This window comes from Pituophis catenifer, unplaced genomic scaffold, assembly GCF_029215685.1.
Source record: "Pituophis catenifer annectens isolate HBS135680 unplaced genomic scaffold, rPitCat1.0.hap2 SCAF_4, whole genome shotgun sequence".
Classification (NCBI taxonomy): domain Eukaryota; kingdom Metazoa; phylum Chordata; class Lepidosauria; order Squamata; family Colubridae; genus Pituophis; species Pituophis catenifer.
The window spans coordinates 122,562,434-122,634,522 of NW_027256884.1; the positions used below are offsets into that span (position 1 = coordinate 122,562,434).

The 72,089-nt window shown below is 43.2% G+C and overlaps 1 protein-coding gene across 1 annotated transcript; it reads left to right on the forward strand.

Moving 5' to 3' along the window:
• Positions 1-7,898: 7,898 nt before the first annotated feature.
• Positions 7,899-59,428, forward strand: CTSC (cathepsin C). The gene is made up of 7 exons (XM_070942923.1): positions 7,899-8,154; positions 23,632-23,777; positions 45,250-45,416; positions 48,759-48,914; positions 51,439-51,554; positions 55,011-55,142; positions 56,119-59,428. The coding sequence occupies exons 1-7, from the start codon at positions 7,977-7,979 to the stop codon at positions 56,619-56,621; spliced, it is 1,398 nt and encodes a 465-aa protein (XP_070799024.1). The 5' UTR covers positions 7,899-7,976; the 3' UTR covers positions 56,622-59,428.
• Positions 59,429-72,089: the final 12,661 nt, after the last annotated feature.

Here is a 72,089-nt window from a genome sequence, read left to right on the forward strand (position 1 = left end):
AATTCCTTTTTAAAGTGTCTTTGTAACTTGGAATGGTCACTAAACAAATAGTTGTAAGCAGAGGTGGTATTCAGCCGGTTCGGACCCGTTCCGGCAAACCGGTAGTGGTGACCTGCCTGGGTGCAATCCCATCCTATATCGCTGTGGTTTTAATGCCGCATTTGTGGATAGCACGCGCAAGCGAATTGCTGTGTTGTTTGATGTCGCACGCATGCACGGATGGTACGCACGAGCGAATTGTTGTGTTTTGTGACACCACAAGCATTCGCGGACGGCGCAAGAGAGAGCTCACATTTCCGGTGCTGGGTGAACCAGTTGCTACAGTATGTGAATCCTACCTCTGGTTGTAAATCAAAACCTATCTGTATGCTCCTCAGATTTCAAAGGAAGACTAATCTAGAATCAACAACATGGCCAATTGCATTATGATTTCATGTCTTCCATGCTAACCCAGGGAACTGGGTTAATTTAGAAAACTATGATTTAAATAAGGATGAGTTAATTTAGAATGCCATTTAAGTCATTAATAAAATTCCCTATACCACCAGGCTTGAAATTTGAGGTCTGGATGAGCCTCGAACTATGCCGTCTACATTCCGACCTATGCTTAGTTCATAAGATTATTTATCAAATGTCCTACCTGTAAATGAGTACTTTAATTTCAACCGTTATAACACAAGAGCTATCAATAGATTCAAATTCAATGTAATTCACTCTACTCTTGATTGTAGGAAATATGACTTCTGCAATAGAGTAGTAAATGTCTGGAACACTCTACCTAATCCTGTTGTTAGTCTCTCTAATCCCCCATACTTTTTACCTTAAACTGTCTACCGTGGACCTTTCATGTTTCTTAAGAGGTCCCTAAGGGGGCGTGCATAAGCGCATCAGCGTGCCTACCGTCCCTGTCCTACTGCCCCCATTTGTATATAATCATTCTATGTGTTTATGGCTATGTTTTGCCTATTTATATCCTTTTATTTGTGCCAATTTTTTCCATGTGTCCATGTCTATGTCTATACTGTTACTTGTCTCCTTGTTCTTGTTGACAAACAAACAAACAAACAAACAAATAAGCCATTCTACCCTAATCTTGTGTTCTTAAAATGAGCTGAAGTCCCAACATCTGGAAAACATCAGGGTTGCAATAAGGAAAAAGGATCTATCTCTGTTCATCCATTTTGGATTCAGAAGTGAATATTAGGCTGCTGCTAATCATAATTCTAAAACTGTGCTTGTATTTTTCAGATAGGATGGGAGCGTCACAGAATACCCCTATCTGGTCATGACATATTAAACGTATTCAAACAGTGAACTTTAATAGCTCCTATAAAACTTCTTCTAAATTTCCTGAGAGGCATCATGGAGATTCATCTGTGCATTAGAAGTGGAAATCTACATGATTAATTTTCAGGTTTTCCAAGATGGATGATGCAAGTTTTGATCTATTATTATTATTTGAGGGGTATGTGAGGAAACTGAATTTACTCAGAGAATGGTTGACGTTAAGAGTGCAAACTTTAAGGAACAAAAGGCCCTGCTCTCTGACCTTGTCAATATTTTCTTCCAACAAGAAAATATTCTGTGCAAGACAAAAATAAATCATGTAAAGTGTGGATTTTATTTCTCCAGAGAAAATATGCATAGGACCAGCTACTTATTGGTTGATGACGTATTTTTGCTACGCACAGATCTTGCACTGTGTGACAATGTCATTTCTTTGATTCCGTCTTCAGCCAGGCAATAATGGATTATTAATAAACCACAACTAAACACACCCTGCTTGAATTTTAAGTCAGTGGTCATGTCCTTCCATTCATGCCTTCTCCACAACCTCATGTGCTCCTTGTTCTCATCAGGGGCATCTGTAACACAGTGGTCAAAACAAAGTATAATGGCCTTTTTTTAAATGTAGTTTTTTAAACTTTCCCTGTTGTTCCTCTCACCCATTTTTCCTCTTTTGCTGTAACTTTGTATTTCAACTATTTTATTTTTGGAAATTTAATAAAAGATTTTTTTTTAAGTTATAATGCCAGCCATACCCATGTTGCTGATGCCTTACTCCATTTTAATGTGTGTGTTCTGTCCCCATACCACGCACACACACCCCCGGGGGCCGGGAGTTAATAAGCCACACGACAAAACTCTTTGATGATAAAGCTGGCAGCAACCCAGTGGCTAGCTGCCAATTCAGACTTTACTCACAGAAAACAAAGATTGCAGTCCGATAAAGCAGGCAAAGTCCAGTAAAGCAGAGATCATGGAATATTTCCAGTTTTTGCTCGTCACAAACTGAACCGGCCACCACACCCACATTTAGACCCTGTGGGGTGTGGTCCAGTGACTCAGATAATCTCTGGCACGCCTTCCCCTCTGCTGTGCACGCTTCTCCCTGCGCCTCTGTCGAGGGTCCAGCCAGCACTTATCTTCCTCGTCGCTGTCCACCTGTGGCTGCGGGGACGTGCTTGGCTCTGAGCCTATCGTTTGGCCTTCGGTGTCCTCTGGAGGCATTGCCAGAGAGGAGGGTCCTGGAAAGGGAGGCCTTGCCAACTCCTCTCCCTCACTCTCAGAGTCTGCATCTGTCGATAGCCCAGGCTCAGGCAACGGAGCCACAACAGTGTGATGCACACAATCCCTGACCTAAAGTTTGTTAAAGCTCTATCTGATGAGTTGAATGCTAAAAAAAATTAAGTAGCAAGGATGTTTGTAGGAATTGTACTTATGTAAGTCCAGCTTCCTGGGCATTCATTTATTCCTTTGTATTTATTTATTTTATTTATCTCCCACCTTTACTATTTTTATGCACAACTCAAGGCAGAAATAATATCTAATGCACTTTCTATTTTCCCCAAAACAACAATCCTGTGAGGTGGGTTGGGCTGAGAGAGAGGGACTGGCTCAAAGTCACCAAGCTGGCTTTTCATACCTAGGGCAGTATTAGAACTCATAGGTCTCCCACTTTATTAGCGTTTCAATCAATCAGAATAGAGATAGAAGGGACCTCAGAGGTCTTCTAGTCCAACCCCCTACTCAAGCAGGAGACCCTATACCATTTCAGACAAGTGGCTGCCTAGTCTCTTCTTGAAAACCTCTAGTGATGGAGCACCCACAACTTCTGTAGGCAAGCTATTCCACTGGTTAATTGTTCTCACTGTTAGGAAATTTCTCCTTAGTTCTAGATTGCTTCTCTCCTCGATTAGTTTCCACCCATTGCTTCTTGTCCTGCCTTCAGGTGCTTTGGAGAATAAGTCGATCCCTCTCTTCTTTGTAGTAGCCCCTCAAAAATGGAAATACTGCTGTTATGTCACCCCTAATCTTCTTCAGATTAGCCAGACCCAAAACCTGCAGCCATTCTTCATATGGTTTAGTCTCCAGGCCTTTGATCATCTTAGTTGCTCTTCTCTGAATTTTTTCCAAGGTCTCAACATCTTTTAAGTCGTATGGTGACCAAATTTGGTTGAAGTATTCCAGGTGTGGTCTTACTAGGGTTTTGTAAAGTGGCACTAATACTTCACGTGATCTTGATTCTATGCCTCTGAGCCAGGCTAAGATTCGATATTGGGATAAAACTCAAATATTAGAAATCCAAATCTTTGGTCAAGACAGAAGTGCCTCTTCCGTGCCAAGGTGCTGAGATTACAAACAGTATTTGACGTAAGTACAGAATTGTAAAAGGGCAAACTGACCCTAAACAGATACATTCTGTTGTTTAATGTTTATTGCATCCCAAATGTCATGCATATCCCTGGATAAGGGGTGCTGCTTCCTTATTGCCCTTGAGACGTCTCCTAGCCTCTTATCTCCTTTTGTTATGTCTTGAGCGCCGGAGCAGAGAACCTGAGTATGTGAGAAGAAGTTTGTTATTTCCTTTCCCAGAGATAGATGAAAGGGCAGCTTCTACGTGTGAAATGCATCACTCTCTGTAATACTTTTGCCTTTAAACTGTATAAATACATGGCCAGAAGAAGCCATCGGCATTCAGACTTTTTGTTTGCCTTTGGGCTGTTTGAACCGTGCACAATAAACTTTTTCCTGCATTGGAGAGCTTGGCCTAGTCTCGTTTCATTTCCTGCAACACCTCTGTTTATACAACCCAGGATTTTATTAGCTATTTTGGGTGCTACTGCACATTGCTGGCTCCTATTCAACTGATCATCCACTAAGACTCCAAGGTCCTTCTTATTTTGATTTTATGCCATTTACATTTTACATTTGCACTTTTGATCCTGTCACGGCAGTATTTGCATAAGAAGGCACCTTATTAGATTCCTACACGTAGTTTGAGCTTTTGGGCGGCTAAGGCATTGTGCGAACACAGCCCCCCAAAAACAGGAAAGACCAAAGGCCCTTCAACTAATTTCCTTTTGAATAAGCTTGCCGTAGCAGCCCTGGGCATGTCCAAAGGCACTCGGAATAAAAGCGTTCTACTTTTCATCACAGATTATCTTGATCCCATTATCTGTAAGAAATGAAGTGACTAACGAAGAGACACAAGGCCTTATCTGTAATGATAAATCCAACTTCCCCCATCTTTATCATCCTCTCCTCTAAAGCAGTGTTTATCTGCCTTGGCAACTTTAAGACGTGTGGACTTTTAACTTCCAGAAGATTTGCTGGTTGGGGGATTCTGGGAGTTGAAGTCCACCTATCTTCAAGGTGTCAAGGTTGAAAAGCACTGCCCTAAATAGAGTGACCTTCACCTAATTTGAGTTCAAATATAGATTGGCAACATTTTCCCCCAGTGGGTCCCACTTACAGTAGTGGCCAAAATTGTGGAAACCTTTTGGGAAAAGTGTATTTGCTAAAACTAGCTAATAACACACTTTTTTTTAGAGTAATACCAGTGGTGAAATCCACATTTTTTTTTACTACCAATTCTGTGGGCGTGGCTTGGTGGACGTGGTGTGGTGTGGTGTGGTGTGGCTTGGTGGGCATGGCTTGGTGGGCATGGCAGGGGAAGGATATTGCAAAATCTCCATTCCCACCCCACTCTGGGGCCAGCCAGAGGTGGTATTTGCCAGTTCTCCAAACTACTCAAAATTTCCTCTACCGGTTCTCCAAACGGCTCAAAGTTTCCACTACCGGTTCTCCAGAACCTGTCAAAACTTGCTGGATTTCACCCAAGTAATACCATAAAATTATATATCAATGGAAAGATAATTTAATCAAGAATGTAATGCAATAACATATGTGAAGGATTTGCTATTAGAATAGCAGTTACAATATAAAGAAGAAAAGTGAAACACGTAGAAAAAATGAGATATATAAAAATTATCACCATGTCAGTTAATACTTAGTTGGGTAACCTTTAGCGTGAATTACGGCCTTACAACATCTTCCCATGGAGTGACCCAAGTCTTTTAGTTCTGCAGCTGTTACAATGTGAAACCAAGATTGAAGGATTGCTTCTATTAACTGGGTTTTATTGCTGGGTCGCTTCTGACTAACATGTTTCTTTAGTCGCTCCATAGATTTTCCATTGGGTTAAGGCCTGGGCTACTCCCAGGCCATTCCAGCAGTGGAATAGGATTATCTGGAAACTCCAAAAAAAGTGGTGTTATTAGCCATCAAACCTCAAAAATACACTTTTCCCAAAAAAGGTTTCCACAGTTTTGGCCACTACTGTATCTTCAACTGATCCTTAACTGTACAACCCTTCACAAAGTATTTTTTCCCCTTAATTCAAGAATGCCATTGAAGGGCACCACGATTTCCTGCCCCCAAGGAAACCCAGGGTTTGACAGTGATTAGCAGTAAAAGCATAGCAACTCTGAGCAATTCAGACAGCTAATTTCATATACAGCTTTCTTGCCAGAGCAATTTAACCCAGCCCTAGCCAAAGGTGCTTAAAAGCTTTTTGCTCTTTTTTATTTCTCCCAAAATTTCAGATGCATTTTTATCACCCTTTCCTGATTTACAGCTGTTGCCCCTTTTTCTTTCCTAGTGACAGTACACGTAGCCCTCAACTTACAACCACAACTGAGCCACAAAATGTCTGTTGTTGAGTGAGATATTGGTTTAAATGAGCTTTGCCACCCATTTTACGATTTTTCTTGCCTCCATTCTTAAGTGAACCACTGCAGTTGTTTTAGTTAGTAACACAGCTGTTAAGGGACTCTGGCTCTTCTCCATTGACTTTGCTTGTCAGAAGGTGGATCATATGACCCCAGGACATTGTACCCATCGTAAAGATGAGTCAGTTGCCAAGTGTCTGAATTCTGATCACATGACCGGAGGGGAGGGAAATGCCACAACGGTCCTAAGTGTAAAAACCGGTCGTAAGTCTGAAAAACGGTCCTAGGTCATTTTTTCAGCACCATTGTAACTTTGAACGGTCACTAAACAAACCGTTGTAAGTCGAGGACTCCCTGTACCCTCTCCTGACGACACTCTGATTCCTGCCGCTGTTGCAAACCAACATGGGAAACCGATTTGAAGGCGGGTTGTTGTCTCACCTCACATCCCCAAAGGCATCATTGGCTGAATGCATCATGAAGGCATGCCTACAGATGAAAGTATAATTAGAAAAATTATACTGTTGTAAGCCGCCCTGAGTCCAGCTGGAGATAGGGCGGCATATAACTCATAAATAAATAAATAAATAAATAAATAAAATATTAGACTGTGCAGAGATGGATAGATTAATATTAATTATAAAGGATAAGGAAGAAACAGAATACTTTTTAACATGGGATATGTTTTATCAATGGTTGGATAAAAGAGGTGGAAAGTAGAAGATGAAAGATTAATACTATATATAAGAAAAGAATGCAAGAAATTATATTACATATAATATAATACGATATTAATATTACAGTTATTAGTATTATTAGTATTATCATTATGGAATATTAGCAAGTAAATGATGTTAAGAATCAATTACAAATTTATTCCCACTTATGGCTATATCCATGTTGCTTTTATCTTTACAACTTATATTCTTTTTATTGTTTCCTAGTATGATTTGATTGCTTATTAGTATCCTAGGACTATCACTAAGTGTTGTATCTTATGATTCGTGACGAATATATTTTATTTTTTCTTTATGTGCACAGAGAGCATATGCACCAGAGACAAATTCCTTGCATGTGCAATCACACTTGGCCAATAAAGAGTTCTATTCTATTCTATTCTATTCTATTCTATTCTATTCTATTCTATTCTATTCTATTCTATTCTATTCTATTCTATTCTATTCCTATTATTTTGTTGGAAGAAATATCCTTCTGGGTTCTGCTCCAAGTGGGGAAACAGATACTGGAAACCTACAATTTCTTTCATTCTATTCTGTTCTGTTCTGTTCTGTTCTGTTCTGTTCTGTTCTGTGCTATTCTATTCTGTTCTATTCTATTCTATTCTATTCTGAGAAGCAATTATTCGTATTTTAAATATGGTTGTTATTATTAATATAGAATAGAATAAAACAGAATTCTTTATTGGCCAAGTGTGATTGGACACACAAGGAATTTGTCTTGGTGCATATGCTCTCAGTGTACATAAAAGATACATATTATTAATATTACTCTATCAGTTTACTAATACTTTGTATGAACAAATGGCTCCAGACAATACACTTGCTCATTAAGCGTGCATGTCAATTTAAAAAAGAAAGAAAAAATGTACAAATAAACAATGGAAAAAAATAATAATAATGCAAGAGAGCCAAACTCTCCAGCAGAAAGCAAAATAAATATCACCGGATCGATTCCGGGCAAAGACATGCAAAGTAAGATCTCTGTTCCGGGAATCCGCCCCACAGGAGGCGAAAAAGACTCTCGTTGCAGCTGAGGCGCCGGGCCAAAAAAGTCTCGGAGCCCGGGAAAAAACAACAACTCCAGCCCTTTCACACGTGACACGCAAAGGGCGGGCCTAGCCGAGCCCCGCTGTTCCGGGGAAAGGGTTACCAGACAGGCCGGCAGGCTCTTGGGAACCCTCCGTGCCCGTCTCTTTTCTCTCTCTCCCCCGTGCTCGGAGCCATGGCGCGCTTGGCAGCCTGGCTCTCCTCCTTCCTCCTGGCCGCCCTGCTGCAATTCGGGCCGTGCACGGCCGACACCCCGGCCAACTGCACCTTTGAAGACCTGGTGGGCACCTGGGTGCTCCAGGTGAGAAGCGGGCAGGGACCCCCGACCCGGGAGATCGATTGTTCCGACCTGGGTAAGTCGCGCCTTTGACTTTTTTCCCCCCTTCTTCTTCTAATTCTTTTTCCTCTTCCTTCTGTTCTTGGGGAAACCAAAAAAAAAATCAAAACTTTCCAACGGGAAAACATGACACGCGAGTTCAAGCGTTCCCAAGGGATTTTAACCCGTGGGTGCTGCTCTCCCCCCCTCCCCCCAAATGGCAACTGGGTTTTGTTGGGGTTTTGTTTTTGTTTGTTTTTTTGGGAGGGGGGAGCAAAACTTTGTTTCCAAAGTTTTTCTTTGTTCTTTCTTTGTTTTTCTTCTCTGGTCCAAGAAGCTTCACACTTCTTTTCACTTCACTTCTTTTCACTTCACTTCACTTCATCTCTTGAAAAGCAGAGGGGTTTTCCAAGAAAAAAACAACAACAGAAAGTCCAGTTGCCTTTTGGAAAAAGCATATTTAGGACCATCATCACCTGGATGATTGAGAATCTCCATAGACTGACTGACTGACTGACTGACTGACAGGACAATCATCACCTGGATGATTGAGAATCTCCATAGACTGACTGACTGACTGACTGACTGACTGACTGACTATCTAGTCAGTCAGTCAGTCAGTCAGTCATGTAAAATAGCATAGAATAGAATTCTTTATTGGCCAGGTGTGATTGGACACACAAGGAATTTTTCTTTGGTGCATATGCTGTCTGTACACAAGAAAACAAGATACGCTCGTCAAGAATCACAACACCCAGTGACAGTCATACGGTACAATAAGCAGTCAATCATATTAGGAAACAATATAAATTGCAATATTATATGATATAATATTAATATTATTAATGATATATATCATATATTATATATATATAATATTATATGTGTGTGTCATATATATATATATATATATATATATATATATATATATATATATATATACACATACATACATACATACATACATACATACATATTTGTTTTCGTAGATTTTCACGGGTAGAAGTATTCAAGTTTTGGTGTATTCGGGTCTTTTCCCGTGTAAGATTGAGAGTATCTTGGCGACATTTCAACAAGGTCCCACTCGTCATCTTCAGGCTGGTGTCTTCGGCTTCGTGCTTCTTCGAGAAAAGGGAGGATGGGATGTCCCATCCTCCCTTTTCTAGTGGATTGTGATTTCACTGAACTAGGGCTGCATAAAAATCTTGGTTTACGTAAGAAGAACCTGGCTAAAGAGAAATATATACATACATACATACATACATACATACATACATACATACATACAATATTATATTATAATAATATAATATAATAATATAATATAATAATATAATATAATATAATAATATAATATAATAATATAATATAATATAATATAATATAATATAATATAATATAATATAATATAATATAATATAATATAATATAATAATATAATATAATATAATATAATATAATATAATATAATATAATATAATATAATATAATATAATATAATATAATAATAATATAATAATATAATATAATAATATAATAATATAATAATATAATATAATATACTTATAATCTCTATAGACAGCATACACACACACATTGTGATAATCAGCTCCATTGAACACAACTCGAGAGGGATAGCCACCTAGGCCGCCTCTCCCCACCGAATTACAAATCCCATCCTCCCCAGTTTGTGTGAACATTGCTGGTTGGAAGTTGGTAACTAAACACAGTTCAGTGATGGAGCTTTTTTATCCATCCTGCTAAACCAAGTTAAAATGAGTTTGGGTAATTTGCAACTCTGCATTGTAGAAACTCACTGACCATCTTTAAGATGACATCAGTCATCCCCCCATGACTCATACGGTTGATTGGTTTGGGTTTTGCAGATTGTGCAAACAGGAGAATTGTTTTGACAATCTGGATTGTGCAAACACTTTTCCTCCATTCTGACTCAGTGCCCCGTAATTCTCATTTTTCCACTTCAGCTGAAGTGATACACAAACTTGGCAAATGCATTTAGGCATCAAACACCAAGCCTGTTGCTTTCGAGAAATATTTCTGGAGCGGCCTTCCTTTAGCAGGGATGTTGCTTGGAAAAGATTTGTAGTTCTGTGTTTGGGATGAAGGAAAGCTTAAAGTTGCTTGATAGAGAAATTGGGTGGCATGTAAATTTAATAAACAAAAAACAAAAATAAACAAATAAAAAAAAAAGATTTCCCAGTGATTTTGCAAGGCAAATATGACAGAGTTAATAGGTATGTGGCAGCTCAAATCTCACCGGCTCAAGGTTGACTCAGCCTTCCATCCTTCCGAGGTGGGTAAAATGAGGACTCAGATTGTTGGGGACAATAGGCTGACTTTGTAAACTGCTTAGAGAAGGCTGTAAAGCACTGTGAAGTGGTACAGAAATCTAAGTGCTATTGCTATGTCCCCTCCATCACTCACACTGTTGCTAGTTTCCAGGGGCCCATGTTCCACCACCCACCCCTCCTCCTCTTGCTATCACTTTTCTTAATCTGCCTCTCCTTACCCCCTCCCCCACCTCCATTTTTTTTTAAAATTGATTTATATGCCGCCAGGGTGAATTTGATTTAAATCGAGTTGATTTAAATCACAATTTAAATCATGATTTAAATCACTAGTAAAAAGGCTTGATTTAAATCGATTTAAATCATAATTTTTAAAGAGCAACTGTCATCTCTGCTACTCCTTTGACCCACTGTTGACTCACCGATAGTCCCAGTGTTGCAGAATATACAGCCTCCTGCTACATAACTAAGCTCCATTTCATGCTGAATAAACTAAATTGTTTATGTATCTTAAATAGAAAACTATCTTATGATAGATTTTTACTCCAAAAGTTTTTTATTAAAATAAATTCGATAAAAATAAAAAAAAATCCGATTTAAATCAAAAAAATCTGATTTTTTTGATTTTTTAAAAAAAATCATTGATTTTTATCCACCCTGTATGCCGCCCTACTCCGGAGACTCAGGGCGGCTTACAATGCGCTAAGCAATAGCCTTCATACTTTTGTATATTTATACAAAGTCAGCTTATTGCCCTCACAAACTGGGTCCTCATTTAACCTACCTTAGAAAGGATGGAAGGCTGAGTCAACCTTGAGCCTGGGGAGATTCGAACTTACAGTAATTGCAGACAGCTGGTGTTAATCACAATGCTATCAGTCTGCTGAGCCACCAGGCCCTTTAATGGCCTGGTTAATATTTAGCTTGGCAATCTTTAACTAGAGCAAAATCTTCCCTTTTCAATCCCTATCCGAACTAAACCCATGTTCAGGGATGTCCAACCTTGGCCACTCTAAGACCTGTGGACTTCAACTCCCAGAATTCCTCAGCCAGCCGTGTTAGCTGCGGGAATTTTGGGAGTTGGAGTCCACAGGTTTTAAAGGGGCCACGGTTGGACACCATGCTGCTCATTTTTCAATGCTACCTCTCCCAAATCAGCTGTCCATACAGTTTGTGTGCATAAGGCCGAATGGTTAATAATGGGCCACAGTACCTAACTCTCCATTGAAGCCTCATTTAACTCAGCATACAACTAACTCATCCTTTTATGTTATCTAATTTTAGGTTCTATTTAATTGGGTCAAACTATGTTATAATAATAATTTTAATTAGCAATTTTATGATGTTTGTGTATCTATATTTTTCTTGACTGTACACCGCCTTGAGTCCTACGGGAGAAAGGCGGTATAGAAATATAATAAATAAATAAATAAAATAAAATCCTTTTCTATGGCTCAAAACTTTTGCAACTGGTGCAGATACAAATTAACAGAGTTGGAAGGGACCTTGTAGGTCATCCAGTCCAACCCTCCACCCAAGCAGACCCTACTCCATTTCTGACAGATGGCAGTCCAGTCTCTTCTTGAAAGCCTCCAATGATGAAGCTCCCATAACTTCCGAAGTCAACTTCTGTTCCGTGGGTTGATTGTTCCCACTGTCCGAAAATTTCTCCTTATTTCCAGGTTGAATCTCCCCTTGTTCAGTTTTCATCCATTATTCCTTGTCTGGCCTTCGAGTGCTTTGGAGAATAGCTTGACGGCCTCCTCTCTGTGGCAGCCCCTCAAATATTGAAAGACTGCTCTCATGTCTCCCCTGATCCTTCTCTTCACTAGACTAGCCATGCCCAGTTCCTGCAACCATTCATCATATATTTTAGCCTCCAGTCCTGTAATCATTTCATTTCATTTCATTTATTAAATTTTTATACCGCCCCTCTCCTGAAGGACTTGGGGCGGTGAACAGCCAGGATTAAAAAACATACAGTATAAACATTAAAATACTTTAAAACATAATTAAATCTATATTGGCTTCCCCCAATTTAAAACACCTTACCCATAAAATTAACCAATTAAAAAATGTTAAGCCAGCCCGGCTTGCTGAAATAAAAAAGTCTTCAGAGCCCGGCGAAAGGTCCGGAGGTCCGAGATCAGTCGTATCCCTGGGGGTAGCTCATTCCAGAGGGCGGGTGCCCCCACAGAGAAGGCTCTTCCCCTTCTTGGTTGCTCTTCTCTGCACTCTTTCTAGAGTCTCAACATCTTTTTTATAGTGTGGTGACCAAAACTGGATGCAGTACTCTAGGTGTGGTCTTACTAAGGCTTTCTAGAGTGGTATTAGTACCTCCCTTGATGTTGACTGTATCCCTCTGTTAATGCAATTTAGGATTGCATTGATTTTTTTGACTGCCGCTGCACACTTGACTTATATTTAGCTGGTTGTCCATTAAGAGTCCAAGATCCCTCTCACAGTTACTGCTATTAAGCCTGGTTTCCCCCAGTCTATATGTGTACTTTTGGTTTTTCTTGCCTAAGTGTAAAACTTTACTTTTCCCTACATTGAATTTCATTTTGTTACATAGGGCCAGTATTCAAGCCTGTCCTTCCACCCAACTAAAACCATAGGAACATTTTTTTAAATTAGCATAGTCAGCCTAAAGTCCAAATTTGAGGAATGTTTAAAAGAGGGGATAATTGCTTTGCAGTTTTTATTATCAGAGGTACGTTGCTAGTTCCAGTGTCAAGGTTAAGAGCTGTGGTTTCACTCCACGTGATGGTAGTACCGGTTGAGGATGTCTTAAGCAGAAATTTCAGTGGTTTCCAAATCGGAGTCAGGCCTCTTAAACTTCCTCTTCTTCCTCCTTGCTAATATCGCTAATTTTATTTTTAGTTTTGGGGTTTTAACCTTCTTTCTGGACATCTGTGCTCTTATTCGATGCTTATTTGCAAAATAAATAAATAGATAGATAGATAGATAGATAGATAGATGATAGATAGATAGATAGATAGATAGATAGATAGATAGATAGATAGATAAATAAATCAGGCTTTCGAGTCCCTAAAAATGACAGTTACCACGTACAGCTGTGAGAAGTGCATCACCGTTAATGCAAAACAAGCTAGCTTTGTATTTTTTTGCAGGTTATTTTGTTCCAGAAGACGAGGGGAGAGGGCAGTTCTTAGAGGAATATAAAAATAAATAGTATTTTGTTTTATTGCCACTACACTGACCTAAAAAAGAAAAAAATTAGATCAGTGGGGAAACATTCCAACTGTACAGAGCTACAAATCCTTTGGCTTGTATTTCTCAACTCTTTCTGATTTTTACCAAATGCTCCTTATGGGTGTGTGCAGGTAGTCCTCCATTTGCAACCACAGTTAGGATCCCAGTTTCCGCTGCTAAGCAAGGAGGTTTTTAAGTGAGTCATGCCCAATTTTATGACCATTTGGTCCGGGGTTGTTAAGTGAGTCACTGCAGTTGTTAAATGAATCACACGGTTGTTAAGCAAATCTGGCTTTCTCCATTGACTGTTTGTCACAAGGATGGAAAGGATGGTGCAACTATTGTAAAAGTCCTCCACTTACAACAATTCATTTAGTGACTGTTCAGAGTTACAACACTGAAAAAAAAAGACTTATGACCATTTTCACACTTACGACCGTTGCTACGTCCTTGTGGCCCATTGATCAACATTCAGAGGCTTGGCAAATGACTCATATTTATGTGTCCCTGGGTTATGTGATCGGCTTTTGCATCCATCTGACAAGCAAAGTCAATGGGGAAGCCGGATTCACTTAACAACCATGTTACTCCCTTAACAAACTGCAGCACTTCACTTAACAACAGTGGCCAGAAAGTGTTGTGGCCCGTCAGTGGCCTGTGCGGATTGTAGCTGATTCTGACAGCGAGGAGGCTGGTGTGGTGCTGCGCCAGCACCTGTACAGCTGGCACTCGAGTCAAACAATGAGGAGGCTGGAGAAGGCGGGGATTCAGCCAGGGACTTCAGAACCTCCAGAAGCTCCCATAAGTGAAGAGGAAGAAGAGGAAGAGCCTCTTCTCGATTCACGGGCGCGCAGAACTGCCAAAAGGCAGGAGTGGCTCCTCAGGAGGAGGTCTCCTCGATAGTAAGGCTTGGAGCTAATTGGCCACTCCCTTAGCCTAATTAAGGAAGGACGACGACTGAGGCAATTCACAGGGAACAACTTCGTTCACTCGCCTTCGCGTCTTGATCTTAGTTCTCTGCAAATTGCTTCTGGGCTTTCTGCCAGCCATAGTAAGATTACGATTATTTATTCTTTGGATTCTTGTAGGCTGTTAAGAAAGTTAATTAACAGCCTTTGTTTGAAAAAGACTGATTTAATTTAGTAAACTACGGTTTGTACAGACTTTGTGTGTGCTGCGTTCTTTGGGGTCCGTAGCTGAAGCAGAAAGAAAGATTGTAAAACAGGGCGAAATTCACTTAACAAAAATGTTTGGCTTAGCAACAGAAATGTTGAGCTCAATTGTAGTTTGTAAATTGAGGACTACCTGTACGTTCCAGTTGCCAGGCATCCAAATTTTGATTATGTGACTATGGGAATCAGTGGTGGGTTTCTACCGGTTCGCCCGAACTGGGGTGAACCGGTACAATTGGCGGTGCGAGGCTCCACCCACCCGCCCAGACGTCATCATGGATGCTCTATGCATGTGCAGAAGCGTCGCGCACGAGCGAAGCAAGCACACACGCATCCTCACTGTCCCGAAACAGTAGCGAAGGTAAGTGAAAACCACTACTGATGGGAATGCTTTTTTCAGTGGCATAGTAACTTTAAATGGTCCCTAAACAAATGATTGTAAGTCGAGGACTACCCATATGAGCTATTACAGCAATATTTTATGAAAATATTTCTTCCCAAAAGGTGAAAGATCGCCATTTACAGGCATGAAAAATTTTGCTGTGCTTGAAAAGTGGATGCAAAGCTGCCTTCACTTTCTCTGCTCATTTTTGTTTCTAATAAAGGAGAAAATACAGAACTGTGCAGAACTCCAGGTTTAAAGTAAAATTTTAAAAAAAGTATATTTCAGTTCAGATGCCAAACAGTTGTCTGTAACTCCTAAACCAAATGTGACTTTTCTTGGGATTATGCTAAATTTGCAGGAGGCAACTACCGTATACCACGCACCTTTTTCTCCCCTAAAAGGGGGTGAAAATTTAGGTGCATCTTATACATCGAATGTAGCCCCGCCCACCCACTGGCCCCCACCCTTTGGCCTCTGCCTCCCAGCAGTTACCTCCTTGCAGCAAGCAGCAAGAAGAAACAGCCCGTTTCAGCTTCAGCACAGCCTAATTAGCACAAGTTGATTGGATCTGCCTCCCAACTTTCAGCTGTTTTGCTTCTCAGCTGTTTTGTGCAGGGCTCTGCTGCTTGCTGCAAAGAGGTAAATTGCTGGAGCAGATTTTTTTTTTCCTTGTTGCTAATCAAGCTGTGCTGAAAATGAAAATGAAAGTAAAGCAGGCTGTTTGCTGCACCGAGGCAAAATTGCTCAGAGGCAGAGAGAGATTTCTTTTTCTTCTTTTCCTCACCAAAAATGTAGGTGTGTCTTATATTCTGAAAAATACGGTATATAATCTCGGGGTGGGGGGAAGAAACACTGCTGCTTTAAGGAACGGAAATGTTGAACATATTGTCCTCCTGATCTAGGTTGCTCAACCAGACTTTCAAAGGAGAACAAAAAGGGAAAGGGTGGGTTTGTTTAGGAACTGAACTGATTTTATATTTTTCCTTTGTAAAGCTTTTTGTTCAATTTGTGATCACATGCCCTTTAACCAAGAGATTTGGGTGGTGGAATTTCCCCACCCTTAGAGGCCTTTAAGAGGTGCAGCCAGCCAGCTGTTTGCGTAAAAGAAAAAAAAAAAGTTGTACTTTGGCATTCTGCAGCTTTAAGTAACAGAAATGGAAATAATTTTTGAACTTGCCTTGTGCCTGAAACTTATTGGGTCAGCAGGAATTTTAATCATGTGAATATTCTTTTAAGGAAATGTAAGCAGATTTCTGTGCTTGCCTTTTCGTTACTATATTTTTATATTTTATATATACAGTATATGTGTGTGTGTATGTATATATGTGTGTATATATATATATATATATATGTATATATTGTTCTGAAAAATATTTAGCAAATGCTGGGGATTTATGGTCAATTCAGACTTTATTCCAAAGCTTTAGTATTGTTCAATTATTGCAATTCTCTCCCTCTCTCTCTCTCTCTCTCCCTCCCTCTCTTTCTTTCTCTTTCTTTCTCTTTCTCTCTCTGACTCTCTTTCTTTCTCTCCTTCTCTGTCTCTCTTCCTCTCTCTCTCTTTCTCCCTCTCTCTCTGTCTCTCTGTGTCTTTCTTTCACTCTCTCTTTCTCTCTCTTTCTCTCTCTTTCTTACTCCCTCTCTGTCTCTGTCTCTCTTTCTCTTTGTCTTTCTCTCCCTCTCTCTCTCTCTTTCTCCCTCCCTCTCTCTCTTTCTCTCTGTCTCTTTTTCTCTTTCTCTCTCTCTCTGTGTCTTTCTCTCACTCTCTCTTTCTCTCTCTTTCTTTCTCCCTCTCTGTCTGTCTCTCTTTCTCTTTGTCTTTCTCTCACTCTCTCTCTTTCTTTCTCCCTCTCTTGTATAGGTACATGTACATGTAGTCCTCAACTTACCACCATTCATTTAGTGACCGTTCAAAGTTACAACAGCACTGAAAAAAGTGATTTATAACTTTTTTTTCACACTTAACAACCGTTGCAGCATCCCCATGGTCACATGATCAAAATTCAGACGCTTGGCATCTGTCTCGTATTTATGACGGTTGCAGTATCCCGGGGTCATGTGATCCGCTTTTGCGACCTACTGACAGGCAAAGTCAATGGGGAAGCCAGATTCACTTAACAACCGTGTTACTAACTGAGCAACCAGAGTGATTCACTTAACAACCGTAGCAAGAAAGTTTGCAAAATGGGGCAAAACTCACTTAACAACTGTCTCGCTTAGCAATGGAAATTATGGGCTCAGTTGTGATCGTAAATTAAGGACTACCTCTATATGTGAGAGGAAAGTGGTTGGTTCCAAGCACATCTGGCTTTTGTAATCTAATGTTATAAAATAAAACAATTTTTTTTTTTGTAATGTTGTAAAATGAAACAATTTTTAAGGGCTCTTTTTTTTAACACCTATTGTTGCACCCCCTAATGCGGCCATAATTGGGGGAAGCACCTTTGCTTAATCTCTGTACTTCAATTGTTAAGGCCCAATATTGGTCCACCATAAATAGCTATTATTATTGCTGTTTATACACCGTTTGCCAGATATTTCGATATTTGGCTCGGGTGACTCTGCTCGCTGTCAGTCATGCCCTCGACACCTCCCAGTTGGACTACTGTAATGTAGTCTACTTGGGGCTGCCCTTGAAGACTATCCCAAAAGCTTCTGCTGGGGCTGAATGCAGCTGCACAGGCAGTTATGTATGCCCCTGGACTGGTACACTTTACATATATATTTAAGGAGCTTTGGTGGTGCAGCGGACTAAAGTGCTGTTAAGTAGCACTTAGCTGCCAGCTGCCTGCAATTACTGCGAGTTCAAATCTCACCAGGCTCAAGGTTGATTCAGCCTTCCATCCTTCCGAGGTAGGTAAAATGAGGACCTGGATTGTGGGAGCAATAAGCTGACTTTGTATAAAAAAGAACACTGCTTAGGGGGGCCCAAAAGCCCTACTAAGCAGGTATATACAAAAGTATGAAGGCTATTGCTTAACACATTGTAAGCCGCCCTGAGTCTCCGGAGAAGGGCGGCATATAAACCAAACCAATAAATAAATACAATAAATATACTCCACAAGCTGCATTGGTTGCCAATTTGTTTCCAGGTCCAATTCAAGGTGCTGGTTATAATCTTCAAAACCTTTCATGGCGTGGGTCGTTTCTTTGAAGGACTGTCTCTCTTTCTGATTACCTCTGTCCATTCCAGTAGCTCTTGCAAAGAAGGCTTGTTGTTTCCTGTCTAAGCAGGGGGTTGGTCTAGAAGACCTCCAAAGTCCCTTCCAACTCTATTATCCTAATTCTACCATGTTTCCCCAAAAATAAGACCCTGTCTTATAATTTTTTTGCCACCAAAAAAAGGCACCAGGTCTTATTTTCGGGAGAAGGGGGATGTCATCCACTGACTTATCTCATTTGCACATTTCGCCCCGCCCCTCCGCCTCTTTTTTGCTATCAGAGGCATTCAGGAACTTCTTGGTCCTGCAAGGCCAGTAAGGTTTTCCTGAAGGCCTCTGCAGCCGATAACAGAGCTCCGGATTGATCCGGAACTCTGTTATCGGCTACAGAGGCCTTCAGGAAAGCCTTGCCGGCTGCAGCAAAAGAAATGCACCGAGGTGTGCGAGACCTGGCTGCAAATATCCAAAGGTAAGTAGTAGGGAAGCTCCACCCCCTCATCCTGACCCTACCTTAATTTTTACCTGTGCACCCTGGAGTGGGCAGGGGCTTAATTGGGGCTTATTTTGGGGGTAGGGCTTATATTGGGAGTAGGTATAAAAATCAAGCTAGGGCTTACTTTCTGAATAGGTTGTATTTTGGGGAAAACACAATAGTTACCGTCCATTAAGCACTTACATTTGGCGAGTCCCAGGTGGCAGGCTTTCTCTATCGTGGCATCCATCTTATGGAATTTTCTCCCCCCCCCCCCCCAAAGCAAGATTATTAACGTTAGAATCTTACATCGGGGCATTAATAAAGTCCAGCTACAAGCCATATTTAATTGACTTGGTTAATCTTGGACAAAAGCTAAGCACGGTGGTTTTGATAAATTCCCAGATTGCAAGATTATGGGCGATTTCTAGATACGAATCTAGAAAACAATCTTGGTTTAGATGCTTGTCCAGTAGAAGACAATATCTGTAGCTCCAGGTTGAACTGTGGTGTTCTTGGTGTGCTTGCTTTGAGATATTTATTTTTTTATTTTATTTTATTTTATTCAACTTGTATACATTTATTCATTCTATTTATTAAATTTAGAGACTGCCCATTTCACTGATAGAGCAATTTCATTGCCCCACACTCTATCGCATTGACAATCCCAAAGGTACTTTTTCAAGAGGCAACTGGACTTTTAGAGAGTTGTTGAGGCCACTTGGAGGTTTGTCTGTGTCCTCACGGTCACCTGAGTAGTGCAAACGGGTGTGGAGTCTTTTTTCCACATCGATTTGCACTACTCGGGTGATCCTGAGGACACAGACAAACCACCCAAGTGGCCTCAATGACTCTCTAAAAGAATGCAAATGACCAGCAGTCTGCAAGGAATATAAATCCAGCCATTCCCATTCATCCAATCCTGGACGACATCTTCAAATCTCGCTGTTTGAGGAAGTTGCATAACATTCTCAGAGACTCTTCCCATCCTGCTTACAATCTTTTTGGACTGTTGCCTTCTGCCAGAAGATACAGAACAATTAAGACTTGGACCACACGTTTTTCTGAATTGTTTTTATCCCAGAGTTATAATTGCACTCAACGATGAACTAAAGGGTCACCATCAGTGAGCTGTTGGACAGCATTACTTGGTCTGTTGTGTGGATGTTTGGGTGGTTTAGGGGTGGGGAATTGTGGTGGGTAGGAGTGTGTTTGAGGGATTGTTATGTGTGTTGGACCTGGTCTTTGGGTGTTAAGTGAATTTCGTTGTATGGGTATACTGTGTATACACATGTACAATGACAATAAAGTTGTTGTTGTTATTATTATTGGTTAATCTTTAGTGAGATTCACAGCCTTTGAGGCTGGTTAATAGCTCAGCAGCTCGAGTCCTAACCAAGGACCTAGGAAATGTTAAGGTATCGTCGGAGGATGTAAGCTGTTCCGAGTAAGGTGGTTTTTTGTAGAGTCAAAATGTTCAAGTCTGGCAAATTTAGAATTTCTAAATAGCAGGGTAGCCCTTTGGGTATTGCTCCAAGGGCTCCAATTACAATTGGGACAACACACGATTCCTTTTTCCACAGTCGCTCAACTTCAATTTGCAAGTCCCGGTACTTTGTGATTTTTTTCTTGCTGCTTATCTTCAATCCGTGCATCACCAGGCATTGCAATGTCAATGAACCATACTTTTTTCTTTTCAACTATTGTTATGTCAGGTGTGTTGTGGACCAAGTGCCTGTCAGTCTGAATCCTAAAGTCCCACAAGATCTTTCTCATTCTCTAAAACTTTCTTAACCTGATGTTCCCAGTGGTTTTTGCTGTACTCAAATCCAAACTTCTGGCACAATTTCCAGTGAATGATCTTAGCAATGCGGTCATGGTATTGTAGGTAGTCAGTTTGTGAAATTTTGCTGCACCCACTGATCAGGTGGTCGACTGTCTCATCTTTCTCATTGCAGAGGCGGCATTTGCTGTTGGTGGTAACATGTTGAATTTTTACCTTCATACAGTTTGTGGCTAGGGCTTGTTCTTGAGCTGCCAAAATAAAGCTTTCTGTTTCTTTTTTCAGTACTCCTGATCTTAACCAGTTCCAAGTTAGTTTCTGGTCAGCTTTGCCTTCAATACTTTTCAAGTATTGGCCATGCAGAGCTTTGTGTTTCCAATTTTCAGCTCACTGCTCAATTACTTCTTTCTTATATTCTGCTTTTTTTTTTAGTTGTCTTTAAAAGGCCTCCTTTATTTACTTCCTTAATCATTGGTTCTTCACTTTTCTGGATGTAATCATTCAATTATTATTATTACTATTATTACTATTACTATTATTACTATTACTATTATTACTATTACTATTACTATTACTATTATTACTATTACTATTATTATTATTATCCAGCCAGAGCTGAAGAAGCTTCTTGGGTGAGAAGCAAAACTTCTTCAAAGAAAAACAAAGAAAGTCCAGTTGCCTCTTGAAAAATTATCTTTGGGGCAACTATGACTGAAAATCTCCTTAGACATTTTGCATTGATGATGTTGTCTAGATGGGAAATGAAACGACTGCGAGCAAACAGTCAAGCTTGGAGAATACCAAGAACTGCATAAAATGTTAAGCATTTCAGCTCAACTAGAAGGAGATTTTATCCTCTCTCTTTTTTTATGGCAAATTATGTTTTAAGGCTTTGTTTAAAAATAAAGAAAAAAAGACAATGTTAGTAGCATAATCTTTTTTTTAAAAAAAAAATCTCCTTTATAGATTGTAGGCATCATTTAAAATAACACTGCAGTATTAACATCTAAAGACATCATCAAAAAGAAATATGAAAAAGCAAAAGGGAGTAAAATGAATACAAGAAACATTTGATATAAGGTCAAACTGAAAAGATGATAATGTTCAGAACATTAAACTAGCCAAGCTATACAATAAAAGATAAACTCACAAATACACCAAAACCAACTAAAGATTGAAGTATTTTTCTATTCAAACCAGGACACAATAAAACAGGTCGTAAAAAGGTAATAAACATAAAAATGATACATAAAATTATTATATTAAATATTTGACCAGAGCACTCTATAGTGCTGAAGAATCTTGTTCTCATCTTTAGCAATAACATTCATAAAAAGTACCACATACCATAAATACCTTCTGTGTCTGCCATATTAACACTAAGAGCCTTGGTGGCGCAGCAGACTAAAGCACTGTTAAGTAACACCAGCTGCCTGCAATTATTGCAAGTTCAAATCTCACCAGGGTCAAGGTTGACTCAGCCTTCCATCCTTTCAAGGTAGATAAAATGAGGACCCGGATTGTGGGGGCAATAAGCTGACTTTGTATAAATGTTCTGTCCCCGTACCACACACACCCCCCCACAGACGGCCCGGAGTTAATAAGCCACACGACAAAACTCTTTGAAGATAAAGCTGGCAGCAACCCAGTGGCTAGCTGCCAATTCAGACTTTACTCACACAAAACAAAGATTAGACTGCCAGCATTCCGATAAAACAGGCAGAGTGTCAACAATACAAGGATTCATCCAAATGCAGTTTGATAAAGCAGGCAAAGTCCAGTAACGCGAAGATCATGGAGTATTTCCAGTTTTTGCTCGTCACAAACTGAGCCGGCCACCACACCCACATTTATACCCTGTGGGGTGTGGTCCAGTGACTCAGCTAATCTCTGGCACGCCTTCCCCTCTGCTGTGCACGCTTCTCCCTGTGCCTCTGTCGAGGGTCCAGCCAGCACTTATCTTCCTCGTCGCTGTCCACCTGTGGCTGCGGGGACGTGCTTGGCTCTGAGCCTATCATTTGGCCTTCAGTGTCCTCCGGAGGCATTGCCAGAGAGGAGGGTCCTGGAGAGGGAGGCCTTGCCAACTCCTCTCCCTCACTCTCAGAGTCTGCATCTGTCGATAGCCCAGGCTCAGGCAACAAAAAAAGAACACCGCTTGGGGGGGCCCCGAAAGCCCTACTAAGCAGGTATATACAAAAGTATGAAGGCTACTGCTTAACGCATTGTAAGCCGCTCTGAGTCTCCCGAAAAGGGCAGCATATAAATCGAACCAATAAATAAATTTTATGTGTTAATTTTTCTGTAGATACTATATACCGTACTTGGTTTAACCATATGTCGGGTTATGGGATAGAATCAGTGGTGGGTTTCAAAAAATTTTACTGCCGGTTCTGTGGGTGTGGCTTGGTGGGCGTGGCAGGGGACGAATACTGCAAAATCCCCATTCCCTCCCCAATCCAGGGGAAGGATACTGCAAAATCCCCATTTCCTCCCGATCTGCTGGGACTTGGGAGGCAGAGAATAGATGGGGGCGGGGCCAGTCAGAATTTTTACTACCGGTTCTCTGAACTACTCAAAATTTCCGCTACCGGTTCTCCAGAACTGGTCAGAACCTGCTGAAACCCACCTCTGGATAGAATCTAATTTCCTCCAAAGAGTTACTACCAATCTATCTACTACCCGCAGAGCAATTAATATGTATTTTCATGTGGTTCTTTAACTGTGCCTCAAACAGATTGACAATAAAACACTTAAAGGACCCAAAATATATATATATATTCAAAATTGGAAAGGGGGATTTATATGCTTGCATATTTTATTCAAACATTTGAAGCCTGCTTTTTTTACCAATTAATCTCAGGTCTGAATTCAGTCAGCTAAAAATAAGGCCAGATAAAAACAGTAGTTTTTTTAAAAAAATATTATTGCATATTAAAGAATAGGCAATTAACACTGTTACTGCTATGTCAGCTCTTCAACTTCAGTTACTGAAAACTCTTTGCTGTTTCGTTTTTAGGTCCTGTGGAGAAGAAAATAACTGTACATCTTCAGAAACTTGATGTAGCTGAGGACGATCAAGGGAATTACGGCTTTTTCACCATAATTTACAACCAGGGCTTCGAGATTGTCTTGAATAGCTACAAGTGGTTTGCATTTTTTAAGGTAAATGAGGACTCCCTTTCCAGAAACTCGTATGCCATTTATCCCAGAATGTATTGGCATTAAAATGTAGCTCCAAAACTAAAATCTTGCTGAGCAGAGTCGGTAAAAATTCGTTTTATGTTTTTCCCCCTGGCTGTGTAACACAACTGATAGCTACACCTCTCCTTTGAAGAGCAAGCAAGGAGCAATCAGTACTTAACCCTTGTAAAATACAGAATTGTATAAATAATTGAGGAAAGCAATCAAGCGCGATGTGCAACAACTTGATGTTTAAGGTATTTCAGGACAAACTTCATTGGTCGGTAATGAGCATGACAAAGTACCGTATTTTTTGGAGTATGAGATGCTGCGGATTATAAGACGCACCTACCTTTTTTGGGGAGGAAAACAAGAAAAAAAAATCTGCCTTTGCCTCCCAGCATCCATCCGGTATTCATCTGGCCCATTTGTTGCCACCCATTTGCCACGGCCCATTCACCGCCGCTGCAGCCCGTTCAGCGCAGCCCATTTGCCCCCGTCCATTTGCCACGGTCTGTTCACCAACGCTACGGCCCATTCGGCATGGCCCATTCACCTCCGCCCGTTTACCGCGGCCTGTTCATCGCCGCCACGGCCCTTTCGGCACAGCCCATTCACCGCCGCCAATCTCCGCCACCTGGAACCGGCTAAAAACGGGGCATGCGGAGGCCGAAAATGTGACATGCGGAGGCCAAAAATGGCCGAAGGGTGGGGGCCGGCAGGTGGGCGAGGCTTCAGCAACATTCAGTGTGTAAGACGCACCACAATTTTCACCCACTTTTTTGCGGGGGGGGGGAATGTGTCTTATACTCTGAAAAGTACGGTACATGGGGTGAATTGCCTTCTATGCTGTAGGTCTAGAATGGAGATTTCTTTGCTTAAAATCCAAAACTGCTTTTTCTTGGGATTGGAGGGAACCTGAAGAAGTGAAGCATGTGTGTTAGCGTGTGGGTTGCAAGGCTTTGTGGTGGTGGTGGTGGGGGGACCTGATAGCTGTCTTCCAGTACTTGAAGGGCTGTCATAGAGAAGAGGGGATTGACTTATTCTCTGAAGCCCCAGAGGGCAGGGCAAGAAATAATGGGTGGAAGCGTGTTAAAGAGAGATCCAACCTAGAAGTAGGAAGTAAGTTTACGATAGTGAGAACAGTTGATCAGTGGAGTAGCTTGCTTCCTGGAGTTGTGGCTGCTGCATCACTGGAGGGTTTCAAAAACAGAATGGACAACCATTTGAGTGGGATGATGTTAGGCTCCTTTCTTGAGCAATGGGTTGGGCTATAAGAGGTCCTCTGAGGTCATTTTTTTTTTAAATTGACTTTATATACATACATAAAATATAGTAACATTTCTATTTAACATCGGATATGCAGCGTTTATATATGAATACATGATATGTACCTGGTGTCATTTATGCTGTTTATTGCTATTTAGTTACCACACCTTTTACTCCTTCTTTGATTTTATCATTTATCCATTCATACCACCTTCCCCACACAGTATAATAATCTGAGTTCTCATCATTATTTATTTCATGGGTTAATTTGCTCATCTCTGTGCACTCCAGTATTTTCCTAATTATAAGTTCTTCTGGTGGCAGGGCTTTCTCTTTCCAGTATTGTGCGTATGCCAGTCTGGCAGCTGTGGTTATATGTATTAATAGGTGAATCATTTTCTTTCCATACCCCTTCTTTACTATTCCCAGGAGAAATATTTCCGGTGTCAATTCAATATCTTCTCCAATTATTTCTTGTAACCATCTCCGAATTTTACTCCAATATCTTTTCGCTTCGGGGCATGTCCACCACATGTGAAAGAAGGTGCCCTGACCATGGCCACATTTCCAGCAGTTTGGGTGCATGTTGGGGAACATCTTTGCTAATCTGGCAGGTGCTAGGTACCACCTGTGGAGCATTTTGGAGTATTGGTTTTCCTTATACGTCGCAGCTCTGGTCAATTTGTGGTTTTTGTTCCATGCCTCTTCCCATTCATTAAAGTTTAAGCTATGTCCAATATTTCTCTCCCATACTCTCAGTTGGTTTTTAGCTATATCCTCAGTTCTGTCCTCATCTAGTAAGTAATTATATAATTTAGCCAAAAGTTTTTTTTTCCGTTCCCATCAGAATTTTATCTAGTCCGTTGTATCCTAGTTCTAGACCTCTGAGGTCATTTCTAGCCCTGTGAGTCTTATGTTCAACACCACAGTTTTCAAATCCATAGTTTTCAGCTTGTGTTAACAAGCGTTTGAATGCATTGTGTCAAAACAGGCTCAAGGATTCTGAAACTGGTTGCACCTTCATTATAAACATCCTTCTGGGGGGAGCTCTGTTCTGACCTAGGCTTCCCAAGAGCATGAAGCAAGACTCCTCGTCCCAATAAGACCTCTTTTATTTAGGTTAAAGGGAAATTCCTCTCCAGCAAAGTCCCGGCAAAACAGTCTTTCATGAGATTTCACAACTACAGACCTTTATCACAGTGGTGAAATCTAAAATTTGTTACTACTGGTTCTGTGGTCGTGGCTTGGTGGGGAGGGGGTAATGTGACTGGGTGGGCTTGGCCAATTTTTTTTTTAACTTTTAAAACCATTTTTTCTACAACTTCTTTGGCAAAGAGGTTGTAAAAAATGCTTTCAAAAGGCTCTGACAATCCAAGCTGAGTTGCCTGATCGGCAGAGGCTTTTTTTCTTCTAAATGCCTCTGACGATCCAAGCTGAGTTGCCTGATCGGCAGAGGCTTTTTTTCTTTTAAATGCCTCTGACGATCCAAGCTGAGTTGCCCGATCAGCAGAGGCTTTTTTCTTTTTAAATGCCTCTGACGATCCAAGCTGAGTTGCCTGATCAGCAGAGGCTTTTTTTCTTCTAAATGCCTCTGACGATCCAAGCTGAGTTGCCTGATCGGCAGAGGCTTTTTTTCTTCTAAATGCCTCTGACGATCCAAGCTGAGTTGCCCGATCGGCAGAGGCTTTTTTTCTTTTAAATGCCTCTGACGATCCAAGCTGAGTTGCCTGATCAGCAGAGGCTTTTTTTCTTCTAAATGCCTCTGACGATCCAAGCTGAGTTGCCTGATCGGCAGAGGCTTTTTTTCTTCTAAATGCCTCTGACGATCCAAGCTGAGTTGCCTGATCGGCAGAGGCTTTTTTTCTTTTAAATGCCTCTGACGATCCAAGCTGAGTTGCCCGATCAGCAGAGGCTTTTTTCTTTTTAAATGCCTCTGACGATCCAAGCTGAGTTGCCTGATCAGCAGAGGCTTTTTTTCTTCTAAATGCCTCTGATGATCCAAGCTGAGTTGTCTGATCGGCAGAGGCTTTTTAAAAAAGCTTCTGCCGATCAGGCAACTCAGCTTGGATCGTCAGAGGCATTTAAAAGAAAAAAAGCCTCTGCCGATCAGGCAACTCTGCTGGGATCATCAGAAGCTTTTAAAAGCATTTTTAAAAATGCTTTTAAAAGCCTTTGACGATCCCAGCTGAGCCGCGCGATCATCAGAGGCTTTTTTTTTTTTAAAGCATTTTTTCGGCCAAAGAGGTTGTAGAAAAAATGCTTTTAAAAGTAAAAAAAAAAGCCTCTGATGATTGTGCGGCTCAGCTGGGTGGGGGGCAGGGATTTTTGCTACCGGTTCTCCGAACCACCCGCCTCCATGGCTACCGGATCGAGTGAGCATTTCACCTCTGCTTTATCAGGCTTGGAGAGTTGACAGGCCGATATCTTCCAAACGCCACTCTGTAGCAGCAATTATTTGGCAAGAAGTCAGGAACAGATCTTCACCCTCATGAATTGAACTAATTGTCTCCTGCAAACTCCCCTCCCCTTTGCTCCTCTTTCTTCCCTATGGGAGGAGCCATTCACTGTCCACCTGTGCCTTTACTCCTGAGTCGGCCCTTGTTCCTTAGCTGTTCTCTTCTCCTGGCAGCTCTGCGAATGCACACATTGGGAACAGGCTCCAGCTGTTCTTCAGCCCCATTGATATCCGACTCCGAAGGCAGCTGACAGCTGTCAGATGGCCCTGGCCCCATCTCTGCCTTCAACACAGAGCACTCATCAGAGCCTTCCCCAGACTCCAGGACTGGCCCATGTTCCTCCCCAGCCTCCTCACTGTCTGAGTCTGCCACCAGCTCCGCTGGCCGATGGCGGGCCACAACAAGCTCAGAAAATAGATGTTCACTGCAGCCATTTTGCCATCTTCTGTCCACTGGTTTTCTTTTTCTAGACACTGTGGTTTCTAGAAACAGGAGCAAACAATTCTTGGAGTTGGCCTCGGTCTCCAATGCAGAGGTCTTGCTTCTTTGCTCCAGAAATATTTGGAGGGGTCAGGAGTGCGATTTTAATCAAGAGCACTAGACAGCTATTGCTGTCAAAATATTGTGGCAAAGTCAGACCCACTGAAAACACAGCCTCCCCTTGTCCAAAGGTTGTAATTGCTCTGTGATGATGCACTGCAATAAGCGGTGTCCCGATCAGATGTTTGTCTCCTGAGGTCTTGCAAGCTACACACTTTAGGCTTGACCTGGCTTCTGTTTTCACAGATGGTAGATGAAATCACGAGGGTTAAGGCACCAGACTAGAAAGCTGGAGATTGTGAGTTCTAGTCCTATTTTAGGCATGAAAGGCAGCTGGGTGACTTTGGGCGAGTCACTCTCTCTCGGCCCAACTCACCAAGGGGACTGGAGGCGAAAACATATGAAGAACGGTTGCAGGAACTGGTTATGTCTAGTTTAATGAAAAAAAGGACTGGGGGTGACATGATAGCAGTCTTCCGATATTTGAGAGGCTGCCACAAAGAAGAGGGAGTCAAGCTATTCTCCAAAGCACCTGAAGGTAGGATAAGAAGCAATGGGTGGAAACTAATCAAGGAGAGAAGCAACCTAGAACTAAGGAGAAATTTCCTGACTGTTAGAACAATTAATCAGTGGAACAACTTGCCTCCAGAAGTTGTGAATGCTCCAACACCAGAAGATTTTAAGAAGAAATTGGACAACCATTTGTCTGAAGTGGTGTATGGTTTTCTGCCTAGGTGGGGGTTGGACTAGAAGACCTCCAAGGTCCCTTCCAACTCTGTTATTCTATTCTATTCTATTCTATTCTATTCTATTCTATTCTATTCTATTCTATTCTATTCTATTCTATTCTATTCTAATTACCTGTCACAGTTGTTGTATGGGAAAATAGGAGGAAGAAGGTGGGTTGAATATGTCTCCGCCTTGGGTAATTTGTAAAAATAATAGGAAGGAAAGGAAAGGAAAAGAAAGGAGGAAGGAGGAAAGAGAAAGAAAGAAAGAAAGAAAGAAAGAAAATAGAGAGAGAGAAAGAAAGAAAGAAAAAAGAAAGAAAAGAAAGAAAATAGAGAGAGAAAAGGAAAATAAGGGAGAGAGAAAAAGAAAAAATAAGAGAAAGAAAAAGAAAGAAGAGAGAAAGAAAAGAGAGAAAGAAAGAGAAAGGAAAATAAAATAAAATAAAATAAAATAAAATAAAATAAAATAAAATAAAAATTTGGGCAGAGTTTTTCTTCTTGTCCCTTTTCTGAATACTTTTGATTAGCAGGGACATGCAACAGTTCCAAGTCTGCAGACCGGCTGCAAGTCACTTTTCTCAGTGTGATCATAACTTCAAGTGGTTGTTAAACGAATAACTGTAAGCCAAGGACTATCAGTACAGCAGATGGCAGGCACTTAGCCAAACCTGATGAACATCCGAAAGAAGCACAGCAGAGGTGGCCTCAGTATTACATGGAGAGGAGACTACAAGGAAATCCAAAGTCTGTAGTATATATTGGGAAATTGTGTATAGGCAAGAAATACAAGAAGTACAAGATTCCTTCTGAATCGCTGGCCAGAAAATAGCAGGATAATAGAAGCCACCAGAAATTGAGTATCATTCAGAGAAGAAGCCTGTAACTTTGGAACTGATCAAAGAACATGAAAGTCTATCAGGATGGAATTTCTCAGAATTTGGGGAAGCAGTAACAGAGTTGGAAGGGACTTTGGAGGTCATCTAGTCCAACCCCCTGCTCACGCAGGAGACATGTACTAGGGATTCGAACCACCAAACTGCCAATCTTTCTGATTGACAAGCTCGGTGTCTTAGCCACTGAGCCACCTAGCTCTCCTGTTCTTTGCCACATTCGTTCTAATTTTTCTCCATCCGCTTCCGATCAGAGGTGACATAGCACATCTGGGTGATTGTTTCAGGGAGAGCATATTTTCTAGGCCGTTTATTCTGGATTCATCTCAATATTGTCCTCAGTATTGTCAGGAATGCTACACATCCTCTCCATAAATCAGTTCTCTTTGTTACCTTCTGGGAGGAAGCTTCGTGGTATCCAAAGTGGAACAACTAGATTCTGTAATAGCTTTATACCATTTAGTATCAACCTTCTTAACTCTCAGGATTCCACTATGTATTCTAAAGGGTTTCTGCTCTGTGTGTGTGTATGTGTAAGCAACTAAGATGATTAAAGGCCTGCAGACTAAAACACACCAAGAGCCTTGGTGGCGCAGCAGACTAAAGCGCTGTTAAGTAATACCAGCTGCCTGCAATTATTGCAAGTTCAAATCTCACCAGGGTCAAGGTTGACTCAGCCTTCCATCCTTTCCAGGTAGGTAAAATGAGGACCCGGAATGTGGGGGCAATAAGCTGACTTTGTATAAAAAAAGAACACCGCTTAGGGGGGGGCCAAAAGCCCTACTAAGCAGGTATATACAAAAGTATGAAGGCTATTGCTTAACGCATTGTAAGCCGCCCTGGGTCTCCAGAGAAGGGCGGCATATAAATTGAACTAATAAATAAATAAATAAATATGAAGAACAGTTGCAGGATTTGGGTTTGGCTAGTCTAGAGAAGGGACGCGGTGGCTCAGTGGCTAAGACACCGAGCTTGTCAATCGAAGGTCGGCAGTTCAGCGGTTCGAATTCCTAGTGCCACGTAACGGGGTGAGCTCCCGTTACTTGTCCCAGCTTCTGCCAAGCTAGCAGCTCGAAAGCACGTAAAAAATGTAAGTAGAAAAAATAGGGACCACCTTTGGTGGGAAGGTCACAGCGTTCCGTGTGCCTTTGGCATTTAGTCATGCCGGCCACATGACCACGGAGACGTCTTCGGACAGCGCTGGCTTTTCGGCTTTGAAATGGAGATGAACATCGCCCCCTAGAGTCGGGAACGACTAGCACATATGTGCGAGGGGAACCTTTACCTTTACCTTTAGTCTAGAGAAAAGACGGACTGGGGGGGACATGATAGCAGGATTGCAGTATTTGAGGGGCAGCCACAAAGAAGAGGGGTCAAGCTATTTTCCAAAGCACCTGAGAGCCAGACAAGGAATAATAGATGGAAACTAATCAAGGAGAGAAGCAATTTAGAACTAAGTGAAACATCTTGCCTTCAGATGTTGTGGGTGCTTATCACTGGAGGATTTTAAAAAGAGACTGGATAGCCATTTGTCTGAAATGGTATAGGGCCATGATGGCAAACCTATGGCACGCGTGCCACAGGTGGCACACGTAACCATATCAGTGGGCACGTGAGCTCAGCTTCCGATGGGACTGGAAGTTGTCAAACGAGCCATTTTTGGCCTCCGGAGGGGTGGGGAAGGCTGTTTTCGCCCTCCCCAGATGCCTAGAGAGGTCCTGGAGCCAGGTGAGAAAGAAAAATGGGCCTTCCGGACCATTGTGTGCCAGGAGCGGGGTAAGTGGGGGGTGGGTGGGTCGCATAGAATTATGGGTATGGGCACGCAATGCGCGTGACCCCCCCCCCGCCCCCCCTTCCTGGCACACGGTGGCAAAAAGGTTAGCCATCACTGGTATAGGGTCTCTATCCTATGTATGTGTGTGTATGTGTATGGGTATGGGTGTAGGTGTAGGTGTGTTTGTTTGTGTATTCTTTTGAGAGTGGGCATCAGAATTTCATTTTTAATGTGTTGCCATTATGTACACAGAAAAAGTGACAATAAAGCTTATTTGGTGGTCTAAAAACTAGAGTTTATTATTTTAATTTAATATTCTTAATTTATTTTAAGAAACGGTAAAACCCAAGAGAAATTTTATTGTTCCGGTCAAAACAGTAGAACACGTAGATTACAGAGATTACACAGCTCAGTATAAAAAAATATCCTCCCATACCATCAAATTATCCATAATAAGCCAATTACAAGAATTGGAAAATCTCAAATGAACCATTGTATAGACAGGATTCCATGTCCTATTGCTACACTTGCCCAGTGGTGATTATATACTAATGCATTGTTGATATTAAGCATGCAAATTAAATTCTTAAATCAATGAAAGAGAGATATCCAGTGGCTTAACCAACTGTTAAGTTATGAAATTGGCACCCTCACAAAATTTAATCACTTTTACTAAATTTGTGAAACTAGTCTTTTTTTTTTTTTAATTTGATTTATATGCCGCCCTTCTCCGGAGACTCAGGGCGGCTTACAATGTGCTCAGCAATAGCCTTCATCCTTTTGTATATTTATACAAAGTCAGCTTATTGCCCCCACAAACTGAGTCCTCATTTAACCTACTTTAGAAAGGATGGAAGGCTGAGTCAATCTTGAGCCTTGGAGAGATTCGAATCTGCAGTAATTGCAGGCAGCTGGTCTTAATAACCAGCTTAATAACAGGGTGCCTTAGACCACTGTACTACCAAGGCTCTTCTCTTTGAGAAGGTACAGAATTATATAATAGCATAGCATAGCATAGCATAGCATAGCATAGCATAGCATAGCATAGCATAGCATAGCATAGCATAGCATAGCATAGCATAGCATAGCATAGCACAGCATAGCACAGCACAGGGGTGTCACTCAAGGCTGGTGGGCCAGATGCAGCCCACGGGGTCAGCCTGGAAATAGCAAAGGACCAGCCCGTGGTGCCTCTGCTAGTGAAAACGGGGCACAGGGGGGCTGTGGGTGCCACCCCCAAACACCCAATTTTGGGCAGCAGAGTGCTGCAAGAGGCCGTCCAGGCCAAAAATGGGGCACACGGGGGCTGTGGGCAGTTTCCCCCCCCCTGCGCCCCCTTTTGGCGGCAGGATATTGCAGGAGGCCATCCGTCCCGTCTCCTCCCCCCTCCCCCCAGCCGGCCCTCCAAGAAATCCAGTTTGACATCCCTGGCATAACACAACATAATATACTATAACAACGCAACATAACATAACAATAGTATTCTCACATTCACTCTTACATGCACACCTATTTGACATACTTTAAGAGCAGTGAAAATCATTTACTATTTTATATAGAGAACAATAAAGAAGGCCAGATTTAACTATCTTAACTTTCTACGAAGGCACAATCACTGCAATTACAGTTTGTTCATTCGCCTGCTTGGACCAAGTCCGAGGAATATAGACTAAGATTTGGATAGTCAAAAAAAAAAAAAAGAAGAAGAAGAAGAACCGCAAAGAAGGCAGTAGCAATGAATATCCCAATAAAATACAGAGCCTGGATAGCTCAACAGACAGAAGCACTGTAATTTAACACCAGCTGTCTGCAATTAAAGTCAGTTTGAATCTTGCCAGGCTCAAGGTTGACTCAGCCTTCCATCCTTTCTAAGGTAGGTGAAATGAGGACCCAGTTTGTGGGGGCAATAAGCTGACTTTGTATAAATATATAAAAGGATGAAGGCTATTGCTTAACGCACTGTAAGCCGCCCTGAGTCTCCGGAGAAGGGCGGGATATAAATCAAATTAAAAAAAAATAAAATCCCAAGAATCTAGCCCAAACTTTCCCTTTTAATGTCCTCAAAGGTGAATCACATAGTGGAGGCCCTCCCGAGCTCTGTTTTCACTGGCAGAGGGTTGCAGGAGGCCGTCCCAGCTGAAAACGGAGACTAGGAGACCGTTTTCGCTGGCAGAGGCACTGCGGGCTGGTCCTTCGTTGTTTCCAGGGTGGCTCCGCGGGCCAGATCTAAGCACCCCGCAGGTCAGATAGGCCGCCCACCCCGTAGGCCTTGAGTTTGACACCCCTGCTGTAGAAAGAGCCCAAAAAAGAACAACACAGATTATTAGGGGACTGGAGGCTAAAGCATATGATGAATGACTACCAGGAATTGGATATGCTTAGTGTAACAGAAGAGAAGGACCAGGGGTGACATGCTAGCAGTCTTTCAATATTTGAGGGATTGTCACAGAGGGGATCGACCCATTCTCCAAAGCACCTGAGGGCAGGACAAGAAGTAATGGATGGAAGATCATTAAAGAGAGATCTAACCTAGAACTGAGGAGAAATTTCCTGTCAGTGAGAACAATTAATCGGTGCAATGGCTTGTCTCTAGAAGTTATGGATGTTTCATCATTGGAAACTTTTTAGAAGAAGTTGAAAAGCTATTTCTTCCAGAATATGCTTGAACAAAGGGTTGGAATAAAAGACCTCTAAGGTCTCTTCCATTATTCTGTAACACGTGGCACAAAAGGTCCTACCAGATAGTGGCGTAGGAGGCTAATGCTTTCTACTAAGGCAGCATTTAACATCCAGCTGCCTGCAATTACTGCGAGTTCAATTCTCACCAGGCTCAAGGTCGACTTAGCCTTCCATTCTTCCGAGGTAGGTAAAATGAGGACCCGGTTTGTGGGGGCAATAAGATGTCTTTGTATAAAATATACAAAAGTATGAAGGCTATTGCTTAACGCATTGTAAGCCGCCCTGAGACTCCGGAGAAGGGCGGCATATAAAAATAAATAAAAATAATAATAATAATAAAAAAGATACCCACCATTCTTAGCTAACATAATACCATATGAAATATCTGCAGATGGCTTCAGTCTGCTTTTCACATCCATTAGCAGAGAAAGAGTTGGTATCGACACTTAGATTTTCCTGCAAATTAGAATCCCGGTAAATGCTGTTTAATCACTTTCCCCTTTCCTTCTTTCTTTGATCAAAGAAACTACATTTTCCTTAGAGACCCCGTCGAAGGGAAGCTTATCTGACAAAATTCTGCCCTCACCAGACTTGGAATTATCAGCTACAATTAACAGATTTAGACGGGTCTGGGGGGAAAAAATCAATTTGGACTAGAGATCAAACAGATTTAAAGCCTGACCTAAAGGCTTTTACTGAATCCAGTCTCGAAGTGGAAGAGAGCATTTGGGGCAAACCTAGGTAGACCTGAAATTGATGGAAGAAGTTTAGTCTGGACATCCTCGAATGGACCCCGTTATCTTTAGGCGTATAAATCTGAGCTCGGCATGAACTGAATTATTACCTCTCCTGCAAAAGCTCTGAGAGCTGCAGGGACTTAATAATCACCTTTCCAGCTTGAAATACCTGTGAACAGCAACAGCATTTTCTCAAGGCATTTTCAGTTCAATAATTGATGCCTATTCTTCATGCTGTTGAAGGTTGAATAATACCCCAGGTTATTTATAGAACCTCGCTTGTTCATTCTGATTATTATCCACTCTCCACCTCCAGAAGATGCTATATAGTTGTTGTGGCCCGCCAGCGGCCAGCGGAGCTGGTGGCAGACTCAGACAATGAGGAGATTGGGGAGGAACATGGGCCAGTCCTGGAGTCTGTGAAAGGCTCTGATGAGTGCTCTGCGTTGGAGGCAGAGAGGGGGCCAGGGCCGTCTGATAGTTGTCAGCTGCCTTCGGAGTCGGACATCAGTGGGACAGAAGAAACAGCTGAAGCCTGTTCCCAGTGTGCGCATGCGCAGAGCTTCCAGGAGAAGGGAACAACTAAGGAACAAGGGTCGACTCAGGAGTAAAGCCACAGGTGGTCGGTGAATGGCCCCTCCCATAGGAATAAAGAGGAGCGAAGGGGAGGGGAGTTTGCAGGAGACAATTAGTTCACTTAATTGGTTTGTGACTCTCAGAGACTTCTTGCCAAGTTTTGAAGATATCGGCCTGGCAGCTCTCCAAGCCAGATAAGGTCTGTGACTGTAAATTCTCCCTTGAAAGACTTTGCTGGATGTGGATGAGAGGAATTCACAGTAACTTAATAAAAAGGGTTTTTTTTGTCGGGACAAGGAGTCTGCTTCGTGCTCTTGGGAAGCCTAGGTCAGAACAATAGAAGATCTAAATGTTTGATTTAAAGGAGTGGCTTATGAGGCCCAAGTAACATGTGTGCCTAAACTAACTCCTTTTGGGTAAACCACAACAGCAGAAAATGAATGTCAGCAGATTTGGAGCCTAGCAATAGCAATAGCACTTAGATTTATATACCGCTTCACGGTGCTTTATAGCCCTCTCTAATGTAAAGAGGTTTCCATCCTCCCCCAACAATTTGGGTCCTCATTTTACAGACCTTGGAAGGATGGAAGGTTGAGTCAACCTTCAGCCTGGTGAGATTCAAACTGCCAAATTGCAGGCAGCCGGCAGACAGCAGAAGTATCCTGCAGTACTGCATTCTGACCACTGCACCACCGCAGCTCATGGCTTAACAGAGGTCTGTCTAAAAAATACATCTTCCTGGTTAGTTGAAGATTTAACTCTGATCGCATGATCCATGACCTTTCTACCCTTAGCTAAGCTGTTGTGGCTCCGTTGCCTGAGCCTGGGCTATCAACAGATGCAGACTCTGAGAGTGAGGGGAAGGAGTTGGCAAGGCCTCCCTCTCCAGGACCCTCCTCTCTGGCAATGCCTCCGGAGGACACCGAAGGCCAAACGATAGGCTCAGAGCCAAGCACGTCCCCGCAGCCACAGGTGGACAGCAATGAAGAAGATAAGTGCTGGCTGGACCCTCGACAGAGGCGCAGGGAGAAGCGTGCACAGCAGAGGGGAAGGCGTGACAGAGATTAGCTGAGTCACTGGACCACACCCCACAGGGTATAAATGTGGGTGTAGTGGCCGGTTCAGTTTGTGACGAGCAAAAACTGGAAATACTCCATGATCTCTGCTTTACTGGACTTTGCCTGCTTTATCGGACTGCATTTGGATTAATCCTTGTATTATTGACACTCTGCCTGTTTTATCGGAATGCTGGCAGTCTAATCTTTGTTTTGTGTGAGTAAAGTCTGAATTGGCAGCTAGCCACTGGGTTGCTGCCAGCTTTATCATCAAAGAGTTTTGTCGTGTTGCTTATTAACTCCGGGCCGTCTGTGGGTGGGTGTGCGTGGTACGGGGACAGAACATAACCAAAAGATTCTACAGGCAGTCCTCGGTTTACAACAGTTCATTTAGAGACCGTTCAAAGTTACGACGGCACTGAAAAAAAATGGCCTATGACCATTGTTCACACTTATGACCATCGTAGCATCCCCAAGGTTATGTGATTTACATTAGGATGCTTGACAACTGGTTCATATTTATGACGGTTGCAGAGTCCTGTGAGTCCCTTTTGCAACCTTCTGACAAGCAAAGGCAATGGGGCAGCCAGGTTCTTTAGTGACACGGTTGTTAAATGAATCTGGCTTCCCCATTGACTTTGCTTGTCAGAAGGTCGCAAAAATTGGTCACACGACCCTGGAACAATGCAGCCATCATAAGTATGAATCCGTTGCCAAGCATCTGAATTTTGATCACATGACCGTGGGAATGCCACAACGATTGTGTGAATGTTCTTCAGTGCCGTTGTAACCTTGGATGGTCACTAAATGAACTGTTGTAAGTGGAGGACTATCTGTACAGTTAATTCTGGATGGGTATGGACAGGGGGAATATCATGTACAGGTAGTCCTCGACTTACAACAGCTCATTTAGTGACTTTTCGAAGTTACAATGGCACTGAAAAAAGTGACATGAACATTTTTCACACTTACGACCACTGCAACATCCCCATGATCAGGTGATCAAAATTCAGATTTTTGGCAACTGACTTGTATTTATGACGGTTGCAGTGTCCTGGGGTCATGTGATCCCCTTTGGCAAACTTCTGACAAGCAAAGTCCATGGGGAAGCCAAATTCATTTAACAACCATGTTACGATTGCAGTGATTCATTTAACAACAGTGGCAAGGAAGGTCGTAAAATGGGGGCAAATCTCACTTAATAAATATTTCGCTTAGCAACAGAAATATTGGGCTCAATCGTGATAGTAAGTCAAGGACTACCTGTATTGGAGAAGCCATGTGTTACCACCATATTCTCACTTACTAAAAGACATTGCTCACTGTTAGCTCAGTATTATACAGACAACCACTGTACCCAGGGGTGAAATGCTCTCGGTTCGGACCGGATCACTTGATCCGGTAGCGATGGCGGCGGGTGGTTCAGAGAACCGGTAGCAAAAATCCCTGCGCCCCCCCCCCCCCACCATGCCCAGCTGAGCCGCAGGATCATCAGAGGCTATTTTTTTTTTTTACTTTTAAAAGCATTTTTTCTACAACCTCTTCCGACGAAAAAATGCTTTTAAAAGTAAAAAAAAAAAAGCCTCTGATGATCGCACAGCTCAGCTGGGATCGTCAGAGGCTTTTCAAAGCATTTTTTTCTGCAACCTCTTGGCCAAAGAGGTGATAAAAAAAATGCTTTGAAAAGTTTCTGACGATCCCAGCTGAGTTTCCTGATTGGCAGAGGCTTTTCAAAGCATGAGAAAAAATGCTTTGAAAAGTTTTTTTTAAAAAAAAAAAAAGTTGGCCACGCCCACCCAGTCACATTACACCCCCTCACCAAGCCACGCCCACAGAACCAGTAGTAACAAATTTTACATTTCACCCCTGACTGTACCCCACTGCTTGAGTCTTCTCCAACCTTCTGGAGGGCAATATCCTGGCATCCTTAAACTTGGTTTACACGTTCCTGCCATTGCTGGCCATGGCAGCTGGGGATGATGGAAACAAGTTGCAAGATACCCTGTTTCCCTGAAAATAAGACCCAACCAGAAAATAAGCCCTAGCATGATTTTTCAAGATGCTCGTAATATAAGATCTACCCCAAAAATAAGCCCCAGTTAAGATCGTCAGCAAATGGAGGCGTTTAGTACTGTATTTCCCACAAAATAAGACCCAACCAGAAAATAAGCCCTAGCATGATTTTTCAAGATGCTCGTAATATAAGATCTACCCCCAAAATAAGCCCCAGTTAAGATCGTCAGCAAATGGAGGCGTTTAGTACTGTATTTCCCACAAAATAAGACCCAACCAGAAAATAAGCCCTAGCATGATTTTTCAAGATGCTCGTAATATAAGATCTACCCCCAAAATAAGCCCCAGTTAAGATCGTCAGCAGAGGCATTTAGTACTTTATTTCCCCCAAAATAAGACCTAACCAGAAAATAAGCGATCATGCGTCTTTTGGAGCAAAAATTAATATAAGACCCGGTCTTATTTTGGGGGAAACGCGGTAGATGGGTAATATTGCAAAAAAAAAAACAACCAACCTCTTTCATTGCTGTTTCTGCATACGTTGGCATTCTTCGGCTCTGTAAAACCTCGCATCCATGCCAACGTGATTAATCACCCCGGAACAGCCTATTCTCCATAAGTGTAACTACCATGTCTTGAGGCAGTGAATTTCATGAATTATACATCGTGTGAAGATATAATGCCAGCGAACTGCATCTATTGCTGTTCAATTGATTTGGTCGAACAAGGATTAAGTTCTCGGTAGGGTGGGGGGGAGGGAGAGAGAGAAATTATGAAATAATTTTTTTGAAAAAAAATGAATATAGGAAAAAGATGGGGCGGGGGGGGGGAAATCTGTCTGCTTTCTTCAGAGCCATGCATAATTATCCAGACTGCAATTACGTTTCACCCTTTTGTTCCTAGATGCTATGATTTATCCAATGGTACTCTGCATGAGGAAATGGCTCAGTGGCCCATTAAATTTATTTATGTATTTCTTCGATTTTTATCCCGCCTTTATTACTTTATAAATAACTCAAAGTCAGCAAACATATATAATATTCCTTCCTCTTCCTATTTGCACCGCAGTAACAAGCCTGTAAGGTAGATTGGGCTGAGAGAAAGGGACTGGCCCAAAATTACCCAGCCAGCTTTCATACCTAAGGTAGCCCTAGAATTCACCATCTCCTGGTGATTGGCCCAAAATCACTCAGCTGGATTTCATGCCTAAAGTGGGACTAGAACTCACCGTCTCCTGATGATTGGCCCAAAATCACTCAGCTGGATTTCATGCCTAATGCAGGATTACAATTCATTGTCTCCTGCTGATGGGCCCAACGTTACCTGTCTGGCTTTCATGCCTAAGGTAGCAGTAGAATTCACCATCTCCTGGTGATTGGCCCAAAGTCATCCATCTGGATTTCATGCCTAAGGTGGGACTAGAACTCACCGTCTCCTGGTGATTGGCCCAAATTCACCCAGCTGGCTTTCATGCCTAACGCGGGACTACAACTCACCGTCTCCTGGTGATTGGCCCAATGTTACCTGGCTGGCTTTCATGCCTAAAATGGAACTAGAACTCACCATCTCCTGGTTTCTAGACCACCATCTTAACCACCTACACAAATTGGCCCTCCAAAGAGAGATGTCTGTCATGAGCACAATGTTTGGGAAGTCAAAGTCAAGTCATCCTTAAGGGCTGCTCTCCTAAAAGTAGGCGGGATAGGGATGAAGAAGAAGGCTTCTGATTGTGAATCCCTGCCTTGTCTTTAGCCAAATCTTGGTGCTACTTGATCCAAAGAGATCCCCCGAGGGCACTTCAGGGACCAAATATGCAGAACAACCTCCACTGGAAAAATATATCAGGATGGCAGATACAGGCTACCTGTCAGGCCTGGAAGCCATCTTTTTCATTGGATCTTCAGGCCTGCCACATTTACTACTGTGGGAAACTGGGAGGGGGGATTGTTTGGAGTCAGGGTGATATGTAGTCATAATAACATTCCTTTCTCAGAGAGTCAAGGACATCTTGCCCTGCACCTGGAGTGCTGGAATTGGGAGGCATCTCCAGTTGGGACGGTGCTTGGATTGGACCATGTGATGGACCTGTGGGTGTTGGGCAGGGAGTTGGACTTTCCTTTGGGTGGGGAAAACCCTGAAGCTTTCAGATTTGGGTTTTCCCAGATGTGCCAATATGACATCTCTGATAAAATGGAACTTTGAGGAAACTCAAGCCTCAGAGTTTTCTTTCGTTGGGGGTGTTACCTGGAACCCTGACACTTCCTTTCCTTAAATTCCCATAGCAGAAAGTTACAAGTGTTACATTAGGTTGTATCCTTGTGTGCAATGGGAAGCTGTGGTCTCTGTTGCTTGTCATTTCTTACTGTTCCTTTTCCATTTACTATCATTGCTGATCATCTTATCCTTTTCTGCCACCAACATCTGTTTCAACTGAAAATACCTTCATTTGCATTTCTACTGTGACATAAAGTAAGATAATTCTCCCGCTATGAAACAACAGACCTGTTTTGGCCGTTAAGAAATCTTAAAATAACATGAGTTAAACGGGATTAGGGGTCTGGAGGCTAAAACATATGAAGAACGGTTGCAGGAACTGGGTATGTCTAGTTTAATGAAAAGAAGGACTAGGGGAGACATGATAGCAGTGTTGCAATATCTCAGGGGCTGCCCCAAAGAAGAGGGAGTCAAGCTATTCTCCAAAGCACCTGAGGGCAGGACAAGAAGCAATGGGGGAAAACTAATCAAGGAGAGAAGCAATTTAGAACTAAGGAGAAATTTCCTGACAGTTAGAACAATTAATCAGTGGAACAACTTGCCTCCAGAAGTTGTGAATGCTCCAACACAGGAAGCTTTTAAGAAGAGGTTGGACAACCATTTGTCTGAAGTGGTGTAGGGTTTCCTGCCTAAGCAGGGGGTTGGACTAGAAGACCTCCAAGGTCCCTTCCAACTCTTGTTATTCTGGATTTAAATACAGAACAGAACAGCCACTCACAATTAATAATGTTCCTATTGTTGATCTGATTATGAAGAAGGGCTGCTTCTTCAGTCATGAAGAACATAGAAAGTCACCTTGCAAAGAATTAGATTGTTGGCTCATTTATCCCACTGTGTTTTTACTAAGCCTTCATTCCCTAATGAGATAATCTCTCAGAGGGGATTCAGATAGTATGTTGTTGTTACTCGCGAAGTCGTGTCCAACCCATCGCAACCCCATGGACAACCTTCCTCCAGGCCTTCCAGGCCTCTACCATCCTCTGGAGTCCATTTAAGCTCACGCCGACTGCTTCAGTGACTCCATCCAGCCACCTCGTTCTCTGCCGTCCCCTTCTTCTTTTGCCCTCAATCGTTCCCAGCATTAGGCTCTTCTCCAGTGAGTCCTTCCTTCTTATTAGGTGGCCAAAGTATTTGAGTTTCCTCTTCAGGATCTGGCCTTCTAAAGAGCAGTCAGGGTTGATCTCCTCTAGGACTGACCGGTTTGATCGCCTTGCAGTCCAAGGGGCTTGCAGGAGTCTTCTCCAGCATAGTGCTGGAGCCTTGATGGCGCAGCGGACTAAAGTGCTGTTAAAGTAGCACTTAGCTGCCAGCTGCCTGCAATTACTGGGAGTTCAAATCTCTCCAGGCTCAAGGTTGACTCAGCCTTCCACCCTTCCGAGGTAGGTAAAAAGAGGACCCAGATTGTAGGGGCAATAAGCTGACTTTGTATAAAAAAGAACACCGCTTGGGGGGGGGGCGAAAGCCCTACTAAGCAGGTATATACAAAAGTATGAAGGCTATTGCTTAACGCATTGTAAGCCGCCCTGAGTCTCCAGAGACGGGCGGCATATAATTAATAATAATAATAATAATAATAATAATAATAATAATAATAATAATAATAATAATAATAATAATAATAATAATAATAATTTATTAATTATTTATTAATAATAATGGACCCAGATGGAGTTAGACAATTTGGACAGAAAAACAAGGAAGCTTATGACAATGAATCATGCCTTGCACCCTAAAAGTGATGTTGACCGATTATATTTACCAAGAGCAGAGGGTGGTCGAGGACTCCTACAAGTAAAGCAGACTGTGGAAGAAGAAAAATGCAGCTTGAATGGTTACATCCAGAAAAGTGAAGAACCAATGATTAAGGAAGTAAATAAAGGAGGCCTTTTAAAGACAACTAAAACAAAAGCAGAATATAAGAAAGAAGTAATTGAGCAGCGAGCTGAAAATTGGAAACACAAAGCTCTGCATGGCCAATACTTGAAAAGTATTGAAGGCAAAGCTGACCAGAAACTAACTTGGAACTGGTTAAGATCAGGAGTACTGAAAAAAGAAACAGAAAGCTTTATTTTGGCAGCTCAAGAACAAGCCCTAGCCACAAACTGTATGAAGGCAAAAATTCAACATGTTACCACCAACAGCAAATGCCGCCTCTGCAATGAAAAAGAAGAGACAGTCGACCACTTGATCAGTGGGTGCAGCAAAATTTCACAAACTGACTACCTACAACGCCATGACCGTGTTGCTAAAATCATTCACTGGAAATTGTGCCAGAAGTTTGGATTTGAGTACAGCAAAAACCACTGGGAACATCAGGTTGAGAAAGTTTTAGAGAATGAGATCTTGTGGGACTTTAGGATTCAGATTGACAGGCACTTGGTCCACAACACACCTGACATAACAATAGTTGAAAAGAAAAAAGTATGGTTCATTGACATTGCAATACCTGGTGATGCATGAATTGAAGATAAGCAGCAAGAAAAAATCACAAAGTACCGGGACTTACAAATTGAAGTTGAGCGACTGTGGAAAAAGAAATCGTGTGTTGTCCCGATTGTAATTGGAGCCCTTGGAGCAATACCCAAAGGGCTACCCCGCTATTTAGAAATTCTAAATTTGCCGGACTTGAACATTTTGACTCTACAAAAAACCACCTTACTCGGAACAGCTTACATCCTCCAACGATACCTTAACAGTTCCTAGGTCCTTGGTTAGGACTCGAGCTGCTGAGCTATTAACCAGCCTCAAAGGCTGTGAATCTCACTAAAGATTAACCAATAAATAATAATAATTAATAATAATAATAATAATAATAATAATAATAATAATAATAATAATATATAAATAAATAATAAATAAATAAATAAATAAATAGTTCAAAGGCCTCAATTCTTTGGCGCTCAGCCTTCCTTATGGTCCAACTTTCACAGCCATACATTGCAACTGGGAAAACCATAGCCTTGACTAAACGCACTTTTGTTGGCAGAGTGATGTCTCTGCTTTTTAGTACGCTGTCTAGATTTGTCATAGCTTTCCTCCCCAGGAGCAAGCGTCTTTTAATTTCTTGGCTGCAGTCCCCATCTGCGGTGATCTTGGAGCCCAGGAAAACAAAATCTGTCACTACCTCCATTTCTTCCCTATCTATTTGCCAGGAATTGAGAGGGCCAGATGCCATGATCTTAGTTTTCTTAATGTTGAGTTTCAAAACAACTTTTGCACTCTCCTCAGATAGTATAAGAAACAGCATCCACGAGAACCATCACGGTTAGTAGTTAAGGTGTTGGGTTAGAAGAAACCAAAGTTCAAGTCCGTTCGGTAAAGAATAAAGATGATTTTCATGGAGACAAGCCAGATCCAATCCCAGAGCAAAAACACAAACTCAACACAATCTAAAACAAGGACAAAATAACTCAGACCGACACCACCTTAATTTCACAGGTGTACTGTGTGGAGAGTAGTAAAGAGACATCAGTGTCAGGTTTCGATGTCGTCTCAAATAAAATAAATTGCATTTCCAAACAAATAGTCTTTGAAGAAATCTTTCATTTTATTAAACACGACAACCTGTCCCTGATTGTGGCGTAGCCAACACTGACTTCCTGACCTCAAAACCTTCCCTTTCCGTTCCCCAATTCTCTGCGTCTCATTGGTCCTCTCCCCATATCTACTACTTCAGCTCCCAGGAATGTCCCCCCCTCTCATCTCATCTCCTAGGGGATATTATCTTCAGGGAAAATAAGTAGGTGAAAAGTCAAGCGTCCTCTTGCCAGTTGCCCCCTCTTCTCCTCCTTATGTCAACACTAGAATAAATGCAGGTTGAAGTGCTGACAATCAGACTTAAAAAGATGCTTTTACTACAGCCAGTATAGTAAAGCTGTTTTAACCTTCTTTGGAGTTACTTTCTTGCTGTGGCCTACCTACTACCTACCTACTGATAGAACGGACACTTAGCCATGGAAGACTTTGGGCCTGTCACATTCTCCCAGCCCAATTTATGTTAAGATGCCTTGAGTAAATCAAAGACGCCTTGAGTGAATCAAAAGTTACCAATTTACTAAATACAAATAAATAAATCTGAGAGGACAGTCTTTTGTGAAAATCTTGGAATTGGATAACCAGTAGTGGTTTTGTAAGATTTCAAGGGATTGAGGCCGAAATCTTTTGCACACAATCATCATCCTCTTTTAACGACCCCATAATTCCTTTGGGGGTTGGAGTCTGGGCAACTGAATGGAGCTGAATGTTTACTGGCCAGATGCCCTTCCTGTCACCAATGCGGAGTTTTATTCAGCAGATACATTCTCAGTGTGCCCAGAGAGAACTCACAGCTTCCTGATTGTGAGGCGAGAGCTCCACCTCTAGGCCACCACACCACCCAATCTTTTGCACGTGATGTCTCTGTGGAATTGCTGGTATCCTGTCTAAAATCCGATCTTTCTTTTCTTCTCTTCCCTTTTTAGTATAAAAAAGAGGGTTCCACAGTGACGAGTTACTGCAATGAGACTCTACCAGGCTGGGTACATGATGTCCTGGGCCATAATTGGGCTTGTTTCACTGGAATCAAGGTCTCATCTTCAGGTCCCCAAGTTCGTGTGCATCAGCTACCTCCTTGGAAGAGCTCAAGAAGGTGAGTCTTGTTTAGCAAAAAGGCACACAAGACCTGCCTGTCCTGTTGTAATTCAGAAGACTGCAGTCGACTCAGCTGGTTTTCCTTCAGGCCACTATAGCAACAGTGATTTTTTTCCATTTCAGTTAAGTGTCTCCTCAGCAGACAATCTCCTTAGTCAAGTGATGGCTAACCTTTTTGCCGTTGTGTGCCAAAAGCGGGGGTAGGGCGGGGGAGTTACGTGTGTGCATGTCCACGCGCATAATTCAATGTGCCCTGCCCCCGTGCATGTGCACACAACCCCCCCCGTTCCCCCCCCCTACTTTTGGCACATGATGGTACAGTGGGCCCGGTAGGCCTGTTTTTTGTCCTCCCCAGGCTCCAAAGGCTTTCTAGGAGCCTGGGGAGGGCAAAAATGGCCTTCCCCACCCCCCTGCCCTGAGCTAGGGCAACGCTCACGTGCCCACATATATGGCTCTGCGCGCCACTTATGGCACGTGTGCCATAGGTTCGCCATCACGACCTTAGTCTAATACAAGGGTGTTTAGGTCTGACCTGTGGGGCCACCATAGAAACAGTGAAGGACCAGCCCGTAGTGTCTCTGCCAGCAAAAATGGGCTCCCAATCTCCATTTTCAACTGGGACAGCCTCCTGCAACCCTCTGCCTATGAAAACCGTTTTCGCTGACAGAAGGTTGCAGGAGGCCGTCCCAGCCGAAAACAGATTGAGAGCCTGTTTTAACTGGTAGAGAACTCAGGCCACCACAGGTGTCCTTGACACGAATGACAAGCAAGCGGGCCATGCCCCCCTGGCCACGCCCATTTCGCGTCAGCCCCTCCCCCCCTCCGAGGTCAAACACAACCCTGATGCAGCCCTCAATGAAATCGAGTTTGACAGGCCTGGTCTAGTATGTCCATTTTGTTAGGACAGAAGATTGGAGACCCTCATGCAGGGATGCTATTCAGCAGGTTCTGACAGGTTCTGGAGAACCAGTAGTGGAAATTTTGAGTAGTTTGGACAACCGGCAAATACCACCTCTGGCTGGCCCCAGGGTGGGGTGGGAATGGAGATTTTGCAGTATCCTTCCCCTGCCATGCCCACCAAGCCACATCCACCAAGCCACACCACACCCACCAAGCCACAGAATCGGTAGTAAAAGAATTTGAATTCCACCACTGCCCTCGTGAGATGTTATTCAATACAGCTCAGCATCCACACTCATTGGTTGATCTTGCAAAGAATGTACAGGTAGTCCTCGACTTACAACAGTCCATTTACTGACTGTTCAAAGTTACAACGGCGCTGAAAAAAATGACTTACGACCATTTTTCACAGTTATGGCCTTTGCTGCATCCCCATGATCGTGTGATCAAAATTCAAATGCTTGGCAATTCATTCATAATTATGACCGTTGCTGTGTCCCAGGGTCACAAAGAGAAATAACGGGTGCCCAGCTGTCCCGAGTCATTTTTCAAAGTGATGCGGGTGGCATATAAATTTAATAAATAAACAAAACTGAGTATAGGTTCCCTTGGCCACAGCATTCACCTATCCATCTTGCAGTAGCCAGGAGGTTCCTGAATCCATACCATGCCTTCAAGAGCCAATAATAGAATTGGCTAAAACCACGATCATCATCATCTCCATTTCCATCATCATCTCCGGACAGCCCCCGACCTCCACTCTTTCCACAGTGACCTGAAGACATGGCTTTTCCAACAAATTGCCTGATCTGCTGGGAGTCTTAGTTTTAACTTCTTGGGGATTTTAATTGGATTATTTTAGTATTAATTTTATTGTTCCATTGTTTTATCTTTGTGAGCCACCCCGAGTCCTTCAGGAGAAGGGCGGCATATAAGTATGAATAAACTAAACTAAACTAAACTTTTAATGACCCCATAATCCTTTGCGGGGTGGAGTCTGGGCAGCTGAATGAAGTTGAGTGTTTACTGGCCAGATGCCCTTCCTGTAGCCAATGCGGGGTGATATTTAGCAGACATAATCTCAACGTGCGCAGAAGAGAAATATCTGCCTCTGCCTAGGATCGAACCCACAGCCTCCTGATTGTGAGGTAAGAGCTCCACCTATAGGCTAAAACCATGATGAACAACCATAAATCCATCTTGCTTAGTTTGTTTTATCCTGTTATCCCATTCTGAGCTCAACAACTTCCAGACACCAAGACAAAACTCTCAGTTTATTGAACAAAGATTATTCTGCCCCAGGGAAAAATGAACTTCTTAAGATACCTATCTTAGAATCCCAGCAAAATCTCTCTGGAGGGCAGCTTCCTACTTTGTCCAATGATTGAATGCAGATGGCACAGTGTTGTTGGCTTAACATCAGAGGTGGTATTCAGCCGGTTCAGACCGGTTCACCTGAACCGGTAGCGGAAATTGTGGGTGGGCCTGCCCACCTGCCCTGGCTCTATGCCATCCTATTTAGGCACGTTTTTGAGGCCAGGTGCATGCACGGAAGGTGCACGCACCAGCAAAATACATGCATGGAAGGCCGGGCGGATGCGTGGACAGGGTGCGTGGGAGCAAAGCGCACACTCACATTTGCGAACTGGTAGGGAAGGGAAGGGAATACCACCTCTGCTTAACATCAACCATGATGGAAGACAGCACAACATGTAATAGTGAACTCCAGCACTGTGGTCGTGTTTGTTGTGGCCCATCAATGGCCTGTGCAGCTAGTAGCTGATTCAGACAGCGAGGAGGCTGGTGTGGTGCTGTGCCAGCAGCCTGTGCAACTGACACTCGAGTCGGACAATAAGGAGGCTGGAGAAGATGTGGTGCCAGAGGCAGGGATTCAGCCAGGACCTTCAGAACCTCCAGAAGCTCCCATAAGTGAAGAGGACGAAGAGGAGGAGCCTCTTCTCGATGCACGGGTGCGCAGAGCTGCCAAAAGGCAGGAGTGGCTCTTCAGGAGGAGCTCTCCTCGAGAGTAAAGCTAGGGGCTAATTGGCCACTCCCTTAGCCTATTTAAGGAGGAACGCTGACTGAAGCAATTTGCAGGGAACAACTTAGTTCACATACCTTCGTGTCTTGTCTTGCTTATCTTATCAGCTTCCTGCAAATTGCTTCTGGGCATTCTGCCAACCATAGTAAGCTTTCAGTTATTATTCTTTGAATTCTTGGCGGTTGCTAATGCAATTAATTAACAGCGGTTGTTGTAAAAGACTGGTTTATTCAGTAAACTTAAGGTTTGAAAGGACTTTGTGTGTGCTGCGTTCTTTGGGGTCCGTAGCTGGGGCAGAACAGTGTTTTAGAGAAGCTTGGGGGCTGGATTTGGGTATAGTTAGGCTGTGATTGCAAAAACTGGGCTTCAGTTAAGTAACTGACAATCCTTTCTCTCCAGAATTCAACAGAGGTTCCACGTGACCAACTATGATTTTGTGAAAGCCATCAATGCTGTTCAGAAATCATGGAGAGCAACTGCCTACAGGGAATACGACAGGCTTACTTTACAAGACTTCATTCGGAGAGCTGGAGGATTGAAATCCAAAACTCCCAGGTAAAACAAGTTACTTGTCAGTGGGTAGATTTAGGGCAGGGGGTCGGCAACCTTAAACACTGAAAGAGCCACAAAAATCCTAACCGGAAGCCCCCATTCAATTCTGGAGACGACCGGAAGTCCGGTTACCCCATCATACTCTCCTCCTAGTGCGGCGTTCTTTTTCCTCTGCTGACCGGAAGTCTGGTTCTCCCACCATAGAGTCTCCTCCTAGCATGGCGTCCTTTTTCCTCTGCCGACTCGAAGTCTGGTTCCCCCACCATAGAGTCTCCTCCTAGCATGGTGTCCTTTTTCCTCTGCCAACTGGAAGTCTGGTTCCCCCACCATAGAGTCTCCTCCTAGCGCAGCATCCTTTTTCCTCTACCTGTCCTAACCGAAACCCCTATCAATTGTGGAGCTGACCAGCAACAGGGAGCCACAGCAGAGGGATGAAAGAGCCACATGCGGCTCCAGAGCCGCGGGTTGCTGACCCCTGATTTAGGGAAAGAGATGTGCCATGGAGCCCAGAGACATTTTTGTTCTTGACTCCTGACGTATTTGATGGTTTCCAAAATGGTGTTGGTGATGACATAAAGGTCCAGATTAAAAAAAGAAAAGAATGTGGACTTTGTGCATTTCTTCAAGAGCTGTGTCTTTTCTGGAGAAAAGAATGGGCGTAGCAAGCCTTGTCAGCTACATTTATGTACATTTTAAGCTGGAAGGGACTTTGAAGGTCTTCTAGTCCAACCTACAGCTCAAGCAGGAGACCCAGAGGTGGGCTCAGGGTGGAAATCCAGCAGGTTCTGACAGGTTCTGGAGAACCGGTAGCAGAAATTTTGAGCAGTTCTGAGATCCGGTAGCGGAAATTTTGATCAGTTCTGAGAACCGGCAAATACTACCTCTGGCTGGCCCCAGAGTAGGGTGGGAATGGAGATTTTGCAGTATCCTTCCCATGCCACACACACCATGCCCACCAAGCCACGCCCACAGAACCGGTAGTAAAAAAATTTGGATTTCACCACTGGGTGGGCTCCTGGGGGCAATCCTCTAGCCAACAATTTCAGGGGGTCAGCAAATCCCCCAAATGCCACATCCACCCCTCCCCTCCCAGGAGTCTTTGCGTGGCCCATTCATTATTTCAGGTAAGTGCAGGAGCCGCGTGGAGGGTCTGGGAGGGCAAAAAACGGGCCTATCGGAGGTTCTGGAAGTCCAGAAATGGGCCTATTTCTGGCCTCGGGAGGGCCTCTGGCCCCGGGTGAAGCTATTTTTGCCCTTCTGGAGGCTCGAGGAAGGCCTCCGGAAAGCAATAAAAGCAATTTTATGGTGCAGTATTGAGCCATTCAGGGACGCAGTGACTCAGTGGCTAAGACGCTGAGCTTGTCGATTGAAAGGTCAGCAGTTCAGCAATTCAAATCCCTAGTGCCCCGTAACGGGGTGACTTCCGTTTCTTGTCCCAGCTTCTGCCAACCTAGCAGTTTGAAAGCAGGTAAAAAAATGCAAGTAGAAAAATAGGGACCACCTTTGGTGGGAAGGTCACAGCGTTCCATGCACCTTTGGCGTTTAGTCATGCCGGCCACATGACCACGGAGGCGTCTTCGGACAGCGCTGGCTCTTCGGCTTTGAAACGGAAATGAGTCGGGAATGACTGGCACATATGTGCGTGGGGAACCTTTACCTTTATTGAGCCATTCAAAATCATCACACTGTTTTAAGCACTCCATGGTAATGTTAAAAAGAAAACATTTGTGACCAGCGTTACACTCCTTGTTGGAACTGTGTTCAATTTTGCTAAGGGCTTCTTACTTTAGCCTCTAAAATGAAGTGCTTACTCGGGAGGGCAAAAGTGCCAATAATCTTTCTTTCTCGGTTTGCTGTGATTTTATTTCACCTCTGCATATAACAAGAGAGTTCCTGTGGGAGAACTCTTGGAAAGAGTTTTTTTCTGCTACGGTAGTAAGACCTCAGACAAAGCGACGCAAAGCTCATAGCAATTAATTGTTCCATTTGTCAGATTTGAAAGATGCCAAGGTACGCATTGGGGGGGAATGTGGAGGTCTAATGGTTAAGACGTTGGACTTATTGACTGGAAGGTCAACAGTTCGAGACCCGAGCACCTCATGATGGGCTGAGCTCCCATTAATTGCCCCTGTTGGAAAAAATATCCATCTGGTTCAGTTCTAACCCGGGGGGAAAGGCACTGGAGACAAAATGGAGGCTGGAGGCTGATTGGAAAGAGGGTTTAAGGGTGAAGCAGAACCACCAAGCACATGGTTCTGGGCAGCTGACCACATGGTGTTGAGAGTGGGTGTTTTTTATACCTTCTCTTGGACTTTGCACTTGAGCTTCCTGTTCCTGTGCAAGTACATGTATTCTATTGGCTGTTCTAGGGGTTATGTAGGGGTCATACCTGGCTGTATAGGTTGTCTGAGCTAAGTTTAGTTGAAGTTTCTGAGGGTGATGCAATAATTAATGGGAAAAAAATCACCACCCTGATACCAACGATACATCATCTTATAGAAGTTCACATTCCTTTTATTTCTTGTAGACCAAAACCTGCGCCCCTCGCTTCTGAAATACTCAAAGAGGCTCAAAATCTGCCGGAATCCTGGGACTGGAGAAATATGAACGGTGTTAATTACGTCAGCCCAGTAAGAAACCAAGGTGCGTTCTTTTTCCTCAGCCCTGCTTTTGACTTAACTGTTTCGCAACGCTTTTACAAAAAAACAAATGTCCTTTTGTGGGCATTCATGCAGAAGTGGGTTTCACATAATTTTATCACCGGTTCCCCGCACACGGAAAATGTGAGCGTGCGTGGCTTGCACGCATGCACGCCAGTGGTGGGTTGCCCCTGGTTTGGACTGGTTCTATAGAACTGGTAGTAAAACCGCCGGGAGGCTCCACCCACTTTACCTCGCCTTGCGCAGGAGCAAGGCACATGCACAAGCAAAGCAAGCACATGTGCCCGCGATCCCATTGTGAACCGATAGTAAAGGTAAGTAGAACCCACCCCTGATGCACGCGGCTTAGAAAACATGGCTAAATAGAGGCCAGGGCAGGTAAGCAGGCCCATCCGCAGGTTGCCACTACCGGTCCGAACCAGCTGAATACACCACTGCATTCATGGAGTTCTGTGGTTGTGTCTGTGCAGTTGTGTCCTTGGGATAATTACCAGCCTCATAAAAAACATTGTGAGTACCGAGGAGACAATGTTAGTCTGTCAGTGGCAGAGAGTGTTAAGGATATTGGTGTTGTGTTACCAACCAGCAGAGTAAATGCACAAGGAAACGTTGCTGAGTGCAATGAATAAGAGATATGCAAACTGGCTTATCAAAAGTTTACTTTATAGTAGAAAAACAGTCTCATAGTCTTTAAACAAATTCCAAGTCTTTGCCAGTAAATCAGTCCAGTAGTTACAGATATCTTCTTACTCAACAAACAGTAGTTGGTTAGAATAACAAACTCACTCTGGTTCACAAACCATGATGGTAGCAGATCCATCAAACCATGATTAGCAGATAGCAACTCCTCTCAATGGTAGCATATCACATCAGCTTCATACACAATGGCAGCATATCATAACAACTGAACACGTTACAATACCTTGCTTAAATACTCTCACAACCAGTCATTACCTAATTACAGCATGACTCAGCATTACAACGAAAGCCTTTAAAGTAACATAATACATTTACAGATTAAAGTTACAGTACACATATATTGCCTGGACAACTTGTTAGGCTCAAACCATATCCTAACACAGAGAATTCAGCTCCAAATAGCATATTTACTATGTTGGAAGTAAGCGGTAGACTTGAGATAATATTAGTAATTTTGTTCTGACCCAAGAAACAGAATTGCCATGTCCCAATTTCTTCTCCCTTTTCTTATTCTTATCATTTGTCCTTTATCATATATCTGGGCATACTGGGGCCATATTTTGAATTATTGTAGTAGTGCCCCGTTTCCCCAAAAATAAGACATCCCCTGATAATAAGCTCAATCAGGCTTTTGAGCGCATGCCCTAAAATAAGCCCCCCCTGAAAATAAGCCCTCCCAGAAAATATTCAAACTCATGCTCAGCCGATCCCCGCCATTTCCTCTGGTTTCCTCCACATGCCCCAAAATAATAAGACCTATCCAAAAATAAGGCTGAATTTCGGGGTTCAAAAAATATAAGACGGGATCTTATTTTCGGGGAAACATGGTATGTAGGAATGACCTTGGGAAACAGGGTCAAGAGACACATCCAAGGGAGCAGTCAAATAAAAGGCAACTTAGCCTACAACAGGAAAACAAGTAAGGCAAGCATCCTATCAGGGATCCTCCCTAGTTTCTTAGGTAGTAAAGTGGGGGAAATGTAATTTCAGGCTTGCAAAATTCTGATAATGTAACTTTACGATAAAGTAGAATTAGTGAAAAGGGACAAGGTGGCTCAGTGGGTAAGACGCTGAGCTTGTTGATCGCAGGTTTGGCAGTTCGGCGGTTTGAATCCCTAGTGCCGCGTAACGGGGTGAGCTCCCATTACTTGTCCCAGGAGTTCGAAAGCAGGTAAAAAATATAAGTAGAAAAATAGGGACCAACTTTGGTGGGAAGGTAACAGCGTTCCGTGTACCTTTGGCGTTTAGTCATGTCGGCCACATGACCACGGAGACGTCTTCAGACAGCACTGAATCTTTGGCTTTGAAACGGAGATGAGCACCACCTCCTAGAGTCGGGAACGACTAGCACATATGTGCGAGAAGAACCTTTACCTTTAAGATGTTTAAACTAAAATGGCACCTGTATACATACAATTTTTGAAATGGGAAAAAATGTGTTTTCCTCCTGATTATTCACCCCTCCTTTTCCTCAAGAGGCAATTTGGCTTCTAAATATCGCCCTCAAATCCGTGGTGTCCTTTTCTTTTGTAAGGTACTTGGAATAAGTCTTTGGTGACAGAAAAGCACAATTCAGCTGCCTTTGGCCAGCAGGAAACGGCATTGTTCCACCATAACATTTTGTCAGGTTTCAAAAATTCTGACTCAATTACCAGAAATTCCAGTAGCGAAGGCAGAAGGGGAATGAATAAACTTATTTCGCCTAATGTAATCCTTTCCTTGTGTTGCTAAGCAGCTGATAACGGCGGCAGCATTTTAGGGCTTCTAAAAAAAGCTGGGATATTAGCCAGGCTTTTTAGCGCAGTAAGTGTATTTTACTTTATTTATTTAAGAAAAATCTAGCGCCTATGTATCCGTTTAGAGTGTAAGAGGCCCGTAGAACCAGTTTGGACAAATGGTTAAGGCACCAGGCAAGAAACCAGGAGATGGTGAGTTTTTAGTCCTACCTTAGGCATGAAAACAGGCTGACTTGGGGCCAATCCTCAAGAAACTGTGAGTTCTAATCCTGCCATAGGCGTGAAAAAGCCAGCTGGGTGACTTCGGGCCTGTTGCTCTCTCTTAATGCAGCTCATCTCACAGGTTTGTTGCTGTTTTAGTGGGGGAAAATAGGAAGAAGAAGGAACATTACCTACATTCACTGACTTGAATTGTTTATTTTAAAAAGGGGGATATAAATAAATAATAAGCAAATAAAATAGAGGCGATTGTTATTTGGTTTGATTAAAAAGTCTTGAAAGGTTTTTCCTGTTCTTCCTCTTCCTCCTGCTCTCTCCCTCCCTCTCCCTCCCTCCCTCTCTCTCTCTCTCTCCCTCTCTGTCTCCTTCCCTCTCTCTCCCTCCCTCTCTGTCTCCTTCCCTCTCCCTCCTTCCCTCTTTCTCTCTCTCCCTCTCATTTTTCTCTCTCTCCCTCTCTCACCCTCTCTCTCCCTCTTTCTCTCACTCCCTTTCACTTCCCCCTCTCTCCCTCTCCCTCCCTTCCTCCTTCCTTCTCTCTCCCCTCTCTCTTCCTCCCCCTCGCTTTCTATCTCCCTCTCCCTCCCTTTCTCTCTCTCTCTCCCTCCTTCTCTCTCCTTCCCTTTCTCTCTCTCCCTCTCCCTTCCCCCCTCTCTCTCCTGCTCTCTCCCTCCTTCTCTCCCCCTCCCTCTATCTCGCTCTCTCTCCCCCAGCTCAGAGCTAAGGTGTTTCTCGTTTCAAAGGAGATCAGTGGTTGTCTGACCTTATTCCTGCATTCTTCTCCACAGCCTCCTGTGGCAGCTGCTATGCATTTGCTTCGATGGGCATGCTGGAAGCCAGGATTCGCATCCTCACCAACAATTCTCAGACTCCAACGCTGAGCCCTCAGCAAGTTGTTTCCTGCAGTGAATACTCCCAAGGTAAAGTAGGGTTGGGTAGCATCTGAATTTTGGGGGGAAAATAAAAAAAAAACCTTCTTATAGTCCTGTTGGTCCAGTTTTTCATTCTGAAAGATGCTTGCTTTCTATTCTGCTAGCCTTTATAATAAGAACCTAGTCCCGTGATGGCGAACCTATGGCACACGTGCCACAGGTGGCACGCAGAGCCATATTGGTGGGCACGCGAGCGTTGCCCTAGCTCAGCTCCAGCATGTATGTGCACGCTGGCCAGCTGATTTTCGGGCCTTCTGGGCCCACCGGAAGTCAGCAAATGGGCTGTTTCCAGCCTCCGGAGGGCCTCCAGGTGGGTGGGGAAGGCTGTTTTTGCCCTCCCCAGGCTCCTAGAAAGCCTCTGGAGCCTGGGGAGGGTGAAAAACAGGCCTTCCGGGCCCACCGTGCCATCACATGCCAAAAGCGGGTGGACCACGGGGGGGGGGTCACGCGCACATGCGCGGGGGGGCAGGGCACATAGAACTATGGGTGTGGGCACGCGCGCACGCAATCACCCCACACTCTTCCCACTTTTGGCACACGATGGCAAAAAGGTTAGCCATCACTGACCTAGCCCTTTGAGACTTCTTCAAGTTAGTTAGTTAGTTAGTTAGTTTATTATATTTATATACCGCACCCTCTCCCGAGGGACTCGGGGCGGTGAACAGCCAGCAAATAAAATACCCAGATACAAAATTTAAAACAATATTAAAATCCAATTAAATCAATTTGGCCCATAGTTAAAAACCCTATATTAAAAACCCCTAATTTTTTAAAACAATTCTTTTTAAAAAGAGTAGGTCAGGCCAGCCCGGCTTGATGAAACAAAAACGTCTTTAGGGCAGTTCGGAAAGCACGAAGGTCAGGGATCCGCCGTATCTCTGGGGGGGGGGCAACTCGTTCCAGAGGTTGCACAGTTAACTTTCTGGAATTGTTATTTTTTTTTCTTCTTCCCTCCCTTTTTTAGGTTGTGATGGTGGATTTCCTTACCTTATTGCTGGAAAATACATACAGGATTTTGGCATCGTTGAGGAGGCCTGCTTTCCTTACAAAGGCATGGATTCCCCCTGCACTCTTAGGAATGACTGTTACCGCTACTACACCTCCAACTATTACTACGTGGGTGGGTTTTACGGGGGCTGCAATGAAGCCTGGATGAAACTGGAGCTCATTAAGCACGGACCGATGGCTGTTGCTTTCGAAGTCTATAATGACTTCATGTACTACTCGGGAGGAATCTACCACCACACAGGTCTGATGGACCCTTTTAACCCTTTCGAACTGACCAATCACGCCGTTTTGCTCGTGGGGTACGGCAGCGATCCCCACTCTGGGGAACCATTCTGGATTGTGAAGAACAGTTGGGGGACCTCTTGGGGTGAGGAAGGTTATTTCCGGATCCGGAGGGGCTCTGACGAATGCGCGATAGAGAGCATAGCAGTGGCTTCTACACCTATACCTAAAATATAGTTCGTCAGATTATCTCAGTAGGCCTCTGTCCAGAGAGCAGGCGTGTTCACCCTAGAAGTGCAATGGATATTCCTTACAGCTAGTCCTTGATTTATGACCACAATTGAGCCCATTTCCGTTGCTAAGCAAGACAGGTATTCAGTAAGTTTTGTCTTAAGTTTACGGTCTTTTTTTTTTTTTTTGCTACTATTAAGGGATCACTGCAGTTGTAACACAGTTGTTAAGTCAATCCAGTTTCCCCATTGATTTTGCTGATTAGAAGGTTGCAAAAAGTGATCACATGACCCCCAGGACACTGCAACCGGCATAAGTACATGTCAGTTGCCAAGCATCTGAATATTTGAACTTGTGATGTCTCGGAGATGCAACCGTCGTAAATGCAAAAGCAATCATGAGTCATCGTTTTTCAGTGCCGTTGTAACTTTGAACGGTCCCTAAAAGGAATTGTTATAAATCGAGGACTACCTGTACATATTGAGAAAGGGTGAATGGCCTTGTGTTCCCTGCCTACGAGAAAAGTTTTGTTTTTCCATTTTTCAAACGGTGTTAAAATGAAAGCCATAGTGATTAGAAGACAAGATCAAAGAACTGGCCATTTAAACAGGCACTCTTAATTCAGTTCACCTGAATGAAGGAACCTTGACAATAGATTCGTGTTCTTAACTTTCAAGCCAGAATTGGCAAACTGTGATTGGAAGCAAGCTTACTCATCATGATCGGTTTTATTTCAGCTTGGCGTGATAAAATGGCCAATCATGATTAACGCTCTTCTACTATTCCATCAGGAAAAGATAGTGATTAAAATAGACTTGGGGGAATGGTAGGTTGGAATGGAAGCCCAACGGTGACTTGATGTTTTCAACCATGGTTAGTTTAATGCCTATGGAGATTCTCAATCATCCCGGTCACGGTAGTCCCAAAGATATTTTTCTCAAAGGCAGCTGGACTTTCTTTTTTTTTACTTTGACAACGTTTCGCTTCTCATCCAAGAAACTCCTTCAGTTCTAACATTTAGAACCAAAGAACTAACACACCTAGAGTACTGCATCCAGTTTTGGTCACCACACTATAAAAAAGATGTTGAGACTCTAGAAAAAGTCAGAGGAGAGCAACCAGGATGATTAGGGGACTGGAGACTAAAACATACGAAGAAAGGGTACAGGAACTGGGCATGGCTAGTCTAGTGAAGAGAAGGACCAGGGGAGACATGATAGCCGTCTTCCAATATTTGAGGGGCGGCCACAGAGAGGAGGGGGGGGTTCAAGCTATTTTCTAAAGCACCCGAAGGCCAGATAAGGAATAATGGATGGAAACTGAACAAGGAAAGATTCAACCTGGAAATAAGGAGAATTTTTCTGACAGTGAGAGCAATCAATCCGTGGAACAGAAGTTGCCTTCAGAAGTTGTGGGAGCTTCATCACTGGAGGCTTTCAAGAAGAGATTGGATTGCCATTTGTCAGAAATGGTGTAGGGTCTCCTGCTTGGGCGGGGGGTTGGACTAGATGACCTCCCTTCCAACTCTTAATCTGTAATCAAAACATTTTTTTAATTTGATTTATATCCCGCCCTTCGCCCGAGACTCAGGGCAGCTTACAATGCGTTAAGCAATAGTCTTCATACTTTTGTATATTTATACAAAGTCAGCTTATTGCCCCCACAAACAGGGTCCTCATTTAACCTACCTTAGAAAGGATGGAAGGCTGAGTCAACCTTGAGCCTGGTGAGATTCGAACTTATAGTAATTGTAGACAGCTGGTGTTAATCACAATGCTTTTTTAGTCTGCTGAGCCACCAGCCCCATTTAGTTCTAACTAAGTGTTTAGAACATTTAGTTCTAACTGAACTGAGTTAGAACTGAAAAAGTTCCTTGGATGAAAAATGAAACTTATTCAAAGAAGAAGGGAAAAAAAACCCCAAGAAAGTCCAGTTGCCTTTTGGATAAACTACCCTTGGAACATGGATCGTGTACCTGAAGGGAGCCAGTCTCTTAACCACATTAATCAGGTTTCTTAGGATAAAGTGGTACACCCCATACTTTCTCCCCATGGAAGAAAATGGTATATTTTAATGTTTACAATCTAGCTATGAATTCAATTACAATGTATGAAAATTGAATATTCAGTGCAGTGGTGAAATCCAATTTTTTTTACTACCGGTTCTGTGGGCGTGGCTTGGTGGGCATGGTGTGGCTTGGTGAATGTGGCAGGGGAAGGATCCTGCAAAATCCCCATTCCCTCCCCACTCCTGGGGGAAAGGATATTGCAAAATCTCCATTCCCACCCCACTCTGGGGCCAGCCAGTGGTGGTATTTGCCGGTTCTCCGAACTGCTCAAAATTTCCGCTACCAGTTCTCCAGAACCTGCTGGATTTCACCCCTGATTCAGTGTGTTAATTCTCCCACACTTTCTTTCCTTATTTAGCAGCCATTTCTCCCCCCTCCCTTTGATTTTTGCCAGAAATATTTTTCTAATCCGCAATAGTATTTTTTTTTAATTGCTGTGCCTTAACAAAAGAAATGAAGAAACTTGAATGTAGAAGAGAGTGCCTTGCATGCAAAATGATTATACTTTACTGTGATTTTTTTTTTGTGTGTGTGTGTATAAAAAAGGGAAACTTGTAAGTATCTTTTTAACAAAATACCTGGGATGACAACGTTCATTTGATCCACAATTTGAGCAGTGCAGTACAACCGTATCGTTTCCTTCTTTTGAAGATCATCAGGGGGTTTTTTTTAATACGATTCTGAAATAAAGAAATGTTTCTTTGTTGCTTTGGGAGTTCTTTAAATAAAGCTTTCTTATTGCCTCTTTTAAGACTCCGTGGGAGATTGAAAAAGGGACACAATACTTTTGTGTGGGAACCAGAGAGTTGCTGCAGTGGAATTTCATTGTTTTAAGAACTTTTCTTCCTTGCAATATACCGTCTGACAAATTTGGGCCTTAAATGCAATTTGTTCGTAAAGCGTCATAAATTAAGATGTCATATAGTCAATACGATTGGAGTATAACCTATATATTGTCTCCCTTGCGTCACATCGAAGCTTAGAATTGGATAACCTTGTTTATTGGAAGGATAATTTGGGACCACATTTAAGACTTTTGGGCAGCCCTGGGACCTCAGGATTTGGATGTTTGTTATAAGGTGGACTCCAATTTTTGCTACAGTTTTGAACATATTGACAATGTCCTTGTTGTGGTTTGTCGACCGCCGACCCCTCCAGCAGCCGAATCAGAGGAGGAGGAGGCGTAGGAATCAGGGTCAGCAGCAAGGCAACCTGAGAGCTCCGAGGGGGAAGAGAGAATGGAGCTGTCAGAGAGAGATAGAGGTGGAGCCTGGGCCATCCGTCAGCCCTCAGATGGAGAGTCAACAGCCCCCAGATCTGGAGGTGACTGATGAGGAAGAAGAGGAGGAACAGCCGTGCCCAGTGCCTGACACGCATATACGCAGAGGAGGCAGAGGAGAGGAGAGCAGTGGAAATCTATGGGCCGATCCTTGGGACGGAAGAGCCACCGCTGCTAGTGAAGCCCCACCCCTAGCTCTGGGGATAAAAGACAGGGGACAAGATGAATAGATGTGGCCATCCGGATGGACGAATTAGCCTTCAGTGAGAAAGAAACACTTTTGCTGGGCTACCGGCACATCTAATTAAAGGAATCTTTGAGTTCACTTCAGAGGGTTTGTCATGTTTGTGGAGCTGAGTCGGAACAGTCCTGGTTTTTTTTAGAGGAGATGAGATGGCTGTATTCAAGCTTAAGATGAAAAGCATGGAAGGTGGAGATCTCTAAATTCTCCAGAGAAACCACCTGGGCTTTCATATTCAGCCCCTGTGATGTCTTCTTTGGATGACGACTCCTCCACTTCTTCCTGAGAGGCCGGTTCGAGAGAGAACGGGAAAGTTCCTGGCACGTCAGGAATTACTGACCCTAAATTGTCAGTAGAACAGGCCTCGGCTGGGGAGAGCTTGCAGGCCAGTGAGGAAGAGGGGGAGGAGCTACCTGCTGTGATGGATCCCAGAGTACGTAAGGCAGAGAAGCTGAGATCTGCCAGATTGCTCAGAAAAAGGCCCTGCCCCTCTTGATGGGCTGTACTGAGTACTATTTAGCATGGCAGGCAGAGGGAGGCATTGCTGGAAGCAACGTGTGGGTTGTGGCCAGATATTTGTGTTTCTAAGACTCCCCCCGTTTGTGAGCTAGGTGGTGTTGTGTTGTGGTTTAAGTTGCCGAGAGTTTTACGTGGATTTAATTTAAGTTGCCTTTAGTTTAAGTTGTGTTCGTGTTTTGGACCCAAGCAGCTAGTTAGCTGTTTGATGGACTAATTGGCCATTGCCTAGAACAGTGATGGGGAACCTATGGCACACATGCCACAGGTGGCAGGCAGAGTCCTCTCTATGGGCACACGAGCCATCACCCCAACTCAGCTCCACCACACGTGCATGCGCCGGGCAGCTGATTTTCAAGTCTCTGCCGCACATATGCAGGGGGCAGGGCTCATGCGGGAGATACATGGGGGGAGTGGGGAATTGTGCACACACGGCGGGGCGCACACAGGGGTGCACGCACATTGCATTATAGGTAATAAGTGCAGGGAGGCCTACTAGGCCCAAAACCAAGCACGGGGGGTGCTGCGCAGCTCCTCCATGGTCCATTTTGCTCCCAGGAGGTTGCAGGGAGGCATACTAGGCCCAAAATGGGGTGCGGGCGCGGAACAACAAAAAGGTTAGCCATCACTGGTTTAGAAGTTTAATCTGGAACTTGTTCATAGCTGGCTTCGCTTGGAAACAACCATTAGACCTCTTAACCTGGGCTGTTCCTGTGAATTCTACATGTAAACCCTGAAACTCAGACCATTGGACTGGCTGACGAACCTAACGAGAGGCTCCAAATCTCAGATTGGATTTTGGCTTCTCTTTTGAAACTACTCAGGCAAAGCCTTTATTCCCGAGACTGTTTTTGAGTTTGCCGTATGTTCATTTCCTTGTTATCTACTTGGTCTCGAGGCCAATTGCTGTTCTAATCTAGCAGCCATGTGTGAGCTGAAACTGCTGGGGGAAAAGACAAAATAAAGATCTCTCTAAAACACTGAGTGAGTGGGGCAGCGTAGCCCACAGCTTCTTTTTATTGGGAGGGTAGGGACTATCATGCAAGGAAAGCCTCATTTTCTCTCTTATCCAGAACATGAGCCACAGAAAGATTTTTTTCACGGTATCATGTCTTTCTGGTGGATTAAACCAGGGGTCCCCAACCAGTGGTGGGATTCAGCCAGTTCGGGCTGGTTCAGGCGAAACGGTAGTTAAATTGCTGGCTGGCTCCGCCCCTCCCTGCCCCTTCCAGGAGTCCCCACGTGCCCCATTTTGACTTCCCGGTAAGTGCAGGGAGGCCTACTAGGCCCAAAATGGGGTACGGGGGAGCGGCGAGTCCCCCCTCCCTTGTGGCCCGTTTTTGTTTCCAGGAGGGTGCAGGAGGCCAAGTGCTGCCTGTTACACCATGGCCACCATGGCCATGCCCACCCAGCCAGTCATTAGGGCAGAGAACCGGTTGTTAAATTTTTTGAATCCCATCACTGTCCCCAACCCCTGGGCCACAGAGCAATACTGGCCTGTTAGGAACGGCCCACAGGTGAGTGGCCAGCAAGCGAAACTGCACATGCATTGGAATTAGTTTGCGCCTTCTCCTCCTCCTCCCCCCCCCCCATCCTGATCCATGGAAAAATTGTCTTCTACGAAACCGGTCCCTGCTGCCAAAATGGTTAGTGACCCCTGGATTAAACAGTTTAAAATATAAATTAAGATGTCATATAGTCAATACGATTGGAGTCAGGGGTGAAATGCTACCAGTTCAGGCCGGTTTGCCCGAGACGGTAGTAAAAAAATGCTACCGGTTTGCTGAACTGGTAGTTAAAAAACGTTTTTAAAAAGTTCAGACGATCAGCTGAGCGACGCGATCGTCGGAACTTTTTCTTTTTACTTTTTAAGCATTATTTTACTACTGGTTCTCCGGAGCTGTTCTCCACAGCTGTTCTACTTACCTTCCCAAGCCTCCTTTTGGTGTGTACTGTGCATGCGCGCTCAGCGTGCGTTCGGTGCAAACTGTGCATGCACGGCCAGCGAGCCAGTAGCAAACCGGTTCAGATTTCACCACTGATTGGAGTATAACCTATATATTAATTTCTCACTTGTGTCACATCAAAGCTTAAAATTGGATAACCGTGTTTATTGGTCTCTCCCAGTCATTAGGATAGGACAGGACAGGATAGGACAGGACAAGACAGGACAGGACAGGATAGAAATTAGAATTAGAATTAGAATTAGAATTAGAATTAGAATTAGAATTAGAATTAGAATTATTTTATTTATTTATTTATTTATTTATTTATTTATTTATTTATTTATTTATTTATTTATTTATTTATTTATTTATTTATTCGATTTATATGCCACCCTTCTCCGGAGACTCAAGGCGGCTTACAATGCGTTAAGCAATAGCCTTCATACTTTTGTATATACCTGCTTAGTAGGGCTTTCGCCCCCCCTAAGCGGTGTTCTTTTTTATACAAAGTCAACTTATTGCCCCCACAATCCGGGTCCTCATTTTACCTACCTCAAAAGGATGGAAGGCTGAGTCAACCTTGAGCCTGGTGAGATTTGAACTTGCAGTAATTGCAGGCAGCTGGTGCTACTTAGCAGCACTTTAGTCTGCTGTGCCACCAAGGCTCTTTAGCCTTAGAATTAGAATTGAAACATGTGACCACACGTTTCAGCTTTTTCTCCCTGCCTTGAGAGATAGACCAATCTCACCAGAGATAAACAAAATCAAACTTTATTTTTTTAAAGACATAAAAAATTGTTGAAACTTACAGAACAAAACTCAAGCTGTCAAATGAGAGGTGCTGGTGGTGAGTAGATTTGACTTACAAAAAAAAAATCCCAATTAAAAAAAAGACCCATTGCAAATCACGTCTAAAACATACTTCCGTATATATCTCCTTGTATACAAATAGCAGTACTAGCAGTGCTCATGTTATCTGAATGTTGGCTTATATCCTTCTTGGGTTAGACACAGAGATAAATAGCATCCTCCATAGTATTCAAAGCAGGCAATAAAAAGCTAGAAAGGAAGCACAAGGATACATCTCCAGCAGCCAATCCTCAGTTAAGCAGTGAGTTATTTATACAAATAATAAAGGCAAGATAAAAAAAGAAAGTAATTATGTAATGGTTGGATTTTGCTGCCAGTACACATTTCCCATTGCAATAGGCCGTTTAAATATAGTAACCAATCTTACCCAATTTTTAGACAATGAGCTACAATTCCTCTTCCCGTTCTTAGGGCTTCTATAGATACCCTGGGATTTGAACTCCGAGCAGACCAGTTATAGCAAGAATAGCCATCTGGTTGTGCAGGGAAAACAATTGCAAAGAATTAACCTCGAAGGTTAAATCACAAACATTCCGTCTCAGCTGTGGGAGAATAAAACACATTTCCTCCCTATAACGTGTATAAAGTGTTTTTCTGTCGAAGCACCTGGTCTACTCCAATATGGGAGGGCCTCTCAACATTAAGAAAACTAAGATCATGGCATCTGGCCCTCTCAATTCCTGGCAAATAGATGGGGAAGAAATGGAGGTAGTGACAGATTTTATTTTCCTGGACTCCAAGATCACCGCAGATGGGGACTGCAGCCAAGAAATTAAAAGACGCTTGCTCCTGGGGAGGAAACTGACAAATCTAGACAGCGTACTAAAAAGCAGAGACATCACCCTGCCAACAAAAGTGCGTATAGTCAAGGCTGTGGTTTTCCCAGTTGCAATGGATGGCTGTGAAAGTTGGACCATAAGAAAGGCTGAGCGCCAAAGAATTGAGGCCTTTGAACTATGGTGCTGGAGAAGACTCCTGCGAGTCCCTTGGACTGCAAGGTGATCAAACCGGTCAGAGGAGATCAACCCTGACTGCTCTTTAGAAGGCCAGATCCTGAAGAGGAAACTCAAATCCTTTGGCCACCTAATGAGACGGAAGGACTCACTGGAGAAGAACCTAATGCTGGGAAAGATTGAGGGCAAAAGAAGAAGGGTACGGAAGAGAACAAGGTGGCTGGATGGAGTCACTGAAGTAGTCGGCGTGAACTTAAATGGACTCCAGAGGATGGTAGAGGATAGGAAGGCCTGGAGGAACGTTGTCCATGGGGTCACAATCAGAGGTGGTATTCAGCAGGTTCTTACCAGTTCTGGAGAACCGGTAGTGGAAATTTTGAGTAGTTCAGAGAACCAGTAGTAAAAATTCTGACTGGCCCCGCCCCCATCTATTCTCTGCCTCCCGAGTCCCGGCTGATTGGGAGGAAATGGGGATTTTGCAGTAACCTTACCCTGGATTAGCGAGGGAATGGAGATTTTACAGTATTCTTCCCCTGCCACGCCCACCATGCCACGCCCACAGAACCGGTAGTAGAAAAATTTGAAACCCACCACTGGTTGCGATGGGTCGGACACGACTTCGCAACGAACAACAACAACAAACTGCACATATCACAAGAACTTTCCAGATTTTCTTGGTTGTTTTTGCTATGTAATTCGATGCCAATAGAAGGATCCTGCAATGCATGAGATCCAAAGGCAGGCTGGCTGTATACACTTAACGACCAGAAAATGCAATCAATACTTATTCAACGGTGAGGCTATAAATACTTCAGTGTTTTTCAAAAAAAATGCCCACTTGTTGACAAATGCAAGGAAGAGTTAAGAATCTCTGATTCGCATTTTTTCTCTCTACATCTGGCTTCCGTCCCCTTCCAGCGTTTGCAGCCAGAATCCGTTTTTTCCAAGCCCAGCCCGTGGGAAACGAAGCCTATTCTTTATTTAACTAAGCCTGCCTGAAATATTTCTAAATTAAGATGCACTAAATTGCTACTTGTTCCTCAGTTGTCGGTGGAAAAAGGAGGGGCTACGAAAGCCTTTTTTCTCCGCAGGTATAAAACTCTCTCTTTCTTTCTTGACCTTTTCTTGGCAGGAAGTAATAATGATCTTTTCAAATGGCACCTCGGAATAGTAATCTAATGCACTCCGTGGGCCACTTTGACATCAGGACAAACTATAGTGATGGTGGGGGTTTTTTTCCCCATAAGAGGTGGAAGCAATCCTACGTTCAAAGACCTCGCCTCTTTCATGCTCCTTTAGCGCAGCCTTGCTGCAACTGGAAATGTTGATTTCCCTCAGGGCCATCAATACCAGTTGATGGATCTTGTGCCTCCACCCCAGTGATGAAATCCAAATTTCTTTACTACCGGTTCTGTGGGCATGGCTTGGTGGGCATGGTGTGGCTTGGTGGGCGTGGCAGGAGAAGGATACTGCAAAATCTCCATTCCCTCCCCACTCCTGGGGGAAAGATGTTGTAAAATCTCCATTCCCACCCCACTCTGGGGCCAGCCAGAGCTGGTATTTGCCAGTTCTCCAAACTGCTCAAAATTTCCACGACAGGTTCTCCAGAACCTGTCAGAACCTGCTGGATTTCACCCCTGCTCCAGCCTAAATAATGACACCATGATGATTTGCTAGGACAGTGATGGCTAATCTTTTCCGGACTGAGTGCCCAAAGCACATGTGTGGGCATGTGATTGCGCGCATGCGCCCAAAGCCCCAAAATGCAATGCATACGTGGGGTCCACGCACACACCCCGCCCCCACTCATGCAAACACCCCACATGTGCCTGCCCCCCTGCATGCACACATGCCCCACACACATGCCTTGCCCCCCGCATGTGTGGCAGAGACCCAAAGACCAGCTGGCCGGCGGGAGGCGTGCGCATGTGCAGCGGAGCTGAACTGGGGTGACAGCTCATGTGCCATCAGAGAGGGTGCTGCGTGCCACCTCTGGCAAACATGCCATAGGTTCACCACCACAGTGCTAGGATGAGCTAGCTTCTTCACAGAATTTATGACTGTACCCTTTCTTCAACAAGCCATAGTTTGTCAGCAACATATATTTAAAATAAAAACAGCAGTTATAATTGAACTTTTAAGAACTGTTACTATTAGCATCTGTCATTGTTACATTAGCCAGGAGATTACAGTACAACTGCAGAATAGTCATTTGGCTATACAAGCTGGCACGCTTCCCATGGTGCACTACAAGAGAGCGAGATGGCAGCAGACCAGAAAGAAAGACAAGTGGCTCTTACTGCAGCAGCATCCAAAGATCTCTCCCTTCCCAGAGCTGCTTCACAAACAGAGCTGCAACAGGAAAGGTTCAGAGGGCAGGAATCCAACTACCTGCACAGAGCACCAGTTCATCTCCCCACTGAAGTGGTACCTGTTTATCTACTCACATGGAATATGTTTTCGAACATCAAGGTAGGCAGAAGCTGAAGCAAGTGATGGGAACTCACCCCAACACCCAGTGCTAGGACTCGAACCATTAGAGCAGAGACATCTCCAGCCTCATTAAGCTGCCTCCAGCCTCATTAAGACTCATTATCACCGTCCCATACCTGAACCTGATGATATTAAGTATGTTTAAATAATATGGTGAATGGCACTAGAATGGTGCATTGAAACATTGAATAATTACATAATAAAGGACTATATCTTAATATAAACATGTGTATCAGCCCTAGGATCAGCAGTGATGGCCTGATTAGAAGCCAGAATAGAGGTAGAAATAAGAAATAGGGGGAATATTAGCACACATATTTTTATACAATAGAATAAAAGCAATAACTAGAGGGAAAGATTAGGATTAAAAGATGGCATTACTATGTAAGCTCATATAACATTGTGATTGGCATTAAAATGGAAATATTGAATAACTACTTTAAAACAAACATGTATATTAATACTAGGATTTCATAAGTTGATTAATATTTGGTTAATATCCTTATTGCCACATGTCCCAAAATGAATGATACCCAGATGCAGCACTGTTTATGTATTGATGTTGATGTATATTTTAAAAATAAAAACCCAAAAAGTTTTTTTAAAAAAGAAAGAGAGAAAGAGAAAAAGAAAGAGAGAAAAAGAGAGAGAGAGAGAGAGAGAGAAAGAAAGAAAGGAAGGAAGGAAGGAAGGAAGGAAGGAAGGAAGAAAGAAAGAAAGAAAGAAAGAAAGAAAGAAAGAAAGAAAGAAAGAAAGAAAGAAAGAAAGAAAGAAAGAAAGAAAGAAAGAAAGAACCTGCTCAAGGATGACTCAACTTTCCATTCCTGCTGGCAGAGGGCAGAATCTGCCTGCAATACTGCATTCTAACCACTGTGCCACCACGTCAATACAGTGAGAAACTGTGCCATCCGTGTTCAGAAATAATGGTTGGAACAGAGATGTCTCCAAAGCCAGGGCTAGGATTCCATGGTTGTGGCTGCCATCTTGACTTTTTTTTTTTGACCTGCAGACATCCTTGAGTTGGAAAGCATAAAATGTCCTAAACGCACATTTAGCAGAGAACTCACATTTGTTTCCCATCCCACATCGGTTGTGACCCAGGCCCAAGTAGGTATTATCAGACGCAAACAGACTTTATTAGAACAGCTGAGAATTAACTCATTCTCAGCGTAGTCCAAACTAATTCAAAACAAATTCTTCATAGCACAATCCTTCAGCCTTATCACCAACCTTGGTCTAATAAGGCAACCGTTTTCTCTGGCAGAGGGTTGCAGGAGGCCATTGCAGCCAAAAACGGAGCTCGGGAGCCCGTTTTCACTGGAAGAGCGCTTGGGCCACCAGAGGCGCCCCCGTCACAAGTGATGTCAAGCTGGCCAGACCCACCCAGGCCATGCCCACCCCAGCCCCCCTAGGTCAAACACAACCCTGATGTGACCCTCAATGAAATTGAGTTTGACACCCCTGTTTTACAGGAACAAATGGCCTACAATCTCCTACGTGCCTTATCACATTGTTCTTTGGTTGCTTCCCAGAATATTTGCTTCTTTCTACACACACAAAAAAAAAAGGATATTGAAGGTCCTTTTCAGCATTGCATTGCAGCTAAGAGTTGTGTGGGCTGCATTCTAAAATTGTAAAAAAAAAAAAACATCCATTAAAGCCTGATCAATGTTAGATAAAAGAGAGATTTGCAGGGATTCCTGGCCTTAGATCTTATTCCACCACCTACCCAGTGAGCCAAACTTTAAAACAAGATGTTATCTGCCAAGGTTGTGTTCTTTGGCCATCAACAAAATGCTGCTTCCCCTATCCTCAAAACCCGGTACATATCTCTATAGTAAATTATTTATGAAAACTGATGCGTATTTTTGGAACATTGCTTTATATTACAGGTAAAAGTAAAGTTTCCCCTCACACATACATGCTACTCATTCCCAACTCTAGGGGGCGGTGTTCATCTCCCTTTCTAAGCCGAAGAGCCAGTGCTGTCTGAAGACGTCTCCATGGTCATGTGGCCGGCATGACTAAATACCAAAGGCGCACGGAATGCTTTTATCTTCCCACCAAAGGTTGTCCCTATTTTTCTACTTGCATTTCTTACGTGCTTTTGAATTGCTAGGTTTGGCAGAAGCTAGTGCAAGTGATGGGAGCTCACTCCGTTACGCGGCACTCGAACCACCAAACTGTCAACCTTTCTGATCGACAAGCTCAGCATCTTAGCCACCGCATCTCCATATATTACATGTACTTCCTTTCAAAAGGTATCTTGAAATATTTGTTTGAACAACCACTAGAGGGAATCCTCAACTTACCACCACAATTGAGCCCAACATTTCTGCTGTTAAGTGAGACATTTGTAAAAAAAAAAAATCCATTTAAAAGCACAATCAATGTTAGGTAAAAGAGAGATTTGCAGGATTCTATTGTATGACCTTTCTTGCCTCCGTTGTTAAGTGAATCACTGCAGTGTGAATCTGGCTTCCCCATTGACTTTGTGTTGTGGCCCGTCAGCGGCCTGTGCAGCTAGTAGCTGATTCCGACAGCGAGGTGGCTGGTGTGGTGCTGCACCAGCAGCATGATCAGCTGGCGCTCGAGTCGGACAGTGAGGAGGCTGAAGAAGATGTGGTACCAGAGGCGGGGATTCAGCCAGGGCCTTCAGAACCTCCAGAAGTTCCCTTAAGTGAAGAGGACGAAGAGGAGGAGCCTCTTCTCAATGCACGGGTGCGCAGAGCTGCCAAAAGGCAGGAGTGGCTCCTCAGGAGGAGGTCTCCTCGAGAGTAAGGCTTGGGGCTAATTGGCCACTCCCTTAGCCTATATAAGGAGGAATGCCAACTGAAGCAATTTGCAGGGAACAACTTCGTTCACAAACATTCGTGTCTTGTCTTGCTTATCTTATCAGCTTCTTGCAAATTGCTTCTGGGCATTCTGCCAACCACAGTAAGCTTTCAGTTATTATTCTTTGAATTCTTGTCAGTTGTTAATACAGTTAATTAACAGCCTTTGTTGTAAAAAAAACTGGTCTATTTATTAAACCAAGGTTTGAACGGACTTTGTGTGTGCTGCGTTCTTTGGGGTCCGTAGCTGGGGCAGAACACTTTGCTTGTCAGAAGGTCGCAAAAGGGGATCCCATGACCTTGGGACACAGCAAAGGTCATCAATATGAACCAGTTGCCAAGCGTCCAAATTTTGATCACGTGATCATGGGGATGCTGCAAAGGTCATAACTATGAAAAACGGTCATAAGTCACCTTTTTTTCAGTGCTATTGTAATTTTGAATGGTCACTAAATGAACCATTGTAAGTTGAGGACTACCTGTATATGTGTTTCTCTTCAGAGTCTTCCCTGAATCAATTCATGTCCTCACACTTACGACTATCCTCACATTTATGCCCGTTGCAGCATTCTTAACAACCATGTCACTCATTTCACAACTGCTTCTCTTCACCATGGTGACAAGAACCTCCGGAACTGGAAGTGACAGTAAGTCTAGGCATACTGCCGGAGAGGCATTGTCTGTAAACAGGGCAATACAGATTAGGCTAGGAAACAACACCAAATGTTGTAATTCCTTACAGGATTAACCCTGTAAAGTGGAAAAAAACAAAAGGAGATTTCTTTTAACAACCGGTTCTCCGAACTGCTTAACTACTTAACAACCGGTTCTACCGAACCAGTACGAACCGGTAGAATCCCACCACTGCCTACATCATTTCAGACAAACAATTGTCCCATCTCCAGTGACGGAGCACACACAACTACAGCCCACAGCCCTCTTAGCTGTAATACAATGCTGCAGAAGACCTTAAATGTGGTTTTTGTGGAGAGGCAAATGTTTTCTAAGGAAAGCGACAATGACAGATTTTCGTTTGCGGCTGTATTTAGACAACAGTGAAATACACGGGGAAAATCCCATTGGTAATCAGAATGAAAAGAGGGTTAGGGTTAGAGCGAGCTCTACTTGGAGTTATGACCAAACAATATTGTTAGGGATATATATTTTAGTGGATTTCTAAGAAAAGAGACATTTGCCCACTCTTGAATCAGACAGTTCAATTGTGTGAATAACAATACTTTTTGGCTTCATTTTCCTAATGGTCACTGTTGAGGAATATGCCCAGAGTAACCCTTGAGTAGCAAGGGTGTGCACATAAGAAACGGCTGAGAGTGATTGTGAATAATCATTCTCAATACACAGACACACTGAGTTGTGATATTCTTTTACTTTTAGGGAAAAGCAAAGTCCAATAAGCAATCCAGGTCATACACAGATAAAGATAGTTAAAATGTCAATCCAGTCTTCTTACCAGTTGTTGTAGTAATATGCAATAAAACAGTTCTTTTTAGAGTTGCATACAGGAACAAGTACAGCAGTAAAACAATCAGTAAAACAGTAGAAAACAACAAGTAGCAATGATCAAGCAGTGATCATGCAGAGATAACAGGCAGAGAGGAGCAGAGATAGCAATAATAATGTAATAGGAACAATAAGCCATGATTCAAGCTTCCTCTTAAGGACATTAGCTACAGAGCTAGCCAATCAGAATACAGTATGATGCAATACAGCATTACAGTCTTAAAGCTATACAATACATTATGACTGCAAACATGCATTGATGGTTTATATATATTGCCAACCCAACCAGTTAGGCGATAGCCATTCCCTAACAGTCACAGTTTTAAATGGCCCAGTTTATTCTCCGAAGGACTAGAGAATGCAGCAGCTATTTCATGCTTTCCATTTAAAAAAAAACAACTTATTATTTATGGGATGCTGATGTTGTTTTTATAAGATATCACCCTGAGCAATCAGTTAGGCCTTTGACAGGAAACTTTGGGGGAAACCCAGCTGGAAAGTTGAAAAAAAATATCTTTGAAGAAGACAATGACAAATCTCTTCAGTGCTGTTGCCAAGACCGACCTGGTTTTTCATTGCACAGTCTTTTGATATTTTAAGAGCACGAAATAAGATATATGTTTTTTTAAAAAAGCATTGTTTTATGCTTCTGAAGAATGTAAAAGAAATCCCAGCTGATGTTGAACACATTCCTGTTAAATCTCTAATGGTATCTCAGTCAGCTTGGACCACAATAGAATAGGACAGTTTTCA

Coding starts and splice junctions, on each gene's coding strand:
- CTSC (XM_070942923.1), top strand. CDS start 7,977: ATGGCGCGCTTGGCAGCCTGGCTCTCCTCCTTCCTCCTGGCCGCCCTG. Junction 8,155..23,631: donor GATCGATTGTTCCGACCTGG/GTAAGTCGCGCC, acceptor TTTCGTTTTTAG/GTCCTGTGGAGAAGAAAATA. Junction 48,915..51,438: donor TTGAAATCCAAAACTCCCAG/GTAAAACAAGTT, acceptor TATTTCTTGTAG/ACCAAAACCTGCGCCCCTCG.